Genomic DNA, 69,272 nt, shown 5'->3' on the forward strand with positions numbered 1-69,272 from the left:
GTCTCCTGGGTGCTGGCAGACGTGGTACTGCATTGCTACACAGAAGCAGTTAATTGCCTTTTGGCAGCAGACAGTGCAGTATGACTGGTAACCGTCATTGACATAGTCCTGGGTGCTCTTTTAATCGGGTGCCTGGGCAAACATGGGAGTGACTCAGCCAGGTCATTTCCCTTTTAAGTTTCGTCTCATGGCGATTGAGTCCTACCGGCAGTGCACTGTCTTTTAACCTCCAGCTAGCAGAAGATGATGGCTAGTCGTCATACTGCACTGTCTTCTGCCAGCAAGATGTGTAAAGATAGATGACGTGGCTCAAAACAAGAAATAGACCAGATTTGTTTTGTATTCGTTTTCTCCTCCTTCCCTCTGTGAAATCAATGGCCTGCCAAACCCAGTTTTGAGTTCTATCCTTGAGGTTTTGAGTTCTATCCTTGAGGGGGCCATTCAGTTTCTCGCGAAGCCACCCCCATTGTTGATTTTAATTCCCTGTAAGCCAATCCTGTAAGCCATGTCGTCAATCACCCCTCCCTCCGTCAGGGCAATGGCAGACAATTGTTCCGGGCCTTTTTTCTGTGCAGACTCCATACCACGGCAATCATGGAGCCCGCTCAGATCACGTTGGCAATTAGGAGCACATTAAACACCACACGCATTATCCAGCAGTATATGCAGCACCGGAACCTGGCAGAACAATACCGGGCGAGTAGGCGACGTCAGCGCGGTAACGTGAGTGATGAGGACATGGACACAGACTTCTCTCAAAGCAGGGGCCCTGCCAATGTGGGCATCATGGTGCTAATGGGGCAGGTTCATGCTGTGGAACGCCGATTCTGGGCTCGGGAAACAAGCACAGACTGATGGGACCGCATAGTGTTGCAGGTCTGGGACGATTCCCAGTGGTTGCAAAACTTTCGCATGCATAAGGGCACTTTCATGGAACTTTGTGACTTGCTTTCCCCTGCCCTGAGGCGCAAGAATACCAAGATGAGAGCAGCCCCCACAGTTGAGAAGCGAGTGGCAATAGCCCTGTGGAAGCTTGCAATGCCAGAAAGCTACCAGTTCGTTGGGAATCAATTTGGACTGGGCAAATCTACTGTGGGGGCTGCTGTGATGCAAGTAGCCAAAGCAATCAAAGATCTGCTGATATCAAGGGTAGTGACCCTGGGAAATGTGCAGGTCATAGTGGATGGCTTTGCTGCAATGGGATTCCCTAACTGTGGTGGGGCCATAGATGGAACCCATATCCCTATCTTGGCACCGGAGCACCAAGCTGGCAAGTACATAAACCGCAAGGGGTACTTTTCAATAGTGCTGCAAGCACTGGTGGATCACAAGGGACGTTTCACCAACATCAACGTGGGATGGCCGGGAAAGGTACATAACTCTCGCATCTTCAGGAACTCTGGTCTGTTTCAAAAGCTGCAGGAAGGGACTTTATTCCCAGACCAGAAAATAACTGTTGGAGATGTTGAAATGCCTATATGTATCCTTCGGGACCCAGCCTACCCCTTAATGCCATGGCTCATGAAGCCATACACAGGCAGCCTGGACAGTGGTCAGGAGCTGTTCAACTAGAGGCTGAGCAAGTGCAGAATGGTGGTAGAATGTGCATTGGGACGTTTAAAAGCGCGCTGGTGCAGTTTACTGACTCGGTTAGACCTCAGCGAAACCAATATTCCCACTGTTATTACTGCTTGCTGTGCGCTCCATAATATCTGTAATAGTAAGGGGGAGACGTTTATGGCGCGGTGGGAGGTTGAGGCAAATTGCCTGGCTGCTGGTTTTGCATAGCTAGACACCAGGGTGGTTAGAAGAGCACAGGAGGGCGCGGTGCGCATCAGAGAAGCTTTGAAAACCAGTTTCATGACTGGACAGGCTATGGTGTGAAAGTTCTGTTTGTTTCTCCATGATGAAACCCACCGCCCCTTGGTTCACTCTACTTCCCTGTAAGCTAACCACCCTCCCCTCGTCCCTTCGATCACCACTTGCAGAGGCAATAAAGTCATTGTTGCTTCATATTCATGCATTCTTTATTCATTCATCACAGAAATAGAGGGATAACTACCAAGGTAGCCCAGGAAGGGTGGTGGAGGAAAGAAGCACCAGGAAGGGTGGTGGAGGAGGGAAGGACAAGGCCACACAGCACTTTAAAAGTTTAAAAGTTTAAAACTTATTGAATGCCAGCCTTCTGTTGCTTGGGCAATCCTCTGGGGTGGAGTGGCCGGAGGCTCCCTCACCGCATTCTTGGGCGGCTGGGCGAGGAGGCTATGGAACTTGGGGAGGAGGGTGGTTGGTTACACAGGGACTGTAGTGGCGGTCTGTGCTCCTGCTGCCTTTCCTGCAGCTCAGCCATACGCTGGAGCATATTGGTTTGATCCTCCAGCAGCCTCAGCATTGAATTCTGCCTCCTCTCATCACACTGGCACCACATTTGAGCTTCAGCCCTCTCTTCAGCTTGCCATTTACTCTCTTCAGCCTGCCACCTCTCCTCCCGGTCATATTGTGCTTTCCTGCACTCTGACATTGTCTGCCTCCACGCAGTCGTCTGTGCTATGTCAGTGTGGGAGGACACCATGAGCTCAGAGAACATTTCATCATGAGTGCGTTTTTTTCACCTTCTAATCTTCACTAGCCTCTGGGAAGGAGAAGATCCTGTGATCATTGAAACACATGCAGCTGGTGGATAAAAAAAAGAGGCAGTGGTATTTAGAAAGACACATTTTCTAGAACAATGGCTACACTCTTTCACGGTAAACCTTGCTGTTAACATTACATACACAGCACATGTGCTTTCATTCCAAGGTCGCATTTTGCCTCCCCCCACCATGTGGCTAGCCCCTCACCCCCACCCCCAGCTAACAGCGGGGAACATTTCTGTTCAGCCACATGCAAACAGCCCAGCAGGAACGGGCACCTCTGCATGTCCTCTTAAGAAAAGTACCCTATTTCAACCAGGTGACCATGAATGATATCACTCTCCTGAGGACAACACAGAGAGATAAAGAATGGATGTTGTTTGAATGCCAGCAAACATACACTGCAATGCTTTGTTCTACAATGATTCTCGAGTACATCCTACTGGCCTGGTGTGGTAAAGTGTCCTACCATGGTGGGTGGAATAAGGCTGCCCTCCCCAGAAACCTTTTGCAAAGGCTTTGGGAGTACATCCAGGAGAGCCGCAAATGACAGGGCAAATTAATCATTAAACAAGCTTGCTTTTAAACCATGTATAGTATTTTAAAAGGTACACTCACCAGAGGTCCCTTCTCTGCCTGACGGGTCTGGGAGGCAGCCTTGGGTGGGTCCTGGGCGGACTGCCTCCAGGTCCAGGGTGAGAAACAGTTCCTGGCTGTCAGGAAAACCGGTTTCTCCGCTTGCTTGCTGTGAGCTATCTACAATTTCATCATCTTCCTCGTCCCCAAAACCTGCCTCTGTGTTGCCTCCATCTCCATTGAAGGAGTCAAACAACACGGCTGGGGTAGTGGTGGCTGAACCCCCTAAAATGGCATGCAGCTCATCATAGAAGCGGCATGTTTGGGGCTCTGACCTGGAGCGGCCGTTTGCCTCTTTGGTTTTCTGGTAGGCTTGCCTCAGCTCCTTAAGTTTCATGCGGCACTGCTTCGGGTCCCTGTTATGGCCTCTGTCCTTCATGCCCTGGGAGATTTTGACAAATGTTTTGGCATTTCGAAAACTGGAACAGAGTTCTGATAGCACGGATTCCTCTCCCCATACAGTGATCAGATCCCGTACCTCCCATTTGGTCCATGCTGGAGCTCTTTTGCAATTCTGGGACTCCATCATGGTCACCTCTGCTGATGAGCTCTGGCCAGCGTGGCAAGCTGCAGGTGACCATGCAAACAGGAAATTGAAATTCAAAAGTTCGTGGGCCTTTTCCTGTCTATCTAGCCAGTGCATCTGAGTTGAGAGTGCTGTCCCAGAGCGGTCACAATAGAGCACTCTGGGATAGCTCCCAGAGGCCAATACTGTCTAATTGCACCCACAGTACCCCAAATTCGACCCGGCAAGGCCGATTTAAGCACTAATCCACTTGTCAGAGGTGGATTAAGGAAATCGATTTTAAGAGCCCTTTAAGTTGAAAAAAAGGGCTTCATCGTATGGACGAGTGCAGGTTTACATGGATTTAACGCTGCTAAATTCGACCTAAACTTCTAGTGTAGACCAGGGCTTAGGCTCAGAGAACTGCGGTTCCAGAAGGTGGAGGGGCTTAACCCCTGAGAGTGGACCCCCAAGAAGGGATGTCACAGTGAAGGAGGTTCCCCCCCCAGGGACTGTATGGGGCCAAGAGTGGGCACAATCTGTGGGTCTGTGACAGACCATGCCCCACATCAGCTGCAACCTCTCTGCCCTCATGGCCTGCACTCCCCACGCCACCCCCTCCCATGCTGACAGGCTCCCTTCCAGCCCCCTTCCTTCATTTCCCCCATGCCACCCCCTTCTCCCCCTGTCAGCCTGAACTCCCCATGCTGTCCCCTCCTCTACTGCAAGTCTCCCTTCCTATCTCCCGGCCCCCTCCCCCGCAGCCTGCACTACTCACACCACCTCCTCCCCTGCTGCCAGGATCCCTCTCCCCATTCCAGCCTGCACTCCCCATGCCTCCCACTTCCCAAGATCCCCCTCTACCTAACCCCATATTTCCCATCACCCCCCACCTCTATCACCCACATAGCCCCCTATCTGGTCCCTGACCCCCCCGTGACACTGCACCCCATACTCATCATAGTGATGATTATGGTGTGATTATTGCATAATTATGATGCATTTTGTACTAAATGGGTCATGTGAGGTGTCTTTGGAAAAGTTACGATTTGCCAAATATGATTATCCTATTTGTGGGCATGTATCATTTTTGTATCTGAAGTTATGAATATTGACTATGTACCTGTATTTCGTGCTTACTGTGGGTAACCCCCACAGCTAGCCTTTCAGGTACAACAATGAAGAAGCTAGACAGTGCTAATGGCTCATCAACAAAGACAATGGACCATGGAAGAGTTTAGCCTTCCTGTGTGAACATTTCAGCCAGCCTATGAGTAATGGTTGCTATGACTCAACAAGGCATGTAAGGGCACGTGACCAGGCCACATGACATTGAACTCCATTTTGGTACCTGTATTTGTCCACAAACTGGACTGGGAACTGAGTTTGGAACACAGGGTTCCCGCTATATGTTAAAGCTATACAAGGCAGGGAGTGACGTCATCTGGTGTCCTCACACAAGGACACTCCTGGCAACGCCTGGGAACAAAGACTGAATTGGGGGAAAATGCTGGTCCCAGGCTAAAGAGATTTTTAACCAGTATATGAAAACTCAATGAACTGCTTGTATCATCAGTAAGATGGAGAAATTACCACTTCAAATCTTGTCCCTCTAGTATTTTAGGCTGTTTGTGGTTTTGTTTATTTACTAGGTAATCTGCTTTGATCTGTTTGCTGTCACTTAAAATCTATCTTTCTGTAGTTAATAAACATGTTTTATGTTCTTATCTTTACCAGCTTGTTTTAAATGAAGTGGGTGGGAAAATCTCATCTCTGTAAACAAAGGCTTTTGCATATCTTTCCCATATCAAGGGGAAAGCAAACTATATTAATGAGCTTGCATTGTACAGTGCAAGATGGTATAATACTGGGTTTATACTCCAGCAAGCGTGAAAGGCTGGGGAGATGGGAAATTGAATGTTGTCTTCTCTCTGTCCTTGAGTGGCTTAGGTAAAGCACTCAGGTAGCTCAGTTGGGTATGTGGCACCACCTGTTGTCATGCTGGGTGATAACAGGGCCTGGAGAGGCTGGCTGAATCTCTACAAAGCAGTGTGAGAGCAGCCTGCCCAGCTGGTGGGTTAGGGGGCACAGCAGCTCCCACAGCTCCCAGGCTGCACCGTGAGGGTTGACAACCCATTACACCCATACCCCACCTCTATCCCCCGCCCCATGTCCCCTCCACCCCAGGAATCACACTGTGAGTGCAGGATGAAATCCAGTCTCTTTATTCCATGAACAGCCCCTACGGCACCGTGACGGGCGGGTCCCCAGGACCTGTCCAAGGGTCGGAGGAGGAAGGGCCAGAAGCCACTCAGCTGTATTCCCTGAAGAGCCCAGAGTGGCTGGGTTGGGGTGATGGGTCCCCTGGGCCAGGGGGACTGAGAGGGACATGGCATTGGGGAGCGGGATGGCATGGGGGTGCTGGCTGGCACAGGGAATATGGCTTTGGAAAGATGGCATTGAAGGGGCTGGCTGGCATGGGAGATATGGCTGGATGGCATGGGGGCTATGGGCACTGGGGGGCTGGATGGCATGGAAGGATATGGCACTGGGGGGATATTGCATGGGGGGCTGGATGGCAAAGGGGGCAGCTGGTATCTCAGGTGTCAGTGCATGGAGGGGAGGGGGAAGAGTCTGCAGCACCCCTTGGAAGGCTGAGGAGGGCACTTACTAGCAAACCCCTCAGATACCCTCTGTGGGGGCTGCTCCCCCAGATCTCAGCCCCGCCTCCCCCCCCCCCCAACAGGAGGAGCTATCTGAGTGCCATGGACCTGGAGGAGTCCTAACCTAGCCCTGCCCTGCCTGCCATGCCTTGACCGTTGGGAGGGGATGGAGGGTGGGGGACCCAAGGGAGTCTGCTCTGGGAGTCCGCAAAGCAGCCCCCTGGGGCAATGGGGAACATCCCATTTGCGAATGGAAACACTGGCTCCTTCAGGGAACGTGCCTGGGGTCCTGAAGGCAGCCATCTTGTATGCCTGTCTCAGCCTCTGGGTGGGGCCTCAGGACCCTTTGGCAGCCATCTTGGACATTTCTCCCATCCCCATGGTGCCTTGGGTGTGGCCAAATTGGAACCCATTGGACAGCCATGTTGGAGGCATCCCCCATCCTCTCATGTGGCTGGGACCATGGGATCGCAGGACGCAGGCATCCTGGACACTGCTTCGAGTCTGGCTGAGGCCTACGAACCCACTGGGCGGCCAGCTTGGAGGCCTCACCCAAGTCCCTGAGAGGCTGATGCTTTGCGCTGGTAACCTGGGACCAGGCTGGAAGCTGTTTGGGGCTCTGATGCCCTTCCCTCCCCGTCCAGGATGTCCCACATCAGGCCCCTGCTCCTCAGACCCAGAACATGCTGGCAGTGAAGTCACCAAAACAACCTGAAGCGCGAGAAATGTGCAAACCAGAAAGCGCGAGTGCAGTGCCCAGAGGTGGGGGCAGAGGGGCTGGAGCAGGCCGAGGCCAAGCTTTGCATTGCGTGAGCAGCGGCCATGTTGCTTCCCCCATCATGCATTGTGGCGGGGGCAGCCTCGCTCACTGTGAGGCGAAGGGATGTATCTAAAAGAGCGAGGTGCCCACTGTCCGCCCCCCGTGGGTCTGGGAGAGCGAGCACTAGGATTCATAACAACATGCTTTGTTTGGGGCGGCACCAGGCGTGCAGGGTGTGTGGGGGAGCCAGTTGTGGGGCACTCTCTGGGGGGCACCCCATCTCGAATCGCTCCCCTCGTCCTTCATTCGTTCCTCACCGTCGCCTCAGGCCTGCAACAAACAATGTCACTCAAAACCAGGCCACCCTGACCACAGCCCCTGCAGCCAAAGGAGAACCTCGCTGCTGTTAGCAGTAGTGGGCTGTTATCCTCTCTGGGGTCCACCATGGGAGTGGGACGTGACGCTGTTTTACAATAAATTGTAGTTGAGATAGGGAAAGGAGTGAGGCCTAGTGGTTAGACTGGGAGCCAGGACTCCTGGGTTCTCTCCTGGCTCTGGGAGAGGAGTGGGGTCTAGTGGTTAGAGCAGGGGAGGCTGGGTTCTCTCCTGGCTCTGGCCCGCAGGGCAGGGGCACAAGGCACAGCGCTATGGTGGGTACAGGGAACTCTTGTGCCCCTACCAAGGAGGGGAGGGGCCATGGGGCTGGCAGAGGCAGTCGGTGCTGGGGGTGCAGCAAGGCAGAATCTGATAGGAGGATGCAGGGTAGCGCCAAATCCTGTGGGCCAGGCCGACCCCCCAGGGCTCCCGCCCGTCTGGGCTTACCCGGCTCACGAGGTCCCCCAGGCTCACGGACAGCCCCCAAGAGCTATTCTGCCACCTGCACCCCGGCACAGTTCTCCTTGCTCTCCGATGTGATGGCCAGGTACTCGGAGCTGTGGAGAGACGGGGGTGAGGACAGCCTGCCATCCACTGCCGACCCCAGGGTTGCCAACTTTCTAACTGAACAAAACCGAACACCCTAGACCACCCTTCCCGAGGTCCTGCGCCCCACTCACTACATTCCCCCTCCCTCGGTGGCTCGCTCTCCCGCACCCTCACTCACGTTCACTGGGCTGGGGCAGGGGGTTGGGGTGCAGGAGGGGGCTGCGGGTTGCACCAGGGGGTGGGGTGCAGGGTAAGTGAGGGCTCCATTTGGGGGTGTGGGCTCTGGGGTGGGGCCAGGATTGAGGAGTTTGGGGTGTAGGGGGGGCTCCAGGATGGGAGGTGGGGCAGAGGGGTTCAGGGTATTGGAGGTGGCTCTGGGCTGGGGCAGGGGGATTAGGTGCAGGAGCAGGTGAGGGCTCCATCTGGGGGTGCAGACTCTGGGGTGGGGTCAGGGATGAGGGTTTTGGGATGCAGGAGTGGGTTGGGGTGCGGGCTTACCTCCTGCGGCTCCCAGTCAGCGGCACAGCGGGGAGTCTAAGACAGGCTTCCTGCCTGTCCTGGCTCCACACCCCAGAAGTGGCCAGCAGGTCCAGTTTCCAGGTGGGAGAGGGTGGGGCAGGAGGCTCTGCGCGCTGCTCTCACCTGCAGGCACCGCCCCACAGCTCCCATTGGCCACAGTTCCTGGCCAATGGGAGTGCAGAGCCAGTGCTCGGGTCTGGGGCAGCGCGCTGAGTCCTCTGCCCCCCCCCCCCCCGCCTAAGAGCTGGAACTGCTGGCCACTTCCGGAATGCAGAGTGGAGCCAGGACAGGTAGGGACTAGCCTTCATTACTCCTGCAGCACTGGACTTTTAACGGCCCGGTCAGCAGTGCTGACCGGAGCCACCAGGGTCCCTTTTCAAACAGGTGTTCTGGTTGAAAACTGGACACCTGGTCACCCTACCACACCTGGCCTTCCCCAAGGCACCTTTCACCTGGGTCCTGACCCCCTTCCAGCCTCCACCTGCCCCTCTGAGCCCTCCCAGCTCTCTGCACTCACGCATTCTCCTGTGCAGCCGCCTCAGTGGCCGCCGCGATCTTCTTGTAGCAATAAATCATCTCAGCCACCAGCCAGATGGTGAGCACCACAATGAGCACATACATCATGATCTCCGACACAATGGACGCCATGTCCCGATTCGCTGTGGGGGAGGAGAGGATGAGACCCCCCACTGTCCACAGCCTTCTCCTCTGCCCCAGCACTGCTCCTTGCTGGAAAAGCCAGCTCAGTACCCATCACCATGCAGGCCTGGCAGGCAGCCCTGTCTCAGCACCCCCTCCAGGAACCCGAGCTCTGTCGGCAATGGGACAGGTTCCCCCAGCTCCTGGGGGCTGCCCCAGACCGTCCCACCTCTGGCCGTCAGAAACTGGCTTCTCCCAACACTGCCATGGCCACCTGCCCAGTTCAGCCCCAATGGGCCTTGTGCCACGGGGGCCTTTAGTGCCTTAGCTCTTCCCCGCCCTGTCCCCCTCCCCCGCTGAATTTATGGGGTGCACACGGAGCCTCCCAGCATGCATAGGAGGTAACCAACCCCAGCTCTTCCTGCCCCTCTCGGGAGCCCAGCCTGATTGTCCTGCAGCCCCCTGCACCAGACCAGGTTGGACTGAAGTGGGGATGGGTGTACAGCCCCACTCCTCTGTGTGGCTCCGCCCCTGATGTGTACCTCCACCCCCATGTGTATGGCTCTATCCCCTTGTGCCCTCACTCCCCGTGGGTATGGCCCTCTCCCCATGTGATTCAACTCCCCCATAGTATGTGCCTCCACTCCTGAGTGCATGGTGCTACCCTCACACCTGGGCTGCCTTACTTTCAGGATGTGGGACCATGCCCCATGTGTGTAGCCCCACCCCAGTGAATAAGACCCCTCCCTCCATGTGGCCACAGCCCACACGTGTGGCCCTGCCCTGATGTCTCTGGCTTTGACCTCTGTAGGTAGCCCCACCCCTATGTGTGGACCTGACTCCATTACTGTGACTTCCCTGTACCTGTGGCTCTGCCCCATGTACGTGGCACTAGGGCGACCAGAGGTCCTGATTTTATAGGGACAGTCCCAATATTCAGTGCTTTGTCTTATACAGGAACCTCTTACCCCCCACTCTCTGGCCACCCTAGTGGCACCACCCTGTGTACATAGTTCCGCTCCTGCCCATGGCCCCACCCCCTGCCCGCGAACCCGCCCACTCACCCTTGTCCACCACTGCGACGTGGATGGTCTTGTTGATGACGATGTTGTAAACGTAGCTGTTGAAGGTGAGGTTGCGGTCGACACGGCACAGGTACTCGCCTGCCTGCGCATAGGTCACGTTGGTCAGGAAGATGGACAGATCCTGCAGGTCTCGCGTGTTCTTGCTGCCGTTCCACACCACCAGATCCTGGAACCGCTCATCCACCACCTCCAGCAACGCATCAGGGTCGTAGCGCAGGATCTGGGGGGAAGGGAGTCAGAGGGACGGCCATGCAGTGCGGGGGACGCCTGTCCCAGATCACAGCCCCATGGAAGATGTCTGTCCTGGACCAGACTCCCATGAGGGATGCCTGTCATGGACCAGACCCCCACAGGGGATGCCTGCCACAGACCACAGCCCCGCAGGGGACACCTGCCCCTGACCATAGCCCCACAGGGAGCAGTGGTGGTGTGCTGGGGACGGGACAGCAGCCTCAGCACTGTGGGTGAGGCTGGGGTTACCCCGCCGGGGGAGCTAGGAGAGTGGAAGCCAGGCTGAGACCCTCATGTCCATGGGCAACTAGTGGGGACAGCCCCCTGGTGAGTGACACTCCCCCCCACGGCCCCACAGAGAGTGACCCCGCCCGGGCCCACAGCATCACAGAGAGTGACCCCCCCCATATTCAGTGAAGGGAGACATAAGGCAGTACGGATGTGGTATCTGTTTTTCATAGGAGGTTCTAATCTCCTGGGAAGAGAATGGGGTATACTGGTTAGAGCCCGGGGGCTGGGAACCTGGTATCCTGGGTTCTATCCCCAGCCCTGGATGGGGAGTGAAGTCTAGGGGTTGCGGGGGGGGGGGGGGGCGGAGAGTAGTGAGCACCCAGCAGAGAACGAACCTTGTCTGCCTTCACCCAGCTCAGGGCAGCTGGTTAGTCACCAGGGCCTGTCTGGAACAGGCCAGTGCTGAGATGCAGCCACCTCTGGGGTGGGGCCCAGCTGCCGTCTAACAAAACATGGGGTGAAGGAGGAGGCTGCGTGCAGGGGAAGCCCCAGGGAGGAGAACAGAAAGCCCTAGACAGAAACCTGATTCCCTCTCCCGTACCCTGTGCTCCCTCCAGTGCGGTCCAAACCCCCAGCCAGCCCTCACGCACCCTGGTGAAGGTCTCAGTGCCCTTCTCCTTGAAGTACCACTCCGTGTAGGCCTCGGCTGCAGTCTCGCTCCGCTTCTTGCAGGAAATGCAGAGGATCTTGAAGGTCATCCCGAAAACGGCCTCGGTGTGGGACTCCACCTCCACGCAGCCGGCCCAGCACAACGCCACTGAGGAGGGAGGGTGTGAAAGGGTCACACAGAGCCCCCCCAGACCCCCAACACCACCCCTGAGCTCCAGCCCCAGTCCCCAATCTGCACCCCCAGAACCATCTCAGCACCCCACATTTGCACCCCATCATCCTCTGATTTACACCCCTTCCACCAGCACCCCCAGATCTGCACTTCAGTACTCCCAGAACCACCCCCAGCCCCCAGGCTCCCCCATATGCTCCCCCTTCCCCTCCCTTCCCTCCAATCAGCTCTCGAGGGCCTGCATGAGCCCTGCACCCTGGGGGAGCTGCAGGTCGCTCACTGGAGAGGTAGGGATCAAGGCAAGGGCCTGGGAATGCCACTGTTGGCTGGATAGGATCACACCTGCTCTGTGGGTGTCTGTCTGTGTCTGTGCTGCCCCAGCATGCACCAGATTACCTTGGGGCAGTACTGGGTGGGGGGAGCCCAGGGCTGGGCTGACAGGGGACTGCGGGTCGGGAGTGAGGGGCACCGGAGAGCTGGGTGGGGGTGGAGTTCAGGGCTGGGCTGACAGGGGGCTGCAGGTCTGGAGTGAGGGGTGCTGGCAGAACAGGGTGGGGGGGGCGGAGCCCAGGGCTGGGCTAGCAGGGGGTTGCGGGTTGGGAGTGAGAGGCCCCAACAGAGCTGAGGACAGAGCTCAGGGCTGGGCTAGCAGGGGGTTGCGGGCTGGGACTGAGGGGTGCCGGCAGAGCTGGGGGGCCCAGGGCTGAGCTATTCATTTTGTCACTGCAGTTGGATTCTGATACCTAAACTTTCCTAGGTGGTTCCTGCCCTGGTCGCTCGGTGTCACCCCAGAGCCTGTGAGGGATCAGCCCCTGCGAGGGCAGGTGGCCCCGTTTCTCTGAATCATGGCTCTGGGCACTCGATGTCCCCCTGTCTGTCTCTGTCTATCTGTCTCCCATCCCCATCTCTCCATGCCTCAGGGCTAGTCCCACCCTGCCCTGGTCAGTGGCTACGTCCTGCTCCAGGCTTTCCCTGAGGGGAGGGAATCTGCCCCAGAACGGGATGGGGGGGGGGAGGACGGTGTGGAGAGGGCTCAGGGAGTCCCCACTGGGATAGGCCCTGCAGCCCCTCCCCCATGGCCCAGGAGCCCCCTCTCTGGGCAGCCCTCAGCCCCCAATCTTTTGCCCCAGGTGTGCACTCACCAAGGCTGAGGCAGAGCAGGAGTGATGGGCCCAGCAGGGCCATGGTGGGTCCCTGGGATCAGGGGCCCAGGCCAGCTGGGGCAGCTCCTCAGTGGGGCTGGTGCTGTGGGCCCCCTCTGCCCCTGCCCGCCGGCTCCGTGCTCAGCGGACAGATGATCCTTGACAGGAATCTTCCAGGAGGGTATTTATAGCTAAGGGCTCGGCGCCCTGCACTGCCCGGCCTGTGCCTTGGAATGTCCTGGCTGGATGCTCCCAGCTGGTCCTGGCCGGCCTGTTCCCCAAGGCAGAGGCTAGCACAGCCTGGCTGCCCCCGCTGCCATGCGACACCCCAGATGGGCCCAGGGCCCAGCACTGCTGGGAAAGGGGCACCCCCACAGCCCGGGGCAGACAACAGGGCTGGCCGGAGGAGCCATAAACAGGGGAGCACAGGGAGCTGTCAGCAGGCCTGGGTCCCTTGCCCTCCACAGCGACCCCGTCCAGACGCAGCTCCCCTGGTCCACAGAGCAGAGTCCACAGCTCAGCTGCTGCCACCTGGATCCTGGCAGCCCATGAAATGACTCAGGCTCACGAGGGATGCACTTGATCTGCCTGGGACTGGTGCTGTCAGGACTGGGTGCCTGGAGTCCTGGGGGGTGGGGGGTGGGGTCACTGCGGTCCCAGCTCGGTCCGGTCCAGCCGCTGTCTCAGTGTCACTGCAGAGCTGCAAACTGGCCACTCAGCAAATCCCTGGGTGGTGCCCACACCCAGCCAGCAGCCCTGATCCAGCTCCAACGGTGATCAGGGCATGGTGCCCTGCCGGAATCACGCCCACTTTGGGGATGCCCAGGGCGACCTCGACACTGCCCACTAGGCTGGAATAGGGAGGTAGTGATGAAGCCTGTGTCCAGTAGGGATGATGCAATGGAGCCAGTGCCCACTTTGGAGGGGGCGATGAAGCCGGCGCCCAGTCAGGCCGGGAGGGGGCGATGCAGCCGGGGCCCGGTGCGGAAGGCGCGCGGGGACCCTGCAGCTCAGCCCCTGTCCGGTGCACTGCACGGGAGCCGGCTGCGGCGAGCAGCTGCGAAGGAATGGAAGCGCCAAGCGCAGAGGGCGGGTGTGGATTGATGCATTGCAGCATGCGCCGGCGGCAGGCCGGGAAGCGCGGGGCTGGGGGCGGGACGCAGCGGCCGGTCCCCGCCCACCCGGGACACACGTGGGGACGGGACCGACAGCACTGGGGGCAGCGGCCACATCCAGGGACGGAGGAGAGAGTCATGAGGACGGATCCAAAGACCCAGCTCTGCTGGTGCCCCTCAATCCCAACCCGCAGCCCCCTGCTAGCCCAGCCCCCCAACTCTGCCTGTGCCCCTCATTCCTGACCTGCAGCCCCCTGCTAGCCTAGGCTAGTCCAGCCCTGGGCTCCCCACCCCCGCAGGTCTGGCAGTGCCCCTCACTCCTGACTCGAAACTCACTGCTCACCCAGCCCTGGGCTCCCCAACACCCAAGCTCTGCTAGTGCCCCTCACTCCCAACCTGCAGCCCCTGGCTAGCTCAGCTCTGGGCTCTTGCCAACTCGGCCGGTGCCCTTTACTCCTGATCCGCAGCCCCCTGCTAGTGAGCCCAGGGCTTCCCCCAGCTCTGCTCCTGACCCACAGCCCCCTGCCAGCCCAGCCCTGGTCTCTCTACCCCTCAGCTTTGCCAGTGTCCCTCACTGCCAATCCAGAGCCCCTGCTAGCCCAGCCCTGGGCTCCCCTGTGGATGGCCACTTTGCTCTGTGGAGTGGGTGAGCCAGAGTATCATAGAATCATAGAATATAAGGGTTGGAAGGGACCCCAGAAGGTCATCTAGTCCAACCCCCTGCTCGAAGCAGGACCAATTCCCAGTTAAATCATCCCAGCCAGGGCTTTGTCAAGCCTGACCTTAAAAACCTCTAAGGAAGGAGATTCTACCACCTCCCTAGGTAACGCATTCCAGTGTTTCACCACCCTCTTAGTGAAAAAGTTTTTCCTAATATCCAATCTAAACCTCCCCCACTGCAGCTTGAGACCATTACTCCTCGTTCTGTCATCTGCTACCATTGAGAACAGTCTAGAGCCATCCTCTTTGGAACCCCCTTTCAGGTAGTTGAAAGCAGCTATCAAATCCCCCCTCATTCTTCTGTTCTGCAGGCTAAACAATCCCAGCTCCCTCAGCCTCTCCTCATAACTCATGTGTTCCAGACCCCTAATCATTTTTGTTGCCCTTCGCTGGACTCTCTCCAATTTATCCACATCCTTCTTGAAGTGTGGGGCCCAAAACTGGACACAGTACTCCAGATGAGGCCTCACCAATGTCGAATAGAGGGGAACGATCACGTCCCTCGATCTGCTGGCTATGCCCCTACTTATACATCCCAAAATGCCATTGGCCTTCTTGGCAACAAGGGCACACTGCTGACTCATATCCAGCTTCTCGTCCACTGTCACCCCTAGGTCCTTTTCCGCAGAACTGCTGCCTAGCCATTCGGTCCCTAGTCTGTAGCTGTGCATTGGGTTCTTCCGTCCTAAGTGCAGGACCCTGCACTTATCCTTATTGAACCTCATCAGATTTCTTTTGGCCCAATCCTCCAATTTGTCTAGGTCCTTCTGTATCCTATCCCTCCCCTCCAGCGTATCTACCACTCCTCCCAGTTTAGTATCATCCGCAAATTTGCTGAGAGTGCAATCCACACCATCCTCCAGATCATTTATGAAGATATTGAACAAAACCGGCCCCAGGACCGACCCTTGGGGCACTCCACTTGATACCGGCTGCCAACTAGACATGGAGCCATTGATAACTACCCGTTGAGCCCGACAATCTAGCCAGCTTTCTACCCACCTTATAGTGCATTCTTCCAGCCCATACTTCCTTAACTTGCTGACAAGAATACTGTGGGAGACCATGTCAAAAGCTTTGCTAAAGTCAAGAAACAATACATCCACTGCTTTCCCTTCATCCACAGAACCAGTAATCTCATCATAAAAGGCGATTAGATTAGTCAGGCATGACCTTCCCTTGGTGAATCCATGCTGGCTGTTCCTGATCAGTAGGTGGAGGCTGCTTTGGTGCTGGTGCTGGTGCTGCCTGGGCTCCCCCCACCTTTCCCTTCCTCAGTGCACCTGCCTTCATTTGTAGAGCTAACGTCAGGTGTGCAGGGATCCAACGACTCCCGTTTCTCCCTCCCTGTCCGCCTGCCCGGAGGGGCCGGCTCCCTGTGCACTCAGCTCCCTCCCGCCTCCCAAGTGTAGCAGTGCCTTAGGGGTATGGGACATGGGGCCTCTCCCTTCTAGATGGCGCTATCCCTTGTCCGGCCCAGGGCAGGGGGTTGACTGAGCAGGGGCTGGAGGGAACACCCCATAAGGGATGGAAGGAGGGCTATGTCTACGCTGGCAAGTGAAAAACAAAACTTTTGTCGTTCAGAGGTGTTAACCCCCCCCCCCCCCCCACACACACACACAAAAGACAAAAGTTTTGCCCACAAAGTTTTATGTTGGCAGGAGAGCTGACAAACAGCGGCTACACTGTGTGACTTTTAGGTGCACAGCTGGGTCGCTAAAAGCAAGGTCTCAAGTGGGGCGAGGCCTCATCTGCAGTACTGGGTCTGGTTTTGGTCACCAATGTATAGAAAGGGTGTAGAGAAACTGGAAATGATCCAGAGGTGAGTGACAAAGATGAGCAGAGGGAGGGAATGCAGGCCATCTGACCACAGGCTGAAAGAATGGGTAGGTTTAGTTTGGAAAAGAGGAGATTAACGGGGGACATGATAGCGGTCTTCAGATATTTGAAAGGCTGCCATTAAAAAGATGGAGAAAAGTTGCTCTCTCTTGCCACGGAGGGCAGGACAAGAGGCAGCGGGTTCAAACTACAGCAGAGCAATTTAGATTAAATCTCAGGAGAAACTTCCTAACGGTAAGAACAGAAGGACAATGGAGCAGACGCGTAGGGAGGTTGTGGAAGCTCCTTCACTGGAGGTTTTCAAAAGGAGGCTGGAGCCATCTGTCTGCGATGGTTTAGCCCAACAAATCCTGCACCTTGGCGCGGGTTGGACCAGACCCCTGTGGTCCCTTCAAACCTGATGGCTCTGGAATTCTAAGGGCACCGCTCGTCTCTGCCCAGCTGCCTCTGGGCTCAGGGAGTGACAGCCGCAGCTGTGGGCTGAGGCTGGGTGTGTGAAGCAGGCTCAGCACACCTCACTCGGCCCCTCACAGGGGCTCCGTGGGGCTGCAACCCAGCAGTGGGGCTGGGAGACAAGTCTGGAGTATGGGGGAAGGGCCCTGTCACAGAAGAATCTGGGTCACTGTCACCACTGCCCCAACACTTCACCATACTGCCCCTAAGCACTGCCCCATACTACCCCCAACACTGCACTGCCCTGCCCCATACTACCCCCAACACTGCACTGCCCCGCCCCATACTACCCCCAACACTGCACTGCCCCTAAGCACTGCCCCATACTACCCCCAACACTGCACTGCCCCGCCCCATACTACCCCCAACACTGCACTGCCCCTAAGCACTGCCCCATACTACCCCCAACACTGCACTGCCCTGCCCCATACTACCCCCAACACTGCACTGCCCCTAAGCACTGCCCCATACTACCCCCAACACTGCACTGCCCCGCCCCATACTGCCCCCAACACTGCACTGCCCCTAAGCACTGCCCCATACTACCCCCAACACTGCACTGCTCCGCCCCATACTGCCCCCAGCACTACCCCTGCACTCAGCCCTGTACAATATTTCCCCAGCACCCTGAGGATCATGCTGTGCTGCCCCCTGCAGGTGCCGCCTGGCCAACGCAGCACACTCTCGACAGCTGAAGGCAGCCTTGGCCAAGGAAGTGCCGGTTACAGAAGCAGATGGGTGGGATTCCAGCTGCAGGCTCCAGCCATCTCGAGCCACGAAGAGGGGGGAAGCCCAGGGCTGGGCTAGCAGGAGGCTGTGGGTCAGCAGCAAAGGGCACCGCAGGGTTGGGTGGGGAGCCCAGGGCTGGGCGAGCAGTGGTCTGTGAGTCAGAAGTGAAGGGCCCAGGCAGATCTTCTGGGGGTAGCCCAGGGCTGTGGGTCAGGAGTGAGGGGCCCTGGCAGATCTTGGGGGGTAGTCCAAGGCTGGGAGAGCAGGGGTGTGGGTCAGGAGTGAGGGGCACCAGGGGGGCTGGGTGTGGAGCCCAGGGCTGGGCGAGCAGTGGGCTATTAGTCAGGAGTGAGGGGCCTCAGCAGATCTTGGGTGAGGGGAGTCCAGGGCTGGACTAGCAGGAGGCTGTGGGACAGGAGTGAAGGGCATTGCAGGGCTGGGTGGGGAGCTCAGGGCTGGGTTGGCAGGGGGCTGCGGGTTGGGAGTGAGGCGGCATCACAGGGCTGGGTTGGCAGGGGGATACGAGTCAGGAGTGTGGGGCACTAGCAGGGCTGTGGGTCAGGATTGTGCCTATGGCCAATGTCTAAGGACTGCAAAGGGGTCTCTGCTTGCAGCTGGGTCACGCCAGGTGATGTGTCCTTGGGTGGGCTGCAGGAAGCTGCTGGGCCCATCTCTGTCCCCAGGGAGGGGGCCTGGCAGGGCAGAGCAGTGAGATGTGGTCAGTGGGGCCAGGCAGTGGCAGAGCAGGGGGGCGAGGTAGGTGTACATTGGCCTGGGAAGGATCCTGAGCAGTATTGGAGCTGAGCTCCACTGCAGAGGGGAATGGGACAGGACATGGGGACAGTAATTGGCTCATCCGCACGCGCCCCTCCTGGCAGCTGGGGTGGAAACACTGCCTAGGGGGCAGTGGGGGGTGGAGCTGGGCAGAGCAGGGCATGAATGCAGGGTCAGAAGCACTGGCTGGGGGGGCGGATGGGAGCACTGATTGGGGGGGAGTATGGGGAGTGCTGGCTGGGGGGGCCCTGGGCAGAGCGGGGATGCAGGGGATAGATAGGGGCGGAAGAAGTGGCTGTGGAGCAGGGGGGAGTGCTGGCTGTGGGGCACTGGGTGGAGTGGAGTGGGGATGCAGGGGGTTGATGGGACAGGGGCAGTAGTACTGGCTGGGGAAGAGCTGGCTGGGGGGCAGCAGGGGGAGGGGCAGGAGCACTACCTGGGGGGCAGTGGGGGGAGGGATGGGAGCCTTGGCAGGTTCTGGCTGTGGGGGGTCACTGGAAAGAGTGGGGCAGGGATGTGGGGGGGTGATGGGGGCAGTGGCAGGAGTGCTGGCTGGGGGCCAGCAGGAGGAGGGGGAGGAGCGCTACCTGGGGGGCATTGGGGGGAGGGATGGGAGCAGGCTCTGGCTGTGGGGAGGCGCTGGGCAGAGTTGGACAGGGATGCTGAGGGGGCCTCTTTCCCTTGTGGTCCCCTCATCCCCAGACACAGAGACTTGTTTTGGGTGGCACTGTCCCAGCCACTCTCTTTAATCAGCTAATAAATAGTGGGGTGGGGCCAGAGCCCCATAACACTGAGGATAGGAGGGAGCAGACAGCGTGCAGGCTGGTGGGGGTGCTCACACACACACACACAGCCCCTTCCCCCCCAGCAACGGCGAAAGGCAAGAGGCCCAGGCCGGGAGACAACAATCCAATGCCTGGTGGGCACCGAGCCCTCCAGGAATCGAGTGTTTGGGAAGGGGGCAGAGACATGGGCAGTGCCCCCTGCAGCGCACGGAGCCTGCCCCAAAAGTGCCCCTTCTCCAGCACAGAGAGGACCCAGGAGTCCTGGCTCCAAGGTAAGGGGATGGGGGAACGGCCCTGGCCACTCCTCACAGTAACTCCATGCAGCTAGACCACCTAGAAAGTCAATTCCCAGCCCAGACTGGATGGGTTCTCCCCAGGTCACAACAGGCTCCCAGCCAGCAGACATGGGGGGCTGGACCCAGCTGGCAGCCACAGTCCAGCCACTGTTGTCCTGGGCTGCAGCCAGCGGGCGGATCACGGGGGGCAGAGTCGGCCCCCAGCAGATCCTCCATGTGTCCCACGGTGCAGCCTCCACCTAGCTGTCCCCACAGAGACCTGCTCCGCCAGGGGGTGGCAGGAGAGTGGAGCAGCCCAAGCCAGGGCCGACGCCAGCCAATGGCTGGGTGCTGCTGACGCAGCAGGAGAAGCCGACCCTAGGAGGCGTCCATCAGCCAAGGATGGGGCAACACTGAGCTGGCTGACGAGGGGCGTCCGGTGGCGCTGACCTGGCCGAGGGAGCCGGCCAATGAGGGGCGTCCGGGCGGTGCTGAGCCGGCCAAGGGAGCTGACCTGGCCGAGGGAGCCAGCCGACGAGGGGCATCCGGGCGGTGCTGAGCCGGCCAAGGGAGCTGGCCGACGAGGGGCGTCCGGGCGGCGCTGACCCGGCCGCACTCTCAGATCCAGGTCAGTCTCCCATGGCCCCTGGTGGCCAGCGCAGCCTCAGGAGACAGCATCAGCCTGGCCTGGCTCCGGGGGTGGCTCTGCCATCGCGATGCCCTGGTGCAGCTTCTCCAGGGAGACCTTCATCTGGGGGGCAGCGGGGGGAGGAGGTACCAGTTATTCCTGAATGGCTGACAGTCCATGAAGAGGGCTTCAGCCTTGTAGTCCTGGCTCCCAGCCCACCCCTCCCCCCATCTAGACTGCACTCCCATCAGAGCAGGGAGAGAATCCAGGAGTCCTGGTGCCCAGACCCCCACACACACTAACCCCACTCCCCTCCCAGAGCTGAGGAGAGAACCCATGAGTCCTGGTGCCCAGCACCTCTGCTCTAACCAGTAGATGACACTTTCCCCAGTGCCTCCTCTTTCCTCGGGCTCCCGGATCACCAGCTAGGCTGGGTCCTGCTGCCAGGCAGGCGGCGCCCCAAGCAGCTCTGGGTGCAGGGATCTGGGGCTGGGTGACTGTGCATTAGTGCTGCTGGCCCCAGGGCTGCAGAGCAGGCAGGGGGAGCCAGGCCCAGGGGAGATCCAGGCCAGAGGGCCGCGCAAGCAGAGCTGCAAGCCCCCACTGGGCAGGGACCTAAAGAGCACAGTGAGCCCGGCCCGGCACTGCAGCATCACCTCGTCCAGCAGCTCCACAGAGGCCTCCAGGATCTGCCTCCACTTCCGCACCTCGGCGCCATGGAAACGGCGCTGCAGCTCCAGGACCTCGGCCCACTCGCCTGCTGTCTGGGGCAGCTTCCTGGGGGGGCAGAGGGTCATGGCCAGCTGAGGTGGGGGTCAAGGCCCCCAACGCCAGCTGCTGGGACCCCTCCCCTGGCACCTCAGCCCTGCTCCAAGAATACCCAACCCCCCTCACCTCTTGTGCTCCCCACACTACCCCTCCCCCACTGCCAGAAATCTCCCCATTCCTCCACCCACCCACCCTGCCCCTGCTGGGATCACTCACCCTCGGGCCAGTGCGGGGGCCTGCCAGGCCTGGAAGGCGCGGGCTGTGTGCTCCAGCGCCCACAGCCGGTATAACAGCATCACGTTGAGAACCACCAGGATCAGCAGGCTGGGGGGAGAGGGAGAGTGAGGGGCGGACAAAGCCCCGCCCCAGGCCGGATGCTGGTAAGGGTCACCCAGTGTCCCTAGGACACAGCCCTGTGTTACATGGAGCAGAACCCAGGGATCCTGGCTCCCAGCCTCCCTGCTCAAACTACTACACCCCACTCCCTTCCAGAGCTGGGGAGAGAACCCAGGAGTCCTGGCCCCCCTGCTCTAAACCACTAGACCCCTCTCCCTCCCAGAGCTGGGGAGAGAACCCACGAGTCCTGGCCCCCCTGCTCTAAACCACTACACCCCTCTCCCTCTCAGAGCTGGGGAGAGAACCCAGGAGTCCTGTCCCCGCGCCACAGGTACATGTGTGGCTGTCTCAGACCCCATCTCCCTGCCCAGAACACACTCAAGGCAGGCTGTCAGATTTGCATACTGCACTCTGATTGGTGGGGCCCGGAGCTGAGGCCTGCCATTACCCATCATGTCCGTGGTATGCTGGCCAATCAAAGCGCAGTATGCAAATCATGCCACCTCAGTCAGCGCTCCAAAGCTCAGAACACTAGGGGCAGGGCAGGGGTGGTGCTGGGGGCAGGCGGGGCAGAGCCAGTGGTCCATGGGGGGTGTCTGGGGGCACAAGGGGGTGGGGTCAGGGGGTCCATGGCAGCCTGGGGGTGGAGGGGGGGTCACACCATACCTCACACAGATCCTGTGAGGCAGCAGAGACAGAAGGAAGGAAAGAGACACGTGAAGCCTCACCTCAGAGAATCACCCCATAGCTCCCTCCACGTGTAGCCTCCCTCTCCCCACACACAGCTCCTCCCACCAATAGCCCCTGCCTGGCTACGCACAGAGCAGCTCCCATCCCCCCCACAGCCCAGTCCAGTCCAACTCCCACATCCCAACTCGGGAAAGGGTCTGTGGCTCTGCCCCCAGGGGGTGCCCCTGCTCTGCTCCCCAGACCATACCCCTTCACATCACCCCCAGAGCCCAGCCTGAGCCCAGCTGTGTGTCCCAAATCCTGGACCCTCCACCCCCCCCAGAGCTCCACCCCTGCATTACTCCCCTCAGAGCCCTGCCCTGCCCCACCCTGCCCCCCACATCAACCCTCCCCACAGAGCCCTGCCCCGCCTCCCGCATTATGACCCCCAGAGCCCTGCCTGGCCCCCTACATCACTCCTCCAAAGAGCCCCAGTCCCCTTTAGTCCCAACCCCCCATAGCTCAACCGCCCACCCCTCCGCCTCCCCATAGCCCAGCCCCACAGGCCCCTTACACCAGGCTGACGATGAGGATGAGGGTGGACACAGTAGGGCCCCGGCTTCGCTCCACCAGCTGCTGGGAGAGCCGGGTTGCCAGGCTGCCTGCGGGGAGAAGGGGCAGGTTAGGTGGAGGCCGAGCCAGCCCCATGTGCCCATGAGTTGCTCCCCATAGGGGACTGCAACAGCCCATCTCCCATCCTCTGGCGGGGAGGAATAGCTGCCCTCGCAGGCTCCCTCATGGGGGATCGTCACGGACAAGGCATGTTCCCCCTTACCGGGGGGGCGGTGATGGGGGTGCGTTCCCCTTTACCTGGGAGTGGGGGGACAGGGATGGGGGTGCATTTGGGTGGGCAGGTTCCCTTTGTGCTGGAGATGGGGCTGGGGCGGGTTCTGGGGGGCAGATTACAGGAGGCGGCATATTTCCTTTGGATGGGGGGTGGGTTGTGGGTAGAGAGTTGGGGGCAGGTTCCCCTTTACCCGAGGGGGGGAACAGGTTCCTTCTGGACATGGGCAGGGATTGGGTGGGGTTTTCCTTACTGGAGGGGTGCAGGGGGCGGGGCCCCATATCTCTGGGGGGCAGCGTGGCCAGGGTAGGCTCAGCATGGGGGGCCCTCCAGCTCAGCGTGCGCTTCCTGCGGTGCAGCCCAGCCAGCAGCCCCCGTGGCTCCGTCCCGCGGCCACTCTCCTCCAGCAGCGTCTTCTCCGCCCGTGCCAGTGCCAGCCCTGCAACACCGAGAGGAGTGAGACGCCCACGCCAGCCCCACCACACCGGGAGGGGGGGGAGATGCCGACGCCCGTTATGCCCTGCCATGCTATGCCCTGCCATGCCAGGGTGGGTGAGACACCCACGCCAGCCCCACCACACCGGGGGGGAGACGCCGACGCCCGTTATGCCCTGCCATGCTATGCCCTGCCAGGGTGGGTGAGACGCCCACGCCAGCCCCACCACACCGGGGGGGGGAGATGCCGACGCCCGTTATGCCCTGCCATGCTATGCCCTGCCATGCCAGGGTGGGTGAGACACCCACGCCAGCCCCACCACACCGGGGGGGAGACGCCGATGCCCGTTATGCCCTGCCATGCTATGCCCTGCCAGGGTGGGTGAGACGCCCACGCCAGCCCCACCACACTGGGGGGGAGACGCCGATGCCCGTTATGCCCTGCCATGCTATGCCCTGCCAGGGTGGGTGAGATGCCCACACCAGCCCCACCACACCGGGGGGGAGATGCCGACGCCCATTATGCCCTGCCATGCTATGCCCTGCCCGGGTGGGTGAGATGCCCACGCCAGCCCCACCACACCGGGGGGGAGATGCCGACGCCTGTTATGCCCTGCCATGCTATGCCCTGCCATGCCAGGGTGGGTGAGATGCCCACGCCAGCCCCACCACACCGGGGGCTGAGATGCCCATGCCCGCTACACCAACCCCACCATGCCAGGGGGGTGAGATGCCTGCGCCAGCCCCACCATGCTGGGGGGTGACGCCCGCTACGCCAGCCCTGCCATGCCAGGGGGGTGAGACACCCACGCCATCCCCACCATGCTGGGGGGTGATGCCCATGTCCGCTACGCCAGCCCCACCATGCCAGCCCCGCTATGCCAGGGGGGTGAGATGCCCGCGAGGGAAGGGCACACACACCCCATAAGGCCCAGGGGGAGGGAGTCACGTGGAGCCCAGGGTCTGTCCCAACTGTGTCCCTCCAGCTGCCCAGCTGTGTCACCCTCACCCAACAATGGATTTATTGGGAAACCCCCTCTGACTGGTGGCCTGCCCCACCCGAACCCCTTCACATCACCTCCCCAGCCCCCTCGTTTTGCCTGCCCCCCTCCTGCAACCACACATGGGATATGACACAGTGGGAATTTTCTTAGTATTTTGTATGAGTTCTGGGTGTGCCTCAGTTTCCGCAGCGTGCTGCATGTTTACCTAGCTGGAGGGAAAGGGAGTTTAATTTTGCAAAGACCCAGAGAACTAGGTGGGACTGTTGTATGGCTGCCTGGACCCAGAAGATGGCTGGACATTTTATAACTCAGCAACTGATGACCCGGGGGCTAGGACAAGGGAGAACAAAGCTGAGGTGGAGACCAGGTGACCCTCTTTGCCCTGAAGGGGAACAAAGGATGGAGGAGGGGCAACTGGGCATGACCGAGGGTTGGCTGCTGGAAGTGGGTCTCAGCCTCCTGTCAGGGTCCCGGGTGGAGAGCAGGGCTTGGAGCTCTGGGTCTGACCAAGATGGACGTGGCTGGAATTTCCTGGGTTCGGTGCTAACAAAGAACTTGCCTACGAGACCGCTGATAAATCTTCTGTGTCACACGCTGGCTGAGTCACTCTGACTGTGGAGTGGGGGTGCAAGGCCCCTCTCCAGGTGTCCCATCCAGGCAGACTCCCTGCGGCTGAACGCTCTGAGCTCAGACCCAGGAGGCGCTGAAGCCAAGGAGGCTTCTTGCTCCCCTGAGAGTGTCTGGGGGTGTCACACTGAGCAGGGTCCTGCCTGGGTTTGATTCAGAGCTGTTCAAGAGCACCGAGCCTGTGACACGGCCCCACCCACCCAGCCCCCCACATACTGCCCGCCACCCGCCCACGTCACCCTCCTCGCCTCAGCCACTCATGCAGCCCCATCCACATTTCCCCCAGTAGCCTCCCCCGTATCTCCATCCCTGCCCAATACCCTCTGACAGTCCCCTGCCCCTCCAGGCCCCCCTCCCTCCCATAGGCACCTCTGAGGCCCCAGAGCACTCCCAGACTCCAGCACTGGGCGCACTCTTCTGCACCTGCCCCCTTACCCCGGTGCCAGTCATCCCTCGCAGGCCCCATCCATACCGTCCCGCCTCCCATCCTAGGTGCTGGATGCCCCATACCCAGGTGCTGGAAGTACTCCTCCACGCCGTTCCATGTATTCTTTTCAATCAGGGCTCTCACCAGGTTCCAGGGCTGCTTCCGGTACCGGATCTCAGAGGAGACTCTGGAGAAGGCAGAGCCAGGGGGCAGGGAGGGGGCCGTGTCAGTGACCTGCTCCTTGAGGCGCACTGGTGGGGGACGGGAGCTGCCAGGCCAGGATGCTGGGAAGCAGCTCTCTAGAGCAGATGCGGTGGGGGCCTGTTTCCCAGAGATTCCCAGCAGCAGGCCCCTCTGTCACAGATCCCAAGGCCAGAAGGCACCATTGTGCTCATCTGAGCTGAGCTACCCCTAGCATGGGCCTGTCACAAATGAACGCCTGCCCCCGCCCCATGGCTGCAGCAGGGCCTCAGCGGGGTCCTGGCTCCAACTCTAGCCCCCCCAGGGCCAAGAAAGATCAGCTCCACCCAGGCCAATGCAGGTGGCTGCAGTCACACTCAGGCCTAGCTCCTGAGAGGGGCGGGAAGAGCTGGGCTTGGTTAGCCCCCAGTGCATGCTGAGAGGCTCGAGAGGCTCCATGTGCACCCCATAAATCCAGCAGGGGGTGGGAGCAGGGCAGGGAAGAACTAGGGGGATAAAGGCCCATTTGGCACAAGGCCCAGTGGGGCCGAACTGGGCAGGCGCCTGCGGCGGTGTCGGGAGAAAACAGTTTCTGACGGCTGGAGGTGGGAGAGTCTGGGGCAGCCCCCAGGAGCTGGGGGAACCTGTTCTGTTCCAGACAGAGCTCAGGATGTCCCTGGAAGGGGTGCTGAGATGGGACTGCCTGCTGGGCTGGGGAACTGCCAGCCCTATGTGGGCTTTACAGATGGGCAGTGAGGGGGAATCTGCACGGCCTTGGATATTGTTCCAGGGCTGAGTTCTGGGCACAGTTCAGTTCCAGGCTGATTTAGTCCAGCTTCAACTTCCAGCTGCTGGCTGCTTGTGTTGGACTTTCGTCTGCTAGAGAGACAAGCCCAGCACTGGGTGTCTGACCCCATGCAGCCAGACGGGAGCCTCACCCCTGATCCTACTCTGGGTTAAGTGAAAGAGCTAGAGCTCCGGGAACCTCTCCCTCTCAGGCAGGGTTCCTGACCCTTTCCTCATTCTCGAGGCTCTTTCTGGACCCCTCCCCAATTTATCACCATCCTCCTTGGCCTGTGGACGCCAGGCCTGGACACAGGGGCCCACCTACATCACACCAGGACCAAACCCAGAGGGAAAATCATCTCCCTGCTCCTCCTCGAGATTCCCATTTGTGCACCCAGGGCTGCATTAGTTCCTCTGGCCCCAGTGTTGCATGGGAAGCTCACATTCAGCTGGTATCTCTTTGGGAGATGCCAAGGCTGGTGGCAGGAGGGAACACTGTTCACGTAACACACTTAGATCTTCTACAGCCTTTGACTTGGGACCACACGACATTTAGAATGACAAACCGAGACTGATACGAAATCGGCATGGCCCACACTGAAAGCATTCACAGCCAGCTAACTGAGAGGGCCCAAAATGAACCTGTAAAGGGGGACCAGACCTTGAGGGTGGTGTCTCTGGGGTGGTCCTGTACGGATCAGGTCTTGGCCTGTGCTATTTGCAGCTTTATCACAGTGACCTGAAAGAAAACATCAATTCGTCCCTGGTAGCGTTAGCAGAAGACACAGACTTTGGGGGAGCAGGAAATAATGCAGGGGCCAGGTCACTGACACAGAGCCACTGGGATGGGGGACTCCACGAAATCTTTTCACCATCCATGCTCCACACAAAGGAGGGACAGAGTCCCTCTGGCCTGAGTGTGTGGCCAACGCTCTTTGTGCCTAGCTGGACAGTTACATGGAACCATATTACAAGACACTGTGTGCTCATGGCCAGCTCACCAAGCTGTCCCGATTTCGTATCAGTCTCGGTTTGTCACTTTAAATGTCATGTAGTCCCACGTCAAAGGCTGTAGAGGACCCAAGTGTGTTACATCAACACTGTTCCCTCCTGCCACCAGCCTTGGCAAAGAGACCAAGTTAGTGACAGGATCTATTCTCCATAAACCCATGGCGATTGACATTAATTCCATCCCCCTCCTTTAATTTGTTATTAACTGAGTCCATATCAGCTGCTCCTTTCTCTCTCCCAGGATTGCTATAATCACCCAGACCATCCCCCTTACCCTTTTTAAAAGAGTAGCACAATAGTAGTTTTCTACTAGGCCTCTGGAACTTCCCCAGTGCTCTAAGACTCATTGAAAATCAACCTTAATGGGCCAGTGAGTTCCTACGCCAGCTCTTTTCAAACTCTTGGATGCAAGTTATCTTGACCTGCTGATTTCAAAGGGTCTGACTTTCATAGTGTGGAGCAGCCATGAAACAAAGAGAGCCAGCCACCAGAGGAATTCCCAGCACCACTCTCTGGATGGGGGGGGGATAACCCCCCAAACCCGCACTGCAGAGGGGCTCTTAGCTTAGTCGGTACCTGAGGCGGGCCGTGCCTGTGGCCAGTGTGCTGATGCAGTAGCGGTGAGCAGTGTAGAAGTAATCCTGGTAGGGGATGCCCTGAGTGATCACCTCCGAGTCCACCACATAGGCACCGTTCTCGGGGCTGGCACGGAACAGGGTCTGGGGGAGGCCAGCTCTACTCATCCCATCACAGGCCAGAGACAGCCCCGCTTTGTTCCCCCACACCTGCTGCCATCCTGCACCTGCTGCCCCCCACCACGCAGTCCAGCTGCCACGCCTGCTTCCCACCACCATGCAGTCCAGCCCCACCCCTGACCTGCTGCCTGCCACCGCACACTCCAGCCCCCACGCCTGCTGCCCTCCACCATGCAGTCCAGCCCCATCCCGACCTGCCGCCCCCCACCACGCAGTCCAGCTGCCACGCCTGCTTCCCACCACCATGCAGTCCAGCCCCACCCCTGACCTGCCGCCCCCCACCGCGCAGTCCAGCGCCCACGCCTGCAGCCCCCCACCATGCAGTCCAGCCCCACCCCTGACCTGCCGCCCCCCACCGCGCAGTCCAGCTGCCACGCCTGCAGCCCCCCACCATGCAGTCCAGCCCCACCCCTGACCTGCCGCCCCCCACCGCGCAGTCCAGCGCCCACGCCTGCAGCCCCCCACCATGCAGTCCAGCCCCACCCCTGACCTGCCGCCCCCCACCGCGCAGTCCAGCCCTCCCATCCAGCTTCCCTGTATCTGCTCCTTCACACCCTCCTGGGGCTGTGCTGCCCCCTCCCTCACCTGTGTCTCCACCACAGCAGCTGCCTTGGGGCCCAGCGGGTTGCTGAGGGGGATGGTATAGGAGAGGACGCGGCGCTGGCGGCACTTGGTCTTGCCGCTCCATGAGGTCAGGGTCACGTCTGGGGAGAGCAAGGGGTATGTCAGGGCAGGGGGATCCCCCACTCAGGGGCCTCCCCCATGTCCCCCCACACGTCCCTCTTGTCCCCGACTCCCAGCTGCAGGGCCCTGCCCTTGGTGGCATTAAACTGGTGTGGCCCAGTGGGGTGTCCAGCAGCACGAACACCTGACCCAGTGTTCTGCCATGGCCCCTTCCCTCTTGGGCCCTGCAGCAAGTTTGCTCCCCTCCGGCCAGAGCAAACGCATGGCTAGTGCTGCCATGGGCAGCAGCTGCCAGGGCTGGAGACCCATGTCCTCCAGCCAGCACAGGCTACACGGGTTGTGTGCAGTGCCAGGCGTGGGCCTGGTGCCCAGTCCAAGGCCTCCCCCGCGCTGCAGTTGGCAGCTCCCTTGAGCACCAAGCCCAGACTCTCCGAGGGCAGCGAGTCCCAGGTGTTGGGTGACCCCCCCCCACCGCGCTGCCTTCCTGTGCCCATCACACACATGCCCAACACCCTCGGCCTGGCCAGCACAGGGTGTGTGTCCTCCGCTCAGCTTTGGGATCTCCGCCAGGCTGCCTGGCCTGGAGCTACCGGGTCCCCTGCCCCATACACCTCGACTCAGGCCAGCAGCGCCCCATGGGTGCCCTGGGCAGTGAGCCAGACCCAGCCCAGCCGTCATCTGGCGGGTGGCAGGGGGCAGCCAGCTCGCAGCCCCAGGGAAGACTCAGCCCCTGCTCCACCCCACCTGTGAACTTGCGCTGGCCCAGGAAACTCTGCATGAACAGCGAGTCGGTGAAGAGCATCTGCTGCAGCCGCTCAGCCCCCAGGCAATAGACGCAGTTCAGCAGCAGCCGCCCGGGCAGGTCCGAGAAGGCGTCCACCTCCGCTGTGGGGAGAGAGGGGTGAGTTGCTGCCTGGGTCCTAACCCAGTTCTGGGAGGACAATGGGATCAGAGCAGGCAGGCTGGAAGCCAGCACTCCTGGATTCTATTCCTGGCTCTGGGAAGGGAGTGGGCCTAGTGGTTAGAGCAGGAGACTGGGAGCCAGGACTTCTGGGTTCTCTCCTTGGCTCTAGGAGATGGGTGGGGCCTAGTGGTTAAAGCTGAAGGCTGGTATGTTTGGGCAATGCTGGGCTGTTACCTTCATCCTGTGTGGAGGAGGAGGAGGAGGAGGAGGAGTTGCTGGTGTCAGTGGGGAGCTCCTCAGGGGGCAGCAGGTCCCCCAGGGCAGGCAGCGGGGCCCCCCCCAGTGCCGCAGCCTTCGGAGGCTCCAGCCCCAGTGTTGCTGCGCAGTTGGAGACAGCATCCGCCCGGCTGTCCACATTCTCCTCGGGGTCCTCTGCCAGCTGGGGAGAAGGGAAAGTGAGGGGGCCCAACCTGGGCCCAAAACCTCCCCCGGCCCTGCCCCTTCCCTTCCCCAACTCCCCAGAAGGTCTCCCAGCCCCGCCTGCTTCCTCCCCAACACCCCCACACACACACCTCCTATGACGCTGGCAGCTGGCCAGCTCAGGGCAGGACCTGATTAATTAACCTGAGGGGTTAATTTACTGTGTGTGGGTAACAAAGGTCTGTTAACTAGGCTAACTAAGACAAGCCCATGCACTTGTGTTGACAGAAACCAAGAACTGTATTTACTTACATCCTGGTGGCTGTAACCAAAGAACTGTTACCTGCAAAATCCTTTTCACCTCTTGTCGCTCTTTATTACCTGCACATCCTGTATGCAGCTGTGCTTAGGTGTCAGTAGATGCAAAGGCCTGTAGCTAGCATGGAGGGTGAATTCACTGACCAGAGAACCGTTTGGCTAGGGCATGTCATGGCTATAGGGTGTTCACAAGACTGAAGCCTCAGATTGAAGCATTTGATCTTCAAAGCAAGCGTTACTGGGACTTTTCACAGCTTCAAGTGTCCATCACATGCTGTGACAGGTTTTCTGTGAGGACACCTGTCCGCTGGCTCTGTGCACAGGAGAGCCATAAATACCCCATTCATTGGCCCGAGCCAGTACCTCTGATCTGCTGAACTGACCAGGGAGTCTGAGCCATTGGTCAGAGAACAGGACACCCGGAAAGATTCGTGGAAGGACTCTAAGAGACTTATGGAGAATTTGCCGACATTAAATCTCTGCTAACAACTGGACTCTCACAGTCTCATTCACCTGTAATGTGTTTTATCTGCTCTGACTTTGAATAATGCTCGGTTATTTTCTTAGCTAGCTTTCGACACTAAAGCAAGCGGTTACCTGTGCTGTCTATGGGGAGATCTGACCTGAGGTAAGTGACGAGTCTTTTGGGACTGGATGAACCTAATGTGTGGGGAATGTGGATTTAATCACCTTTCATCGCAAAGTGCAGGTTCTCTGGGGGGTAATGAGGGGTTGGAATGCCAAGGGGCCGTCTGTGCTCCATGGTAAAATGGGTAGACTGAGCCAGGGGTACATTTCAGTGCTGGGTGAAATCAAATGATAGAATACACCCCCAGCCTGGGGTTTCTGTCCTGAGTTTGGCTTTCTCAGCTGTGAGTCACTCCAGGCACCTGACACCTCCCCCAACCCCATCCCCCGAACCACCCCAGTCCTGACACCTCCCTAATCCGCCCCCACCAACCCTTCCCCCCACTCACCGAGGCGGCCCCATCACTGCTGCTGGCCAGTGAGTGGAAGCTCTGACTGGCAGCTGTCCTGGCCAGCTTGGGGCTGGGGTCCACCTTGAGGTCAGCTGTGCAGGGCAAGGCCAGGTCTCTCAGCTCGATGATGTCACTGAGCTCCCTGGCTGGCCTGGAGGGGGGCAGTCACTGGGGTGCCAGGGGTCGCACAAGTGTTGAGGTCACTGGGTCCCGTAGGGTCGGGGATCGCACCAGGGCAAGTCTCGGGGTCAGACACACGGGTGGGGGGGGAGGGTGCCAGTTTGTCCCAGGGTGGGGGGTGGAGGTCAGGCACCAGCTCATCCTGGGGGGGGCAGGGCAGACGCTTCCCAGTCTACAGGGGTCCCAGGGCTCCCAACACTCGGGTGGGGCCAACCTATTCCTGGGGAGACAACTCCCTCCCAGCTCCCCCTGGGCAAGAGGACCCAGACTCTCTCATGGGGCGATGGGGGAAGGTGCAGGGAGGGGCAGCCAGACCTGAGGGACCTGCAGCAGAGGTCGGAGGCCTGTGGCTGGCCCCACGCAAGTCAGGGGTGGGGGAGGCTCACACTCACCCCAGGCCATTGAGCTCGTCAGTGGGGACGGGACAGACGTAGTCATCGTCCTCGCTGGTGAGGCCGAGCTCAGCACCATAGCCCTGGTGGACGATATGCCAGAGCTCCTGGGGGGACAGTGTCTGGGGGAGAGAGAGACAGTGTCTGCAGTGGGGAACTGCGTCAGGGGGACAGCGTCTGGGGTGGGGGAGAGACAATGTCGGGGGGGAACAGCGTCAGGGGGGAAAGAGACAGCGTTGGGGGGACAGCGTTGGGGGGGAGAGAGACAGCGTCGGGGGACAGACAGCATCTGAGGGGGGAGAGAAACAGAGTCGGGGGCAGACAGCATCTGGGGGCAGGTGACAGCGTCTGCAGGGGAGATAGACAGCGTTGGGGGCAGACAGCGTCTGGGGGCAGGTGACAGCTTCTGGGGGGGAAGGAACAGCACTGGGGGAACAACATCTGGAGGGGGAGAAAACGTTGCGGGAAAGGGACAGCGTTGGGGGAAAGGGACAGCGTCTGGAGTGGGGGGCAGTGTAGGAGGGGACAGTGTCAGGGGAAAGGGACAGCATCTGGAGGGGGGGACAGCGTCGGGGGGAAGGTACAACGTCGGGGGAGGGGACAGCATCTGGGGGGGGACAGTGTTGGGGGAAGGGACAGCGTCTGCGCCCCCCAGAATCCCATCCCCAGCTCCTCATCCCCAAACTACCCCCCCACCCCCTCCCAGCGTCTGTACCTTCTCCAGCAGCGCGTTCTGCCACAGGCGGAAGATCAGCATGAAGCAGCGATCGCGGGCTCCAAATGAGGTGAAGAAATGCTGGGGGGAGGGGGAAGTGAGACCCGACTCCTGGATCTCCTGGTGCCCCTCACTCCCGACCCACAGCCCCTGCTAGCCCAGCCTGGGCTCCCCCACTCCACAGCTCTGCTGGTGCCTCTCACTCCTGACCCGCAGCCCCTGCCAGCCCAGCTCTGGGCTCCCCCACACCTGTCCCACTCCTGCCCAGAAGGGGGCCCAGCAGGGCACTGATGCTGCTCAGACAGTGGCCTCCAGGGGCAAGGAAAGCCCCCTCCCCCCAGGTCCCAACTCAGAGTGACCCGGGAGTGGCCAGACTCAGTGTCCTTGGGGCAGCACTTCTGTGAGGGGCAGGGATGGGGCTTGGCCCCTTGGTACTCCCCAGCCCCGCCTCTTGAGGATCAGGTCCCCACCTGACCCCTCCTCAGGTGAGGATGCCATCACCCACACAAAGTGGCAGGCAGGACCTGTCCCCTCTCCTTGTGGGGTTGCCCCCAGGGGACCCACCCGGCTGTCTCTGCGTCTACCCTGCATCGGGCAGGGGCACCTGGGATGCCATAGTCCTGCGGGGAGGGGCTCTGCGGAGGCCAGACAAGGGCATGGGGCTGCCCCCCAAGGAGAGGGGCCCTGGGGTGGGGGGGAGCCCCAGCCCTGTCTCACCTTGTCGGCCGCAGTGCAGACCTGGATGGCGTTGGGAATCAGTTTGGCCATCTTCTCCTTCTTCAGACATTTCACCTCCCGCAGTGGGACAGAGATCTGCAGGGGGCAGCGGTCAGGGTGTGGCACAGCAGAAGATGCAGGTAATGTGGGGTTGGGGGGATAAAAGGGAAGCTGGAGGTGGCCCAAGACAGCAGTGGGAGGGGCAGGGAGGCGCCTGGGGGTGGAGGGGAAGCTGGAGGCATCCCAGGGCAGTGCCTGTGGGGAGGGGAAGCTGGACAGAAGTGACAGGGTTGGTGTTGGGGGGGGGGCAGGTAAAAGGGAAGTTGGAGGCAGCCCAGGGTAGCAGGGAAGTGACCAAGTGGGAATTTTCTTAATGTTTTGTATGAATACTGTGTGTGTGCCTCAGTTTCCCTTATGTGTCACATAAGTACCTAGGTGGTGAAAGTTGCAGAGGCCCCTAGGGGGCGGGTGCAACTGCCAACTGGCTGCCTTGGCCCAGACAATGGTCAGACATTCCGTATCCTGGCAACTAAGGCTGGGGCCTATCCTCTGCATGGAGCCAGCGAAGGAATTAGACAGGTGGAGGCCAGGTGACTAGTTTGCTGGGGAAAGAGACAAAGCACAGAAAACGGCAGCTGGGCATGACTGAGGCTGGGCTGAGGGAAGCCGGTCAGTCTCTTGGTTTGGGGACTTGGGGGGAGAGCCCAGGGCTCTGGATCCCCCCAAGATGGACTTTGCTGTAACTTCCTGCTCTCTGGCTGAGAGTCACGGCTGAGTGCGGAGTTGGGGTGCAGGGCCCTTTGGGGCATGTGAGTCTTCCCCAGGTGTCCTAGTCAGGTGGACTCCCTGCGGGGAGCTCACGGCATGGAACAGGGGTGCTGAGCGCTCTGAGGTCAGACCCAGGAGGTGCTGAAGCCGAGGAGACTGGCCCTGGTGAGTGTGCCCTGGCGAGTGTCACACTACAAGAAGGTCCTGTCTAAACTTCACTCAGAGCGGTTTCAGAACACTGAGCCTGCTCCCGTGGCAGTTGGTGGGTGAGGTGGGATATGCTGCACCCCGTGGACGGTTGGCTTCTGAAGGCACTGGGAGCATCCTGCAGTAAGTGGCTGGGTGCAGAAAAACACAGGGAATTAGAGGGAAGAGCGGAAAATGATAGAGAACCACCTCCATAAGACGGGCACTGTCGAGCTGTGCAGGGGGAGAGTGCTACGCATTGGAAAGTTCACCAAGGCGCAGCTGATTGCGCAGCTGGAGGAGGATGATAGATCTAAGGAGCCAGTTCCTGACACAAACTGGGCTACAAGAGGGACTGGGAGCAGCCGGAGCAGCGGCAGGGTGGTCCTAAGACCCACTTCCCCTGTCCAGCAAGGGGTCTTCATGACAGGGTCCCCCGTTGGTGGATCTGAAATGGATGGAATTGGAACTGAGGCAGAGGGACCCCCCAGTGGTGAGTGGGGATAGACCCAGGGATGCTAATTCCTTAGGGAACCTAGATACTAACTTGCTGCCCCAGTTTAAGGAGGGGGGCTATGGATGCTGATCTCACTGCCTCCGAGAAGGCTTGTAATGTGAACTAGCTTGACCCTGCAGAAAGGCACCAGTATCTAACAGCGTCTGGAGTGGGGGACAGTGTCGGAGGGGACAGTGTCAGGGGAAAGGGACAGCATCTGGAGAGGGGGACAGCGTCGGGGGGAAGGTACAACGTCGGGGGAGGGGACAGCATCTGGAGGGGGGGGACAGTGTTGGGGGAAGGGACAGCATCTGCGCCCCCCAGAATCCCATCCCCAGCTCCTCATCCCCAAACTACCCCCCCACCCCCTCCCAGCGTCTGTACCTTCTCCAGCAGCGCATTCTGCCACAGGAGTCCTGGAGTCCCCTGGGGGATGGGAAGCTGGAGGCAGTCCAGGGCATTAGAGGCAAGGCAGAGTTCAGGGGCACCGGGGGGGAGGGGCAGTGGCCCAGGGCAGCGAGGGGAGGTGCAGGGTCGGGGGCACCTGGGGGGATAAGGTGGGGCCACGGGCGCACAGGGGGGCAGGAGCAGGGACCAGGACAGTGGGGGAGGTGCAGGGCGGGAGCAGGGCCACAGGGCGCCCGAGGGGGGTCACTCACTGCCGTCTCCCAGCGGAAGATGTTGCTGTAGAAGCAGAGCCAGTTCTCAGACAGGTAGAGCCGCCCCTGGAGCAGGATGTCACGCTGCAGCGCACAGGAGTAATCTGGGGAGAGGGGAGATGTCAGAGCCAGCCGCGGGGGGGCGGGGGGCTGTGGGTCGGGAGTGAGGGGCACCGGCTGAGCTGGGGGGAGCCCAGGGTTGGGCTAGCAGGGGCTGTGGGTCGGGAGTGAGGGGCACCGGCTGAGCTAGGGGGAAGCCCAGGGCTGGGCTAGCAGGGGCTGCGGGTCGGGAGTGAGGGGCATCGGCTGAGCTGGGGGGAGAGGAGAGAGACACTCCCATTTGACAGCGCAGGGAGCAGGTCAGGTCTATGGGGGGAAGGGAGCTGCCAGTGTGGGGGGCCCATGGAAAGGGGGGGCAATAGGTGGTGCGGAGTGGGTACAGCAGGAGCCACAGGGCCAAGTGCCAGCACAGCCCCCCCAGACACACGGGGGGAGTCCCCCTGAGTGACCAGGGACTGGAGGAGGGTGGGGAATCGTTGTGAAAACAGCTGAGGGACGAGTGAGAAGATGCGGGGGCCTCGTTCCACGGCGCCCCTCCCTGCTCAGCCTACTGCTTTGTTCCCGCATCCCTGCCCTGCTGGCCCCTGCTGCCCCTCCCATGTCCCACACTCCTCCCCTGGCCCTACCCCCCCATGCCAGCCCCACCCTGGTGCCCCTCCCCCATGGCCCCTCCTCACCCACAAGCAGCCGCTCGCTCTCCGGCAGCCCCTTGAAGATCCTGCGGAAATCCTCATTGCGCTGTTTGTACGTGGGGCTCAGCATCTGTGGGGGGATCAGGCCCATCAGGGGTGCAGAGGGCCATGCCCTGCCCCCTCCATGGCCCCGCCCTCAGCTACGGTTTTGGAACATGCAGGGGCACCGGGGAGGGTCCCAGGGGGTCCCTAGGCCAGGCGCAGGGGGGACTCTGGGAGTGGGGGGATCCGGGAAGGGCGGCATTGAGGGGCTAGGAAAGTTCTGCCCAAGTTGGCCCCCCCTGCCCAGCCATTGGCTGCTCCCCCTTCCCCGTCACTTACAGGAAACAAAGGGGGGGAAGGGTCAGGCTGTGGCTCCCCCACCCACAGCGGGCTTGGGCCCTGGCTGGGGCTGAAGCAGAGCTAGCAGGGAAAGGAGAGAGCTCAGAGTACCTCCTGCCCCTCCCGCTCCAGCCATGCTCCTCCCCCTGCCCCTCCACACCCAACTCCACATCAGAAACCATGGGGGGAGAGGGGGACATGAACCAAGCCCCTTCCCACCCCCCTTCTTACTCCTCCTCCTCACTGCCCCCCCATCTCTGCCCCCCATCTCCAGTAGGGCTGTAGCTGAGCGTGGTGGGAGGAAGGTCTCTGAAGGGAGCAGGGGGGGCCAGGCTCAGCCCCAGCAAATGGGGGCAAGACAAAGCCCAGAGAGGGGGTGAGGTGCGCAGTGATGGCAGGGCTGAAGGGTGTTGTAGGGCCTGTCTGCCCTACCCCAGGGATGCGCCCAGTTCTGGGCTGTGCTCAGATGGGGAGGTCCACAGAGACCCTCATGCCACCCGCTCCCACAGCTGCCAGAGGCAGAGATTGGGGAGACCGGGGTGGGGGGTGCGGGCTGAACCCTGGGAGCTGGGCAGTGTGTGGGGTGCTGGGGCTGCAGGCAGAGGCAGGGGGACTCACGCTGTACCAGCTTTGTGCTTTCTGCAAGGGAAAGAGAGAGATGGGTTAGAACAGGAGTCCCACAGGGGTACACCCCCAAAGCCTGCTCCCCCAGGGGTACAACCCCAAAGTCTGCTCCCCACAGGGATACACCCCCAAATCCTGCTCCCACCAAGACCCCCCAGTTCCCTGCGGTACCCCCAAAGCCCTGCTCTTCCAGGACCCCCAGACGCATCCCAAAGCCTGCTCCCCCAGGGATACTCCCACAAGCCCCTGAGTACTTGCCCCCCCCGAGAGCCCTCCCCTGAGCATGATGCCCCAGGGGATACCTCCCAGAACTCCCCAGAGGCTGGCCCCCAGGAATGGCCCCCAAACATGCCCCAGATGCTGGCCCCCCAGGGAATAACTCCCCAGAATGCCCAGGACCCCCACAGAGCTCTCAGTACTGCAATGCAGAGCCTCTTCACAGGGATCCCAACAGCCCTGAATCCAGGGAGTCCCCCAAACAACCCTCAATACCCTGCAGAGCTGGGGGTGGGGAGCCCAGGGCTGGGCTAGCAGGGGCTGCAGGTCGGGATTTAGGAGCACTGACAGAGCTGGGGAAGGGGAGCCCAGCACAGGGCTAGCAGGGGCTGTGTCATAAATATAAAAGGAAGGGTAACCACCTTTCTGTATACAGAACTATAAAATCCCTCCTGGCCAGAGGCAAAACCCTTTCACCTGTAAAGGGTTAAGAAGCTAAGAACCTGACCAAAATGACCAATGAGGAGACAGATACTTTCAAAGTGGAGGGGAAACGAAAGGGTCTGTCTGTCTGTGTGATGCTTTTGCTGGGAACAGATCAGGAATGCAGGTCAGAACTCCTTAAGTTAGTAAGTAATCTAGCTAGAAATGTGTTAGATTTCCTTTTGTTTAATGGCTTGAAAAATAGCTGTGCTGAATGGAATGTATATTCCTGTTGTTGTGTCTTTTTGTAACATAAGGTTTTGCCTAGAGGGATTCTCTGTGTTTTGAATCTAATTACCCTGTAAGGTATTTACCATCCTGATTTTACAGAGGTGATTCTTTTACTTTTTCTTTAATTAAAATTCTTCTTTTAAGAACCTGATTGCTTTTTCATTGTTCTTAAGATCCAAGGGTTTGGGTCTGTGTTCACCTGTACAAATTGGTGAGGATTTTTATCAAACCTTCCCCAGGAAAGGGGGTGTAGGGTTTGGGGCGGATATTCTGGGGGGAAGACGTCTCCAAGTGGGCTCTTTCCCTGTTCTTTGTTTAACATGCTTGGTGGTGGCAGCATAGGGTTCAAGGACACGGCAAAGTTTGTACCTTGAGGAAGTTTTTAACCTAAGCTGGTAAGAATAAGCTTAGGGGGTCTTTCATGCAGGTCCCCACATCTGTACCCCAGAGTTCAGAGTGGGGAAGGAACCTTGACAGGTTGCAGGTTGGGATTGAGGGAAACTGGCAGAGTTGGGGGGAGCCCAGGGCTGGATAGCAGGGACTGCGGGTCAGGTTTGAGGGGCACTGGTAGACCTGGGAAGGGAGCCCAGGGCTGGGCTAGCAGGGGCACCCAAAAAGTCCCCAATATCCTGGCACTCCCCCCAGACACCCACAGACCCCCAGAATCCAGCCCCCCTCACCTTGTTGTTGCGGATGAAACTCCTGGCGCTTAGCGGGTAGTTGAGGGGGGTGGACAAGGGGCCCCGCTCTGGGGTGCTTTCTGTGCTCTTTTCCACCATGGCATCTGCAGGGAGGTCCGGGGAGGTCCGGGGGGTCAGCAGTACGCGCTTCCGCAAGGACGGAGAGCTGCTGGGGCTGCTCCAGGGAGAGGGGCTGCCTGTGCTGGGGGAAGATAGAGTGAGGGGGGCCCCACATTTTCCTTCAGTTCCCCTCCCCATTCCTCCCAGGGTTCTTCTCCCCCTTCGCTCCCCTTTGCTGGGCCCTCCAGTGCCTCCTTTCATACCCTGTTCCCCATCTCCGCCTGTGGCACACTGTACCTCAAAACAGCTCCCTGTAACCCACATATTCATCATTCATATATAGTTGTGATATTTCATACAAAGCATGCCATGTATGATCTCATATGAAAGGTCATGATCTGTTGAAACCCCTTGTTCTGTCCACAAATGTATATTCTCAGTGAGTATGAAGTTATGGGATTGTGCTATACGGTTGTTACTGAAATATGTTCTAAGTTTGAGAGTTTGTACTATACGGGTGGTGACCCCAGCCCAGGAGGGTGTTAATCGACCTTTAATCAGTAGGAGGATTGTAATCAAGCAATTTACAATTCAACAACAGTTGTGCAAGCACCACACCAAGGGATCGCTCAACCCTGTGACTCAGCAAAGCCCACCAGGACCCGTCTAGGCAAGTGTCTTCCAGGCACGTGGACTGAGGATATAAAATAGGGAACAATGGCATCATGCTTTGGCCTTTCTCCTCCCCCACTTACAAGCAACAAGGACCTGAGAAGACAAAGAACTTCAGCAGAGGAGACTGGTCCCAGGTTTAAGGGAGAAACCTATGTATTCTGAATAAGGCTGCAAGTCTTTCACAGAGGTCATGGATTCCGTGACTTTCCAGGATCTCCGTGACTTCCACAGCTGCAGTGGCTGATGCGGCTGAGCCCAGTGTGGCCCAAGCAGCTGGGGCGGTCCTGGGGCCAGCTGCACTAGCTGCTACTTCGGCAGCCCCAAGCCACTGGTCCCAGGCGCTGCCCCACGCAGCAGTGGCGCCCCAGGCCACCCCTGCCCGAAGGAACAGCAGCGGTGGTCATAGACTATCAGGGTTGGAAGGGACCTCATGAGGTCATTGAGTCCAACCCCCTGCTCAAAGCAGGACCAAAACCCAATTTTTGCCCCAGATCCCTAAATGGCCCCCTCAAGGATTGAACTCACAACCCTGGGTTTAGCAGGCCAATGTTCAAACCGTTGAGCTATCCCTCTCCCCAAAGCAACTACAGCCCGTATGGGGCTCAAACCTGCAACCTTGGCGTTATTAGCACCATGCTCTATCCAGCTGAGCTAACTGGCCACAGGATGCCCACCCACCCCCAGGAGCAGCAGCGACCGCTGGAGCACCCCCTCCCAGCAGCAGCATCGATTGGAGCATCCTGACACCCACCCACCCCCAGCACCTAAGATTTACATAGGGGTATTTTTAGTAAAAGTCATGACAAGTCACTGGCCATGACTTTTTGGATATTGCCCATGACCTTTGTCAGTGACTTCTACCAAAAATACCCATGCCTGTAGCTCACAAAAGCTCATGCTCAAATAAATTGGTTAGTCTCTAAGGTGCCACAAATACTCCTTTTCTTTTTGTGAATACAGGCTAACATGGCTGTTACTCTGACACCATGCCTAAATCGTAGCCTTAATTATGAACTGTAACATCCAGTGGGGCGAACAAATTGCTTTATCTAAATCAGTGGTTCTGAAACTTTTGTACTGGTGACCCCTTTCACATAGCAAGCCTCTGAGTGTGACCCCCCCCTTATAAATTAAAATCACTTTAAAATATATTTAACACCATTATAAATGCTGGATGCAAAGCGGGGTTTGGTGGCTGGATGCAAAGCGGGGTGGAGGCTGACAGCTCACGACCCCCCATGTAATAACCTTGAGAACCCCTGAGGGGTCCCAATCCCCAGTTTGAGAACCCCTGATCTAAATACTACCAAGTGTGATAAGTTTAAGATTTAGGTTGTGCGCTTATTTTTATTTTCATTGGTAACCATCTGTCCTTTTATGTCTACCACTTATAATCACTTAAAATCCATCTTTCTGTAGTTAATAAACCTGGTTTATATTTTACCTCAAACAATGGGTTTTGCTTGAAGTGCTTGGGGAAACCTTAGCTCGGACCAGAGCTGCTGCGTGTGCTCTCCACACTGAGGGCGGGGCGGACTGGGTAATAAACTTCCAGTGGTCAGGCTCTGCCCAGGGCAGGACAGCGCAGCTCAGGGGGGCAAGGTCGGGGAGCTGGGGGGAACTGGCTGGTGCCTTTCGCTGTGTGAGTCACGAGAGGCTTTGGGCGCCTCCATGCAATCTAGCTGGGTGTGGGGCTCCACCTGCTGTTGTGCTGAGAGATGGGGGGTACAGGGGCGCGGGCTGCCGCTTGTCACTAGCAAGGCATACTGAGAGAAAGTCCAGGCTGGAGAGTGAAGGGGGCACAGCGCTACCCCAGTTCCAGGTTGTACCCTGGGGATCCTGTAAACCACTCTCCCCCCAGCTCAAGATAGGGCTGTTCTTGGGGCCAGGGACTAGAAACAGGAAATGCTGCCCCCATGGGGTGACATGACTCTGATTAAAGAAGGGGTACCTGGGGATGCCCGAAATTGGGGGACAGCTCAGAGCAGGAGAAGAGACCCCCAAGGAGGCAGAGCCACATGTGAGGGAGCTTGTGGGTCTGATGGGAGGGTTGTGCCAGCTGGCGGGGAGCCTGTGGGTCTGATGGGGGGGTAATGCCAGCCGGGGGGCATGGGTCTGATGGGGGGTAGTGTCAGCTGGGGTGGGGGCTGTGGGTCTGATGGGGGTAATGCCAGACATGGGGGACAGACTGTGCGTCTGATGGGGGGGTAGTGCCAGCTGGGGGGGAGCCGTGGGTCTAATGGGGGTAGTGCCAGCTGGGGGGAGCCGTGGGTCTAATGGGGGTAGTGCCAGCTGGGGGGAGTCGTGGGTCTGATGGGGGGGGTAGTGCCAGCCGGGGGGCATGGGTCTGATGGGGGGTAGTGTCAGCTGGGGTGGGGGCTGTGGGTCTGATGGGGGTAATGCCAGACATGGGGGACAGACTGTGCGTCTGATGGGGGGGTAGTGCCAGCTGGGGGGGAGCCGTGGGTCTAATGGGGGTAGTGCCAGCTGGGGAGGGGGGGCAGGAGTCAGCCCCACTCCCAGTGCAGTGGGACTGAGCTGGAGCCGACCCACCCATCTCACAAACAGCTCTTTGTTCTGAGTTCCATCCTGACTCCACTCCCCAGTGCAGCCAAATGGCTCGATCACCCTCGTCCACCCCCAGCCTGACCCCAGCCCCCCAGGGCCTGGTGCCTCCCACTGGTGCCCAGAGACTGGGAGAGTGACACCCCACAGCACACACAGAGCCCGGGGAAAGAGACAGAACTGCAGTGGCAGGGGCTGCAGGTCGGGAGTTAGGGGCTCCGGCAGAGCTGGGGGGAGGGGAGCCCACAGCTGGGATAGTAGGGGGCTGCAGGTCGGGAGTGAGGGGCACCAGCAGAGCTGGGGACAGGGATGAGACTGACCAATGCTGCTGCCCCCAAAACTTCTTTCCCCCTCCCCCTGCCCATCACATGCCCCCCCATGCCCGACACTTACTGGCCACCTGGGACTCAGGCTAATGGCAAGGGCAGCATGGGGGGAGCACGCTATTTCATGGGCAGCTCCAGATCTGGCTACTGTCGCCCCGCCCCTCCCCCCCAACAGATGACCAGGGCTAGCATGACTTGAGACAGCTGCTGTGGGCCAGCGCATGTGGGAGAGGGGGCCTAGAACACCCAACACAGCCAGGGCTGGGGGGCAGGGGCAGTATGAGCCACCCATGCCTCCCCCCAGCAGGGTTCAGGCCAAGCAGGCAGGGGGTCATGGCCAGCACTGGCCCTAATGCCCCCATACAGTGCTATGGGGCGCTGTGCTGCAGGGAATGTGGCTGGGGCTCGGGGGGGGTTGGGTGCCAGGCTGTAGGGAGAGCATCCCCTGCTGACCCCTCCACCCCCTACAGCACAGGCCCCCTAGTGCCAAGCTGGGGCACTGGGGCTGGCACCAACTGCCAGGGAAGAGTGCTCCTTGCTGAGCCCTGGCCCCACTCCCTGGCCACCTACCAGGGTCCAGAAGGACCTGAGATTCCCCCGGCCAGTGCTGTCAGCTGGGCTGAGCCTTTGGGCTGTAGGACTGGTGGCTCCTGGGGGCCCAAAGTGACAGGGGGGGCTGGGGCCTGTCACATGCAGCAAGATGCTGCCGGTCCCAGCCCTGGCACATGGGGCCCCTGGCTGCAGGAGAACGGCTGGCACAAGACCTGGTGCCAGCTGGCGGAGGAGGGAGGTAAATATGGGGCAGATCCTGCTAGCTTGGCTGGGCTTGAGGAGCTGCACGCCTGGCCAGTAACTGCCAGCAACCTCTGGCCCCGTCTGACGTTGGGGGGGAGCCCAGAGAGCATCCCTCAGCCCAGGTAGGACAGACCATGCAGGACAGCTCTGCCAGTGCCCCTCACTCCCAACCCGCAGCCCCCTTCCAGCCCAGCCCTGGGTTCCCCCAACCTAGCTCTGCTGGTACCCCTCACTCCTCACCTGCAGCCCCCTTCCAGCACAGCTTTGGGCTCCCCCGACCCAGCTCTGCCGGTGCCCCTCACTTCCAACCCGCAGCCCCTGCTAGTCCAGCTCTGGGCTGCATAGATTCCTGGGCCAGAAGGGACCATTGCGATCATCCAGTCTGGCCAGAGAGATTTCCCAAATTAATCCCTAGCACAGAGCTTTGAGAAGAACAGCCCCTCATGGTTTAAAAATGGCCAGTGACACGGAACTATTGGAACAATTAATTCCCCTCCCTGTTCAAATGAATGCCTCATTTCCCGTCGAAATTCATACAGCTTTAGCTTCCAGCCATCGGGTCATGATTGGGGTGTCTGAGCCGAGCCCCCCACCCCACCCCTGCAGCATGGCCAAACGGGAGCCTCTCCCTCTCAGGCAGGGTTCCTGACCCTTTCCTCATTCTTGGGGCTCTTCCCAGACTCCTCCCCAATTCATCACCATCCTCCTTGACCTGTGGGCACCAGAACTGGACACAAGGGCCCAGCAACGTCACACCAGGGACAAACCCAGCCTCCCTGCTCCTCCTCGAGATTCCCATTTGCGCACCCAGGGCTGCATGACCCACCCCCAAGTCCTTTTCAGTGTCCCTGCTCCCCAGGACAGTGTCCCCCGCGTGTGGCCAGCGCTCTTTGTTCCTAGCTGGACAGTTATATCGACTCATATTAAACAGTCACCACCCCTCACTCTTGACCTGCAGCCCCTGCTATCCCAGACCTGGGCTCCCCACACTTCCACCACTGCCCCTCTACTCTGCCCTGCCCTGGGGGCACAGAGGGAAGGGGAAGATGGGCATTTCCTGTCTCAGAGCCCCTTGAGCCTGGGTTCTAATGCCGTAGGGGGCAGACACTCAGCCAGTTAAAGGGGCTGTGTCCCAGCTGGGCACAGAGGCCCCTGAGCGCAGGGCCCCCTGCCCTGCCCATTGCCCTCCCAGGAATCTCCAGGAGCACAGAGCAGTCAGGGCGGGCACTCAAGACACCCAGGTCCCTCACCCACCATGGGAGGGCATCAGCCCTTGCCGGGCTTGCAGAGGGATTTGGGGGCTAGTGAGGCCTGGCCTGCCCTGTTCCTGCAGTGCTCTGGGCCGGCACAGACCCGATGAGATGCTGGCATCCTCCCTGGCCCGTTGGCTCCAGGCTCTCTGGGATCTCCCTGCTGCAGGCACCCACGGCCCCGGGCACTGCTTGGCAAACCAATTCCTAGAGCACTGGTTCTCAACCAGGGCCCCCTGGGGGGCTGCGAGCAGGCTTCAGGGTCTCCATCAAGCATGGCTGGCATTAGACTGCTTGCTATCCCTTAACGAGGCCCTGGCTTTTATATGCAGAATTGTTGTGGCACAGCTGGACCATGGAGTTTTTATAGCATGTTGGGGGCTGGGAAAGAAAAAGGGAGAACCCCTGTCTTAAGGCAGCTCTGTGAGCTCCGACGCGGGAACCAAGCTGGGAGGGGGACCCAGGCGTCCGGCTCAGCTGAGTGCAGGGGAGGGTGCTACAGATGCCCGTTTCTCCACAGGGCCCATCGCTACCCAGACCCCCAGGGCTAGAGCAAATCCCAAAGGCCTGCGCCCGGCCCAAGATCCCCAGCCAGGAGCTCAGCGCAGGGCACCGGGCAGCGCTGGGCTCAGGGCCGGGGACTCGCTCGGCAGAGCCTGGGAACCTGCTGGGGAGCAGAAAAGGGGGTTCGGGCCGCTGGGGGGCACGGAACAGGGAGGGCAGGGCAATAACAGCCCAGGAGTCCTGGCTCCCGGCCCTCCCCCCCTCTAACCACTAGACCCCACTCCCCTCCCAGAGCCAGGGAGAACCCAGGAGTCCTGGATCCCAGACACCCCTCCCCCCAATTCCAACACACCAGAGCCCACTTCCTTCACCTCCATCCCCCACTCACGCCACCCCACACCCCCTGCCCCGGCGCCCCCTTACTCGAACATGGCCCGTGTCCCGGCCCGGCCGGCCAGCGGCCCTGCCTCCCCGCGGAGGAAGAGGAAGGAGCCAGAGACCCGGCGGCTTCCTCCCCTCCCCCTCTCCGCGCTCCGCCCGCTGCACAAAGGATGGGGGTGGGGGCTGGGCACCAGGACGCCTGGGTTCTCTCTCTGGCTCTGGAAACGCCCCCAACCCCTTGGAAAGCAGCGGAGGCTTCCAGGAGAACCCCTCAAACCTGCCCCCGCCTCCCGGGCGGCAGCCTCCCCCCCACCCCCACAACAAGCACAGGTGTCACTGGGGAGAGAAGCAGCCCCCCTAGAGCCCCCCGGCCATGCACCCAGCTCCGCCCCCCGCCCCCGCACGCGGCCCCTTCGGCCAGGCACCGAACCCCATGGCGGGGGGGGCTGCTCTTGAGGTCTGTGTCTAGAGCACCCAGCGGGGAGCGGGGCCCTCTGGGCCGGGTGCTGCACCCAGCCCAGGAGCTCCACTCCCTGCCCCCCACCACCCTGAGGCCCTGGGATGCGGGTGGGGTGCACAACCCTAGGGAAGGCAGACGATGGCAGCACCTGGCCCGGATCAGATGGGCCATGGGGCTCCCTCAGCCACTGGCACCAGCTTGGCCCCAGCACAGCCGAACCCCACAGCGGCAATGCCCCCGGCGCCGGGGAGGCCAGAGAGCAGGGCTTGGCTCCAGCAGCACAAGCACACCCAGCCCCTGGTGCCCACCATGTCCATTTCTGCACCACCATCCTCTGCCACCGCCAGCCCTGTGCCATCCCCCCTGCCACCGTCAGCCCCATGCCCTCAACCCCGCCGTCCCCAGCCCCGTGCCCTCACCCCCTGCCACCATCAGCCCTGTACCCTCACCCCTTGCTACCTCTCAGCCCCATGCCCTCAACCCTGCCTTCCCCAGTCCTGCGCCCTCATCCCCTGCCACCCCTCAGCCCTGTGCCCTCAACCCCGCCACCCCTAGTCCTGCGCCGTCAACCCGCCGCCCCCAGCCCTGCGCCCTCACTCCCTGCCACCGCCAGCCCTGTGCCCTCAACCCCGCCTCCCACAGTCCTGCACCCTCACCCCGTCACCTCTCAGCCCTGCTCCCTCAACCCCATCACCCCCAATCCTGCACCCTCACCCCCCAGCCTTGCACCTTCACTCCCTGAAAGCCCCATACCCTCAATCCTGCCACCCCAGCTCTGTGCCTTCACTCCCATCATGCCCAGTTCCCTCTGTCCCCCGCCTTGCTTAGCTCCTGCTGCCCCCAGCCACGGTGCGGGCAGAGAGGTCAGTACCAAGTGGTTCCCAGGCCAGAGGGGACCTTTGTCACCATCCCAGCTGCCCGCTGCGTCACATGGGCGGCAATTGATGCTGGCCAGGGGAAGGGGCCAGAGCTAAAGCGGGACAAACCCAGCAGGGCCTAGTCTGCGCCAGGGAGGATCTGCTGGCATGGCTGGACTGGAGCTCCCATAGAGCCATCCCAGAGTGTCCCAGCAGGACAGCGCCAGTGCCCCCAGCTCAGCCATGTCCCTGGGGCCCTGGCCTCTAGTGGCAAAGCCCCCAGGGCTGGCAGAACTGCAACCACATGGCTCTTCAGCTGGCACTACGCTGCCGGGCAGGGGTGGAAACAATCCGTTCCGGGCTGGGAAGTGTGGAGCAGGCTGGTGGCTGGCCTGAGTGGGTTCTTGGGTAAGATGGCTGTTGGGAGCAGCCAATGCCCTGCCACCGCCAGTGAAGCTGGTACCCACACCTCGAAGGGAGAACACATCCATGCCATGCAGGGCTTTGGCTGGGATGGCACTGTCAGAAACCAGCACCCCTGGCCTAGGGCTGAGCAGCCCCTGGCCCCATGGGGCCATCTCAGCTGGTGGCAACACACCTGCCAACGGGCAGGGGGGCTTGCCACAGTCACATGCTGCCATGCATGCTGCCACGCAGCCCACACCCACCCTGTGTCCAGGAGTCACAAGTTCTGTGCTCTAGAACTGCTTTAAATGAAGCCAGCCCGGACTCTGGTGCAGCATCTCCCCATCAGGGCACCCGTACACCAGGGCAAGAAGCTTCTGCGGCTTCGGTGCTTCCTGGGTCTGACCTTGGAGCGTTCAGCCCCCTGTTCACCTGAGTCCACCCCACTAGGACACCTGGGTAAGCCTCACACGCCCCCAAAGAGACCATGCACCCAGTTCCCCAGTCACAGGGATTCAGCCAGTGTTGACACAAAAGATTTATTACAGCGTAGAACAGAGCTTGTTAGCACAGAGAGCAGGAACTTTCAGCAAAGTACATCTTGGGGAAGGGCATCCAGGGCCCTGGTGCCCGTTCCCCTGAGTCCCAAAACAGGAGACTGACCTTCCAGCTACCTGGCCTCCATCAGGCCCATTGCCCCTCCTCCTTCCTTTGTCTCATTCCCTGGCCAGCAGGTCACCTGGTCTCTTTGTTCTCCAACACCTCCTGCTGATTCTGGCAGAGGAAGAGGCTCAGCCATCAGTTGCCAGGCCAGAGTGTGAGCTGTTCTCTGCAGCCAGTCAGCAGTCAGACCTGCCCTCTAGGGGTCCCTGCAATGATCACACACACTGTCCCACCACCTAGATACTTGAGTAACACATAGGGGAAAAGAACAGGAGTACTTGTGGCACCTTAGAGACTAACAAATTTATCTGAGCATAAGCTTTTGTGAGTTACAGCTTGCTTCATCGGATGCATGTAGTGGAAAATACAGTGGGGCGATTTTATATACACAGAGAACATGAAACAATGGGTGTTACTGTAAGCAGTGTCAGGATGAGCTCCACCCTGACATCTGGTGGTGAGGTGTGGCAAGAACTTCAGGGGCTGATCTCATTTGCATAGGCACACCCACCACGCCTAGAATGAGACCATAGCTGCCCAAATGGTCACTTTGGCAGCTGTGGGATCCCCAGTGTCTCTGTTATTGGGGCAGGAAGAATAAATTGTTATTACCCTGATTATGGGAACTGTGCTTGGAACTGTATGTGGCCTTTTGTTATGATGGAGGGATTCACCATCAACTAAGTAGCACTCGCTAGGCAAGGGTCATGGGTTCCAAAACTGTGTGAATGGAGAGAGGTTGGGGACAAGTATTAATACTTGGTGGCATGGGCCCCTTGGTGGGGGCTTTACATGCTAATTGCACTTCCTCCTGTCTCCACTGTGGAATATCAGAACTAATTTTGATTTCATTAGAAGTCTAGTCATAGGCTGCTGAGCTCACTTTGGGCTGACAGTGCACCAGCACTGGGGTTCCCCTACTACAAGCTGAATTCACCTAAGAGCTGAAATCACTGACTGTTGTGTTAAGTAGTGGGGGAGCCTGAAGATATATTGTGGAGCAGTTTGCGGGATGGCTGGTGAAGCAGTTTGATGCGGAGCAGTTTGTGGCTGGCAGGAGCTGCTTGTGGGCCGTGGAGCTGAGCGAAGGAGTTTGTGGGGTGGCTGGTGGAGCGGAGCACTGCTATGGGGCAGTCAGCTTCAGATCATGTAAGGTGCCTCTTACCCCCGTCCCATTTCCACACAGGTTGGGAGGTAAAGCTCCGCAGATAAACTTTTGAACTCTGGGGCTGCCCTGACCAGAGACTTTTCGGGCATTGGACTTTTGGGACTTTGGGTGATTTGGAGTTGCTGGACTCAAGAACCAAAGGGAAAAGGGCATGCCCCAATTTGCTTGGGGTGGGTTTTTTTTTTTTGCTCATGGATTGTGTTATGAATCCTGTTGGTGGTGTTTCCCCAACATAATGCCACATTGTTTCTCTCTGTTATTAAAAGGCTTTTGCTACACTCAGACTATGTGCTTGCGAGAGGGGAAGTATTGCCTCTTGGAGGCGCCCAGCGGGGGTGGTATATATTTGTCCCAGGTCACTGGGTGGGGGCTCGAGCCGGTTTGCATTGTGTTATTGGAATGGATCCCCTAGATATTGAACCCGGCCCTTGTTGCTGCCAAGAGTGATCAGGTAAGGTGAGCTATTACCAGCAGGAGAGCTGGGTGGGGGGGAACCTTTTGTAGTGATAATCAAGGTGGGCCATTTCCAGCAGTTGACAAGAACGTGTGAGGAACAGGGGGGAGGGGGAAATAAACATGGGGAAATAGTTTTACTTTGTGTAATGACCCATCCACTCCCAGTCTTTATTCAAGCCTAAGTTAATTGTATCCAGTTGCAAATTCATTCCAATTCAGCAGTCTCTTGTTGGAGTCTGTTTTTGAAGTTTTTTTGTTGAAGAATTGCCACTTTTAGGTCTGTAATCGAGTGACCAAAGAGATTGAAGTCTTCTCTGACTGGTTTTTGAATGTTATTATTCTTGACGTTTGATTTGTGTCCATTTATTCTTTTACGTAGAGACTGTCCAGTTTGGCCAATGTACATGGCAGAGGGGCATTGCTGGCACACAATGGCATATATCCCATTGGTGGATGTGCAGGTGAACGAGCCTCTGATCGTGTGGCTGGTGTGATTAGGCCCTGTGATGGTGTCCCCTGAATAGATATGTGGACAGAGTTGGCAACGGGCTTTGTTGCAAGGATAGGTTCCTGGGTTAGTGTTTTTGTTGTGTGGTGTGTGGTTGCTGGTGAGTATTTGCTTCAGGATGGGGGGCTGTCTGTAAGCAAGGACTGGCCTGTCACCCAAGATTTGTGAGAGTGTTGGGTCATCCTTCAGGATAGGTTGTAGATCCTTAATAATGCATTGGAGGGGTTTTAGTTGGGGGCTGAAGGTGACGGCTAGTGGCGTTCTGTTATTTTCTTTGTTGGGCCTGTCCTGTAGTAGGTAACTTCTGGTTACTCTTCTGGCTCTGTCAATCTGTTTCTTCCCTTCAGCAGGTGGGTATTGTAGTTGTAAGAATGCTTGATAGAGCTCTTGTAGGTGTTTGTCTCTGTCTGAGGGGTTGGAGCAAATGCGGTTGTATCGTAGAGCTTGGCTGTAGACAATGGATCGTGTGGTGGGGTCAGGGTGAAAGCTGGAGGCATGTAGGTAAGTATAGCAGTCAGTAGGTTTCCAATATAGGGTGGTGTTTATGTGCCCATCACTTATTAGCACCGTAGTGTCCAGGAAGTGGATCTCTTGTGTGGACTGGTCCAGGCTGAGGTTGATGGTGGGATGGAAATTGTTGAAATCATGGTAGAATTCCTCAAGGGCTTCTTTTCCATGGGTCCAGATGATGAAGATGTCATCAATGTAGCGCAAGTAGAGTAGGGGCATTAGGGGATGAGAGCTGAGGAAGCGTTGTTCTAAGTCAGCCATAAAAAAAATGCTGGCATACTGTGGGGCCATGCGGGTACCCATAGCAGTGCTGCTGATTTGAAGGTATACATTGTCCCCAAATGTGAAATAGTTATGGGTGAGGACAAAGTCACAAAGTTCAGCCACCAGGTTTGCCCTGACATTATCGGGGATACTGTTCCTGATGGCTTGTAGTCCATCTTTGTGTGGAATGTTGGTGTAGAGGGCTTCTACATCCATAGTAGAATGGAAAAATTAGTGGGTGCTCTGCACCCACCGGCAGCCAAGCTCCACTCACACCCCCCCCGACCTCACCTCTGCCTTCTCCCCTGAGCACGCCGCGTCCCCGCTCCTTTGCCTACCTCCCAGTGCTTTCTGCTGCCAAACAGCTGTTTGGTGGCGTAGCAAGCTCTGGGAGGGAGAGGGGAGAAGCGGGGGAGGAGGCGGAGAAGAGGCGGGGCCAGGGCTGGGATTTGGGGAAGAAGTCAGAATAGGGGCAGGGAGGGGGCGGAGTTGGGTCAGGGACTTTGGGGAAGGGGTTGGGATGGGGTGGAGTCAGGGTAGGGCCGGGGGTAGAGGGGGGTGGAGCACCCACCAGCGAGAGCAGAAGTTGGTGCCTGTAACTCAGGGTGTGGAGGGAACGAGAATGCCATACATAATACAAACAACACTAAGGACTGGCCAGCCTGGCAGGTCCTACCGCAACCCGGGAGTGCTGGTCTGAGGTGCCAGGGAAACACCTGCATCTGGGAAAGAGCCCGTGGGTGTCAGTGAGTGAATTAGCCTTTCACTCAAAGTAGGTCAGACAGCACAGCACTGGGGCCAGCTCTGACTGCCAGGGGACAGTGCCCCTTACTGAAAGCCTTGACCCGTTCCCTGCAGCACAGCACCCCCTACTGAACCCCCACCCCGTTCCCTGCAGCACAGCGCCCCTACTAAGCCCCGGCCCCGTTCCCTGCAGCACAGCGCCCCTACTGAGCCCTGGCCCCGTTCCCTGCAGCACAGCGCCCCCTACTGAGCTCCCGCCTGGTTCCCTGCAGCACAGCACCCCCACTGAGCCCTGGCCCTGTTCCCTGCAGCACAGCGCCCCCTACTGAGCTCCCGCCTGGTTCCCTGCAGCACAGCGCCCCTACTGAGCCCTGGCCCCATTCCCTGCAGCACAGCGCCCCTACTGAGCCCCCCGCCCCGTTCCCTGCAGCACAGCGCACCTTACTGAGTCCCACGCCCCATTCCCTGCATGTTCCTGAGACCCCATCTGCTTCCCCCTGGGAATAGACCGGAGGGGACAATCCCTCCTCCACCAGGAATAGACCAGAGGGGAAGATTCCCCCCCTCGGGAATAGACTGGAGGGGATGATTCCCCTGCGATTCCCCCACGCTCCCTCCACACACACACACACGCAGGAATAGACCAGAGGGGAAGATTCCCCCCCTCGGGAATAGACTGGAGGGGATGATTCCCCTGCGATTCCCCCACGCTCCCTCCACACACACACACACGCAGGAATAGACCGAAGGGGAAGACTTTCCCCCACCCCCAGAATAGACCGGAGGGGACAATTCTCCCCCCACCCCGGGAAATAGACTGGATGGGAGAGGCCAATTCCTCCCTCCCCGGGAATAGACGGGAGGGGACGATCCATCCCCAGGCCCAGGCGATGGGGTTGCCTGGGAGCTGTTGGGACATCTCAGTCTACTGTCCCCCACCCTTCAGGCCCTGAGCAGACAGTGGTTCAGTGTGTCCTTGCCAATGGCCTCTAGGTCCATTTTCCCTCCCCAGAACGGCGGGGAAGGGCACACAGGGGCAACAGCAGCTGTCTGTGTCCCAGGTGCCTGTCCAGGGCCCAGCAGGGAGTGAGCAGAGCCTGTGTTTGCTTTGCAATCCCATCACCCATCAGCAAACACCTCCTGAGATTACCCAGCCCTTATCAGCCTGGCAGCACACACTGCATTGGCACCAGCCCAGCCACACCCAGCTCCACGGGCACAGTGCCAAGGCACCCGGCTCTCTGCAGACACCACAGGGAGAGACCCAGCCAGGCCTAGCGGGGGAAAGGCCCCATGGCCCATTTCTCATTCCTTGAGCCAGCCAGTCCCCTGTCATGGGGCCGGATGGGAGCTGGGGCCCTTTACAGGGGACAGGCCCTGGACCCCTTTCCCTGTCCCCCCCTCCCTCAAGCCAACTAGTCCCCTGCCATGGGGCTGGATCGTAGCTTGCACCCCCAAGGGCTGAGTCTGTATGTTTCACTCATGCCCTCCATCCCGTCGGATCTCAAAGCATCCTCCGGTCCATGCTCACAGATGCAGCCACCTCTGGAGAAGGGGCATCCCCTCAAGCCCCCTGGCATCAGCTGCCCCCACCAGATGCCGCATATCCAGCCCTGAGCTGGGAGCCCTGACACTCTTACACATGGGGGAGGCGAGCATGGGGCTAGGGGCACCAAGCCTCCCAGGAGCCAGGGCTGCCACAGGGTTATTGGCCTCCACAGTCCCCGCCCAGGTGCTGTCAGACCAGGCCCGAGTGGGTCTGGGGACCCAACCTGCAGAGGCCTGTTTGCCATAGGCACCATTGTGGTGACACCCCAGTCGACCTATGAGCAGGCCAAGCAGCTGCCACCCCCAGCCTCTGAGCAGCAGCAATCAGCTCCCCACTGGGCTGATAGGGGTCGCTTGGCTCCTCACACTTGCCCCATGTGCCTCCCTGACCGTGGCTCAGGTGCTGAGTGGCTCAGGGCTGCTCCTGGGGGCAGTGGCAGCCTGCCAGCACTTTGGCTACAAGCGCAGCAACCTGCCTGGCTCCATGCCAGCGCCAGCCCACACCTGCTGCTCTGCACGCGACCCCCTGCTCCTCGGGCAGCCCCCTGCCCAGCCGCCACTTCCCTCGCCCCCCTGAGTCAGAGGGTGGCCACCACTTCAACAACAAGGAGCTTGTCCAGAAGGGGGAGGCAGAATGGTGGGGGGGGGGGCAGGGGAACCTGTGGGGTGTGCAGTGCGGTGCAGGCAGAGGGGAGCCTGTGGAGTGGGCTGGTGGGGGGCAGCATATGGGGGGGGGGCGTAGGGGAACCTGTGGGGCGGAGACCTATCAGGTAGCCAGTTTTTAATCCAATCACTGGGGGCCATGTTAATTTTGTACCTTTCTAGTTTTTTAATGTAACTGTCCTGCGGCACTGTGTGAAATGCCAGGTCAGACCTTCAGCCCCCGCTGGGCTTTCCCTGTTGCTGCAATGCGTCCGGACCCAGGCTGGGCAGCGCAGTGCCAGTCTCTGGGAACGAGGGGCCAGCTGATCGGCACTCCTTCCCCAGGCAGTGGGCCAAAAGCCTGGCAGTTTGTGTAACCAGAGGTGGGGAATTTACATTACCCACTCCCACCCCCCCATACTCCCCTGCCCACGGGCAGCGTATGAACCATGTTCAGGTAGGTTAGCCCCCGCACCCGCCCCTTCTGCCCAAGGCCCTGACTTTCTCCCACCCATTCTTCCCACCCCCCACTAGAGCCCAGAGCCTCCCCACTGTGACCGCCAGGCTCCCTGCCCCAGCCCTGGGCCACACAAGCGCTCCTAGCTGTGGAGTTCCTGGCAGCATGAGGGGTGAGCTGCAGGCCAGAGCACTCTAGCCCCAGCCCCAGCCCAGGCCACAGGGGAAGAATGGGAAGCAGGAGGGGGCCTTGGGTGGAGTGTGGACAGGGTCACACCTGGCAGTCTGGATTCCCTGGCCTGTGATACCCACAGGGGCAGCCCATCCATATAAGTGAACTAGGCAGTCGCCTAGGGTGCCAAGTTAAATGGGGCACCAAATTCGAGGAAAAAAATCAAATAAAAAAAAAGAAAAAGATGAAAAAAAAATACAAATAAAATAATGATGCCATTATTTCAATTCCCATGCGTGTACGGAAGGAATATGAATTATAATTCATTTCTCTACATTTCTGAGAATTTATTAATATGTCAAATCTTTTATTTACTGCAAAAATAAATAATATTTTAGTGAATTTTTTTTCAATTTGCAACGTAGGGTCAAGATGACCCACTCTGCAATTTTGATAAGCAATAACTCAGCCACAATGAAACACATCCGCCACTGGCAAGAGCTGCAATGCTAGTGACACCTAACTCGAATATACATCAAGGTCACATAGCCAGAAATTCATGTAGAACGGAGATATCATGAGTTGATACATGTCAAATGGTCGTTTTAACACAAGTTACAGGTAGATGGTTAAGAATCAAGCAAATACTGTGGAAATTTGTGTTTCTTGGTGCCAAAGAATAAAGAATAATGTCTTTCGGCATTATAAATCCAAAATGTGAGTCTCTTTAAGCATTATTAAACCTTAGCGTTATTATCGGCCTGTATAATTATGAACTTTTCTTTGTTATAACTGGTTCACATGTAGCAAATAAGGTCCATAAAAGAAAAGTAACAAGCGTTAATGCTTAATAGACTACGAAAGTGATGACGTCACACTCCAAGCAGGTAACAATGAGCAAAGGGATTACTTTCCAAACAACCAGTGTTGGGTTATAACGTCAAAAAAGGTCATTTTGTTTCTGTGTAAATGCTGTAACTAAGTGTTTTAATAGGTAAGTGAGTGTGTGTTACTAATCAGTGACCCTTTAAGCAGTGAAAAGACCTGTTGGGATGGCTGCAATGTGGTTTAAATCAGGTTTCAGAGTAACAGCCGTGTTCGTCTGTATTCGCAAAAAGAAAAGGAGTACTTGTGGCACCTTAGAGACTAACCAATTTATTTGAGCATAAGCTTTTGTGAGCTACAGCTCACTTCATCGGATGCATACTGTGGAAAGTTTAGAAGATCTTATTATATACACACAAAGCATGAAAAAAATACCTCCTCCCATCCCACTCTCCTGCTGGTAATAGCTTATCTAAAGTGATCACTCTCCTTACAATGTGTATGATAATCAAGTTGGGCCATTTCCAGCACAAATCCAGGTTTTCTCACCCCCCTCCCCCACACACAAACTCACTCTCCTGCTGGTAATAGCTTATCCAAAGTGACTACTCTCCTTACATTGTGTATGATAATCAAGATGGGCCATTTCCAGCACAAATCCAGGGTTTAACAAGAACGTTTCGGGGGGGGGGGGTAGGAAAAAACAAGGGGAAATAAGCTACCTTCCATAATGACTAAGCCACTCCCTGTCTCTATTCAAGCCTAAGTTAATTGTATCCAATTTGCAAATGAATTCCAATTCAGCAGTTTCTCCCTGGAGTCTGGATTTGAAGTTTTTTTGTTGTAAAATAGCAACTTTCATGTCTGTAATCACGTGACCAGAGAGATTGAAGTGTTCTCCGACTGGTTTATGAATGTTATAATTCTTGACATATGATTTGTGTCCATTTACTCTTTTACATAGAGACTGTCCAGTTTGACCAATGTACATGGCAGAGGGGCATTGCTGGCACATGATGGCATATATCACATTGGTGGATGTGCAGGTGAACAAGCCTCTGATAGTGTGGCTGATGTTATTAGGCCCTGTGATGGTGTCCCCTAAATAGATATGTGGGCACAGTTGGCAACGGGCTTTGTTGCAAGGATAGGTTCCTGGGTTAGTGGTTCTGTTGTGTGGTATGTGGTTGCTGGTGAGTATTTGCTTCAGGTTCGGGGGCTGTCTGTAGGCAAGGACTGGCCTGTCTCCCAAGATTTGTGAGAGTGTTGGGTCATCCTTCAGGATAGGTTGTAGATCCTTAATAATGCATTGGAGGGGTTTTAGTTGGGGGCTGAAGGTGACGGCTAGTGGCGTTCTGTTATTTTTTTTGTTAGGCCTGTCCTGTAGTAGGTGACTTCTGGGAACTCTTCTGGCTCTATCAATCTGTTTCTTCACTTCCGCAGGTGGGTATTGTAGTTGTAAGAATGCTTGATAGAGATCTTGTAGGTGTCTGTCTCTGTCTGACAGGTTGGAGCAAATGCTTGGCTGTAGACGATGGATCGTGTGGTGTGGTCTGGGTGAAAGCTGGAGGCATGTAGGTAGGAATAGCGGTCAGTAGGTTTCCGTTATAGGGTGGTGTTTATGTGACCATCATTTATTAGCACTGTAGTGTCCAGGAAGTGGATCTCTTGTGTGGACTGGACCAGGCTGAGTTTGATGGTGGGATGGAAATTGTTGAAATCATGGTAGAATTCCTCAAGGGCTTCTTTTCCATGGGTCCAGATGATGAAGATGTCATCAATATAGCGCAAGTAGAGTAGGGGCGTTAGGGGACGAGAGCTGAGGAAGCGTTGTTCTAAGTCAGCCATAAAAATGTTGGCATACTGTGGGGCCATGCGGGTACCCATAGCAGTGCCGCTGATCTGAAGGTATACATTGTCCCCAAATGTGAAATAGTTATGGGTGAGGACAAAGTCACAAAGTTCAGCCACCAGGTTAGCCGTGACATTATCTGGGATAGTGTTCTTGACGGTTGTAGTCCATCTTTGTGTGGAATGTTGGTGTAGAGGCCTTCTACATCCATAGTGGCCAGGATGGTGTTATCAGGAAGATCATCGATGGATTGTAGTTTCCTCAGGAAGTCAGTGGTGTCTCGAAGGTAGCTGGGAGTGCTGGTAGCGTAGGGCCTGAGGAGGGAGTCTACATAGCCAGACAATCCTGCTGTCAGGGTGCCAATGCCTGAGATGATGGGGCGCCCAGGATTTCCAGGTTTATGGATCTTGGGTAGTAGATAGAATATCCCAGGTCGGGGTTCCAGGGGTGTGTCTGTGTGGATTTGATCTTGTGCTTTTTCAGGGAGTTTCTTGAGCAAATGCTGTTGTTGCTTTTGGTAACTCTCAGTGGGATCAGAGGGTAATGGCTTGTAGAAAGTGGTGTTGGAGAGCTGCCGAGCAGCCTCTTGTTCATATTCCGACCTATTCATGATGACAACAGCACCTCCTTTGTCAGCCTTTTTGATTATGATGTCAGAGTTGTTTCTGAGGCTGTGGGTGGCATTGTGTTCTGCACAGCTGAGGTTATGGGGCAAGTGATGCTGCTTTTCCACAATTTCAGCCCGTGCACGTCGGCGGAAGCACTCTATGTAGAAGTCCAGTCTGCTGTTTCGACCTTCAGGAGGAGTCCACCTAGAATCCTTCTTTTTGTAGTGTTGGTAGGGAAGTCTCTGTGGATTAGTATGTTGTTCAGAGGTATGTTGGAAATATTCCTTGAGTCGGAGACGTCGAAAATAGGATTCCAGGTCACCACAGAACTGTATCATGTTCGTGGGGGTGGAGGGGCAGAAGGAGAGGCCCCGAGATAGGACAGCTGCTTCTGCTGGGCTGAGAGTATAGTTGGATAGGTTAACAGTATTGCTGGGTGGGTTGAGGGAACCATTGCTGTAGCCCCTTGTGGCATGTAGTAGTTTAGAAAGTTTAATGTCCTTTTTCTTTTGTAGAGAAGGAAAGTGTGTGTTGTAAATGGCTTGTCTAGTTTTAGTAAAGTCCAGCCATGAGGAAGTTTGTGTGGAAGGTTGTTTTTTTATGAGAGTATCCATTTTTGAGAGCTCATTCTTAATCTTTCCCTGTTTGCTGTAGAGGATGTTGATCAGGTGATTCCGCAGTTTCTTAGAGAGCGTGTGGCACAAGCTGTCAGCATAGTCTGTGTGGTATGTAGATTGTAATGGATTTTTTACCTTAGTCCTTTTGGTACGATGTCCATCTGTTTGCATTTGGAAAGGAAGATGATGTCTGTCTGTATCTGTACAAGTTTTTTCATGCAGTTGATAGATTTCCACTCCATACGGCTAAATGCAGTGCCTTGCATAATGACAGATTTCAGAGTAACAGCCGTGTTAGAAAGAAAAGGAGTACTTGTGGCACTTTAGAGACTAACCAATTTATTTGAGCATGAGCTTTCGTGAGCTACAGCTCACTTCATCGGATGCATACTGTGGAAAGTTTAGAAGATCTTATTATATACACACAAAGCATGAAAAAAAAATACCTCCTCCCACCCCACTCTCCTGCTGGTAATAGCTTATCTAAAGTGATCACTCTCCTTACAATGTGTATGATAACCTTGATTATCATACACAATGTAAGGAGAGTGGTCACTTTGGATAAACTATTACCAGCAGAAGAGTGAGTTTGTGTGTGGGGGAGGGGGGTGAGAAAACCTGGATTTGTGCTGGAAATGGCCCAACTTGATTATCATACACATTGTAAGGAGAGTGATCACTTTAGATAAGCTATTACCAGCAGGAGAGTGGGGTGGGAGGAGGTATTTTTTTCATGCTTTGTGTGTATATAATAAGATCTTCTAAACTTTCCACAGTATGCATCCGATGAAGTGAGCTGTAGCTCACGAAAGCTTATGCTCAAATAAATTGGTTAGTCTCTAAGGTGCCACAAGTACTCCTTTTCTTTTTGTGGTTTAAATCGTTAGCCATCCCTTAATGCTACAATGCTTGTAGTCAGGAGCACAATACATAACAATATTCAAATGCCCCATGGCAGAAAGAGGAAAAAGAAAACCCTCAGGAGCTGAGTATCAGAAACAAAAGGCTGAGAAGGAAAAGGACCAAGCAAAACAGCAGGGATCCTTCTTGAAATATCTTCTCTTTAATCCAAATAAAGATGGAAGCAGTTCACAGAATCCAGATGAAGGAATTTTACTCGGAGAGGAAGTTAGCTCACATCCACACGGAAGCAGTTTGGAACATCAAGATGCAGGTATATTACTTTGAGATGCGGGTAGCTCACATCCACAAAAAAGCAGTTTGGAAACTCAAGATGATGGAAATTTACTTCTAGATCAGGGTTGGGCAAACTTTTGGCCCAAGGGCCACATCGGGGTTGCACAACTGTATGGAGGGCTGGGTAGGGAAGGCTGTGCCTCCCCAAACAGCCTGGCTCCTGCCTCCTATCCACCCCCTCCCACTTCCTGCCCCCCTCAGAACCCCCAACCCATCCAATGCTCCTTGTCCCCTGACTGCCACGACCCCCTCCCAGGACCCCGGCCCCTAACCGCCCCCCGGGACCCCACCCCCTATCGAACTCCCCCTGCTCCCAGTTCCCTGACTGCCCCCCCAGATCCTCCACCCCATCCAACCGCCCCCTGTCCCCTGACTGCCCCTGAGGACCCCCTGCCCCTTATCCAACACCCCCGCTCCCTGCCCCCTTACCATGCCGGAGCCAGCCACACAGCCACGCTGCCCTACAGGAGCGGCAGGCCAGAGCGCTGCCCCGGCAGTGGCATGACTGAGGGGGAGGGGGGACAGTGGGGGAGGGGCTGGGGGCTAGCCTCCCCAGCGGGGAGCTCAGGGGCTGGACAGGACGGTCCCACAGGCCAGATGTGGTCTGCGGGCCATAGTTTGCCTACCTCTGTTCCAGGTGAAGGCAGCTCACAGCATCAGACTGATATGGAAGTGGAGAAAATTTATTCACTTTCAGAGACACATGCAGAAATTGAAGTAAATGAAGTAGAAGGAAGAAAGGATGAGGAAGTTACAAACAAGTTACAGTATGGGGACCCAGCTTCATGGCCCAGATGTGATGACAGTGTGCAGCAAATTCTCATGGAATGTGGACCCGAACAAGTTCAAGAATTTCCCTTCCCTAAGGATGGAAATAAAAGAAAATTCTCTGCTCAGCATTACAAGAGGAAACTCATTAACGGGGAAAAAATTAATCAAAACTGGTTATAACATTCAGTGTTGAAGGACTCTGTGTTTTGCTTTTTCTGCAAGTTGTTTAGAAATCAAGCAATTGGTACATCACTTACTGAAAATGGTTCGAAGGGCTGGAAAAATGTATCTTCAATTCTCTCTTCACATGAAAGAAGTACAGAACATTTGGAATGTTTTCAAAATTGGAAAGAACTTGAATTACGATTGAAAAAAAGGAAAAACTATCGATGAAGAAAATGTACGTGTGATCAAGAAAAAAGAAGAATATTGGCAACAAATATTAGAGTGTCTGATTGCTTTAGTGAGAATTCTCGGTGGGCATAATTTAGCATTCCGTGGATGCGGTAGAAATGAAAAATTATACGCTCCAGGTAATGGAAACTTTTTAAAATTTGTTGAATACCGAGCTTTGTTTGATCCAGTCATGAAGGAGCATCTACGTAAAATAACTGATCATGAAACACAGGTTCATTATTTAGGAAAAAATATGCAGAATGAACTGATTCAAATCCTAGCAAATGTCATTAAAAAGAAAATTTTAGAAGCTGCAAAATACTTTTAAATAATTCTGGACTGTACACCAGATGCGAGTCATGTTGAACAAATGACGATGATCATTCGTTTTGAGGATATGGAAAAGTCTGCAGATGAAGATAGTGTTGAAGTGCTCATAAAGGAACATTTTTAGGGTTTTGTACCACTGACTGGAGCATTTATGACTGAAACTATTCTACAAGAGCTTGAAACAATGTCATTATCTGTTGAAAACTTATGTGGCCAAGGCTATGATAATGGGAGTAATGTGAAGGGTAAAGACAAAGGCGTGCAAAGGAGAATGATGGAAATCAACCCTACGGCCTTTTTCGTTCCTTGCAGTGCGCATTCTCTGAATTTGGTTGTCAATGATGCTGCTAGATGCTGTTTGGAGGAAAGCAGTTTCTTTGACCTCGTGCAATGTGTTTATGTGTTTTTCTCAGGCTCAACATGCTGTTGGGAGATTCTGACTCGCCATATGAATTCTCTGACTGTGAAACCACTTAGTCAGACAAGATGGGGGAGTCGTATTGATGCTTTGAAGCCTCTTCGCTGTGAACTTGAAAACATTCATGATGCCCTAATTGGATTTCTGATGATACTACCTTTATTGGATCATCTGGCAATACGGCATGTTCACATTTAGAAGCTCTTGCAAATGGCCTTTCCAAGTTTAAATTTGTGACTTCACTCATTTTGTGGTATAATATCCTTTTCGAGATTAACCTCACTGGTAAGCAACTTCAGGAAAAGAACTTGAACATACATTCTGCTATTCAAAAACTGCAGCAAACTAAAAATATTCTGGAGGAATTCAGAAGTGGTGAAGGGTTTAAAAGAACACTGGTAGAGTCCCTTGAGCTTGCTGAAGAAATAGACTTTCCGACAGAATTTGAACCTGAGCCAGTGTTTTTTATTCGGAGTGTTTTGTAAATACAGGTTAAAGTTCATTGGAGAGTTTTCTTATTTCTTTCTATATTGGATGTGGTGGAAATGGCAGTTAAAGCAGAATAGTGTAATGGATGATTTTGGATTTGTAATAATAAAAATTATAATTAACATTTTTAATGTATTTTTATTTGAAATCGGACTGAAATATCATCTGGCTGTCGTGTACAAATCTATTCTGAAAATTTTGTGTCTCTATTTTATCTGATCTCAGAAACGTTGGTTGGACAGATGGACGGATGGACAAACCAAATAATTAAGCCTCTGTTTAAAAAAAAATGTGTAAAAAACATTAAAAGGGAAAAAGAGGCACAATGTTTCCCAGTTTACCAAAAACCTCAGCCTAGATCTGTCCTTGGGGTTTGGGGGTGGGGGTCACCGATAGCATGGTTCACCTAGGGCACCAGTTGCTGGCAGCTAGTCTAGGGCCGCCCCTGGATACCCACCGCCCATGCCCTGCCCCTGCATTGTCCCCAAAGTCCAGTCTTGTTGGACACTTTTCTAGGCTCATCCTGTGTGCTGCCCAGCCCCTCACAGTCCCTCCCAGCAAGGGGACGTCCGGCCCACAGTAACACAAGAGCGTTGCATTCAATACAATGGACCCCAAAGTGGTCATGGGGTGTCACTGCTGCTGCCCTGTGCAGCCCCTGAACTGCCCCTCCCCTCCAATCCCTCTCAAAAGACCCCCGAATGCAGTGGGGGTGGATCAACCCCTTGTTATGCTGTCCACCAGTCAGGCCCAGAGGTGCTGGAAGCAGGGATGCTGCCACATCCCCTGGCTTGAAGTGGTTTCCATCATATACAGGGTTTACAGTTTGGTTCAATGACCACCACACTGGCTAACAAGAAGTCAGAACTGCAGCCCCCTTTGAAATCCCAGTCCTGGATTCAACACCCAGACACGAGACTTAATGATGAGTGATTATTTAAAACCAATTTCATCAAACAAAGGGTTCTTCTGATTCCAAAGGACCAGCCACATACCCAGGTCAATAAACAACTTAGATCTTACCCAATAATCATGCTGTTGCCAATCCTTTAGTATTTAATACCTAAAGGTTTATTTATAAGAGAAAAGAAAGATATGAGAGTTAAAACTGGTTAAGAATCAAATACATACAATAATTGCAAAGTTCTTGGATCAGATCTGAAGCAGGGATGAAATAAACTACTGGCTTGTTAAGTCTCTGGCTGCTTTCAAAAGATTGCAAGGTCCTCTGTACATTGTTTAGAATGCTCCCATTAGTATCAATACATAGTCTGGAGATCAGAGCAGGAAAGAGGCAAAATGAAGATGCTTCCAGGGCCTTTTATACTTTCTGCCATATGGTGGGTCTGCTCTCAGTACAGTCAGTGGAAAAGTACAGGCACAAGATGGAATCCAGTGTCACATGAGCTGGTCACATTCCGTTGCATGCTTCGATGAGTCATAGCAGGGCAGCGGTGCTGGAACAATTTCTGTAGTGGGGGTGCTGAGAGCCTTTGAACTGTACTGTAAGCCTGTATATAATGGAAACCATTTCAAGTCATGGGGTGCTGCAGCACCCCTGTGATGTTATTGACATGAACTGGGACCGTATAGATCATTGTTGCAACCAAGGTCCTGTAGTCGCACCAAATCTTGTATAAAGGGGGTCAAATAAGGTGTCTAAAACAAGGTTATGGTTTGCTGGTTATGATTACACTATCTATATATGTGTATCATTTTTGTAGTTGAAGTTATGAATATTGGCTCTATACTGTCTGTATTTCAAATTTATGCTATGCTTCTGGGTGACACCCCAGACAAGTTGGTGTCAGCTCTGCCTAGCCTGCTTGATGGCCCATTAAGGACCATCAGCTACACAACTGACCCACTGAGAGAAGGCAGACACGCCTTGTGACTCAGCAAGGTATGCAGGGACATGCCTATGGACAGAACTCTGAGGTTTTCCGGGCCATGTGATGGACAGCTTGTCTTTGGAACAAAGAAAGCAGAGACCACGTGGCAAGAGACTATAAAAAGCTGCTGCAGCTCCTCCATCAGGTCTTCAATCCTGCTTCGTACCTCTGGAGGGACTTTGCTGCTCTGAAGCTTTGAACAAAGGACTGAAAATACATCCCAGCTGTGGATGTTCTCCAGAGACTTGATTTGAACCTACAGTTTATTCCATCACTGCTGCAAGCCTGAACCAAGAACTTTGCCATCACTGTATGTAATTGATTCCATTTAACTGATTCTAGTTCTCATCTGTATCTTTTTCCTTTTATGAATAAACCTTTAGATTTTAGATATCTAAAGCGTGATTTGTGGGTCAGATCTGATTTGTATATTGACCTGGGTCTGGGGCTTGGTCCTTTGGGATCGAGAGAACCTTTTTTCTTTTACTGGGGTGTTGGTTTTCATAACCATTTGGCCCCATAACGAGGGGTACTGGTGGTGGGTACTGGGAAACTGGAGTGTCTAAGGGAATTGCTTGTGTGACTTGCGGTTAGCCAGTGGGGTGAAACCAAAGTCCTCTCTGTCTGTCTGGTTTGGTTTGCCTTAGAGGTGGAAAACCCCCAGCCTTGGGCTGTAACTGCCATGCTTTAAGTTGTTTGTCCTGAATTGGCACTCTCAGTTGGGTCCCGCCAGAACCAGCATCGTTACAACTCCCTACACTCTTAGTTCCAGCACCTATGTAGTAGGGGCCATTACCCATATTCTGGCTGGTAAGTCCACATGAAAGTCCATCAGGTGGCGATAAGCTTCTTCCATGGGCCATTGTGTTCATTGATGGGCCATCAGCTTGAATAGTCCATTCACAGTGTGCTGGCTACACTGGATGTAAACTACCTTGTGGGTGTTACCGCAGGAGCAAACATAGTTTCAATACAGGTACATAGTCAATATTCATGACTTCAGATACAAAAATGATACATAAATGGGATACACAAATAGGATAATAATATTCAGCAAATCATGACTTTTCTATTGACGCCTCACATGACATACTTTGTACAAGATTTCTTTCAGTTCTATAATAGTGGTAGCAACAATGATATACATGGTCATATTTTGATAGATAACATCACAAGAGGTTCCTAAACTTTTCTTACTGCGTATCCCTTTCCAGATCTACCAGCTACCCACATACCCCTTCCAGATCTACCAGCTGCCCATGTACCCCCTACCAGATCTACGAGCTGCCCACATACCCCGAGCTGCCAACATACCCCTTACAGATCCATCAGCTGCCCAGGGTGTGTACCCCCTTCCAGATCTACCAGCTACCCACGGACCCCCTTTCAGATCTACCAGCTGCCTGTGTACCCATTTGCAGAGCTACCAGCTACCTGCGTACCCCCTTCCAGATCTACCAGCTACTCACGTACACCCTTCCACATCTACCAGCTACTTGCGTACCCCCTTCCAGATCTACCAGTTGCCTGCGTACCCACTTGCAGAGCTACCAGCTACCTGCATACCCCCTTCCAGATCTACCAGGTACTCACGTACACCCTTCCAGATCTATCAGCTACCCACGGACTCCCTTCCAGATCTACCAGCTGCCTGCGTACCCACTTGCAGAGCTATCAGCTACCTGTGTACCCCCTTCCAGATCTACCAGCTTCTCGTGTACCCCCTTCCAGATCTACCAGCTGCCCACATACCCCCTACCAGATCTACCAGCTGCCCACGTACTCCACCCTTCTCATCACTGATACTCTGTATGTTCTTCACAGTACTTGTCTTGAGCCATCTGTCCATATTTCACTGTTATGTACAGATATAGTTACAATGTGACGTGTACAACCAAAAAAAAAACAAAAACCCAGACTAAGTTGTGGGCTCAGTTAGGCTGGACAGTTGCTGGGAAACTGAGCCCATACTGTATGGTGATTGGAGGTGAAGGCTCTGTGTATCTGGGTTCTCACCGGTACATCTTGAAGTAAATTAATTATCGTATTTTATATAACAAATTCCCACAATGTTTAAGCTTTGTCTGAGTATCCTGTTATGAAAATGCAATAAATAAAACAGTTAATAAATAAAACCCCCCATTACACAATTTCTCCTGAGTACCCCACAGAGATATTTCTTAAACCACAGTTTGGGAAAGTCTGCCTTAGAGTTTTGCTAATGATGCCAAAGACCTTAGGATCTGTGACAGATCTTGGGGTGTCTGGTTATCTCCGCCTCAGCTTGGAGCTCTCTTCTGCAGTCCTGTCAGCTCTCCCTCTGTAGCCGTTCTCCAGCATCTCCTGCCTCTCTCAGCTTCCTCTCCATGGCTCCTGCTGCCTCGCTCCCAATCCTGGTAGCCTCCTCCTGTATCGTGGCTTCCAGCTGCTGAATGTTCTCCTGGCAGGTGCACGGCTCATCCTTCAGCAGCAGGTCCGCCTCCAGCCCCTGCCATTTGGTGCTGCCTCTCCAGCTGCTCCACTCTCGCCCACCCCCTTGTGCAAAAGAAGATGGAACATAGTGAATAAATAACAACACTGGGAGCCAGGGCTTCAGGGCTGGGGCTGTGAGGAGACCGTCCTTTGGGAAAGTCTGTGGCTGGGAGCCGGTGAAGGAGGAAGAGGAACATATGAGCTCACTGTGCCCCCCCAAAGGCAAAAGTGGTTATTGACTCCAGCCTGGCTGTGTGAGTCCTCTTGTGTGTTCCCCTCCCTCGCCCCCTCTGCTCACCAGGGACCCTCTGAGGCGGTGGAGGGATGAAGAGGATACACTGTGCCACACTCTTCACTTGGCTGCACGGCAGAGCCAGAATCCTCTCCTCAGGCCAGAATGTTTGCCCATCCCTGACCTGCAAGCAAGGATGGTGGGAATGGCCCTTCTTTGGCCCCAGAAGGGTAAGAATCAAGCCACTGGCCCCCGGGGAAATGACGGGATTCATGGAAGCTGGGTCACTGACAAATTCTCTCCCCTCCTGAGAAGGGCCATGAGGCTAGTCAGGGTGTTATGTTCATGGCACACTCGCAGAGAAGTCAGGTACAAACAGCGAGTCCTCGTGCTGGAAGGGTGCACTGTAACACAACGTTTAGTCTTAGTCCTGTGCCAGGTCTACAGCGCCGCAGTGTCAGTGTAGACACCGTGGTGATTACAGCCCTGCGATTGGCCTCCAGGAGGTGTTCCACACTGCCTGTTCTCACCTCTCTGGCCATTGGTTTGAACTCTACTGCCCTGCCCTCAGGTGACCAACCGTACATTCCTGTGCAAATTGGAAAGTCCCCTTCCTGTTTGCTTCCTGATGCGAGCAGTGGTCTCAGCGCATCTGTCCAGGTGGCTCCACGCACCCGGCGATCCCCTGCTTGGAGCAATGCCGAGCTGCTGGACCTCATCGACATTTGGGGAGAGGAGGCTGTGTAGTCCCAGCTGCGCTCCAGCTGTAGGAATTATGATACCTACGGTGATTTCACGATGGATGATATGACTGGGACATGACTGGGACACACTGCAGTGTAGGGTAGAAGTGAAGGAGGTGCGGAACGCCTACCACAAGGCGCAGGAGGCAAACTGCCGCTCTGGTGCTGCGCCCATGAGCTGCTGGTTCTATAAAGAGCTGGATGCGATACTTGGCGGTGACCCCACCTCCACTGCGAAAGCCCCTGTGGATACTTCGTTGGCTCGCGTGCCAGTCGAGAGTGGACCGAGCCAGGAGGAGGAAATCTTGGACGAGGTGCGGGACGGGGACCCAGAGGCAGAGGATGACTCAGAGGGCAGAGATGCATGCAGCCAGGAGCTCTTTTCTACCCTGGAGGAGCCTAGCCATTCACAGCAATTGGATCTTGGAGAAGCACAAACAGGAGAGGAGGCCCCTGGTAAGTGGACCTGATTTGGGGAATTGTTAAAGTGAGTTGTTGGGGGCAGGAAGTTTGCAGAAAGCAGGCTTGTCTCCCACTGCATGGCTAGTCTGAGCGGTGGAACAGGCTGTTGATAGACTCCCTCACTTCACGGGAAACTCCCTCAGAGATCTCCAGGAAACTCTTGTGGAGATACTGGGCAATCCACTCCCGCAGGTTCCGCGGCAGAGCTGCTTTGTTTCTTGCCCCATTAATGGTAACTTTCCTGAGCCACTCTGCCATCACAGGGGTGGTGGGGGAACCATTGCTGCACACAGGCAAACCGCATAGGGGCCAGGGCAGAAGCCGCAGGCTTGGAGAAGACCCTCCTTTGATTCCCTGCTCACCCTCAGCAGCAAGATGTCTTCCATAATGATCATCACCTGTGAAAAGTGTGGGGACAGGAATGATTATTAGGCCCCACCACAGTGCTGGCTCTCCCCAAGAGCCACGTTCCCAGTGTACAGCATAGTCCGGGAAGTGTGATCTACCCCTGCGGCTACTCAGCAGAGCCTGAAAACACGAGCCCAAAGCCAGAGTGAGACAAAGCAGGCTGCTCCCAAGGCAGAGAGCCTGTGCTCACCCCACTTTGTTCCAGGCTGGCTCTTCGCAGAGTAACTGACTGCACACTTCCCGCCAGAGCCCCCTAACTGACAGCAGGCCCAGGAAATCCCCCCCAGCACAGTCACAGAATTTTTTTTTCCTGGTGGGTGCTTCACCCCTGCTCCGTCCCGAGGCCCCACACCCACTCTGACCCCTCCACCAAGGCCCCATCCTTGCTCCACCTCTTCCCGCCCCTGCTCTGCCCCCACCCCAGATGCCCCCACTTCTGCCCAGTGCTTGCTCCTCTCCATCTCCCCCGAGTGCCTCCTGCCAGCCGTTTGCTGCTCTGCTGGCCACCAGGGGGCCCGCCGCTGCAAAACAACTGATGGGCGGCCAACCCCAGCCACAGAGCCACTATGCCTCCCAGTCCAGGGGCGCTGAAACAATTTTTATAGTTGGGGTTCTGAGAGCCATTGAATCAAACTGTAAACCCTGTATATAACGAAAATCACTTCAAGCCAGGGGGTGCAGTACCACCCCCAGCACCCCTAGGTACAGCACCTATATCCCAGTCAACATGCCAGCTTGTCATTTTCACATGGGCCTTCATATACCACAGAAGGGCTGATCATAGAAGATCAGGGTTGGAAGAAACCTGAGGAGATCATCAAGTCCAATCCCCTGCTCAAAGCAGGACCAACACCAACTAAATCATCCTGGCCAGGGCTTTGTCAAGCTGGGCCTTAAAAACCTCTAAGGTTGGAGATTCCACCATCTCCCTAGATAACCCATTCCAGTGCTTCACCACCTCCTAGTGAAATAGTTTTTCCTAATATCCAACCTAGACCTTCCGCACTGCAACTTGAGACCACTGCTCCCTGTTCTGTGATCTGCCACCATGGAGAACAGCCGAGCTCCATCCTCTTTGGAACCCCACTTCAGGTAGCTGTACACTGCTATCAAATCCCCCCTCACTCTTCTCTTCTTCAGACTAAATAAGCCCAGTTCCCTCAGCCTCTCCTCATAAGTCATGTGCCCCAGCCCCCAATCATTATTGTTGCTCTCTGCTGGACTCTCCAATTTGTCCGCATCCTTTCTGTAGTTGGGGGGCCCAAACTGGGTGCAATACTCCAGATGTGGCCTCACCAGTGCCGAATAGAGTGGAATAATCACATCCCTTGATCTGCTGGCAACGCTCCTACTAATACAGCCCAATATGCTGTTAGCCTTCTTGGCAACAAGGGCACATGCTGACTCATATCCAGTTTCTCGTACACTGTAAACCTCAGGTCCTTTTCTGCAGAAC

General features: G+C 56.7%; 2 protein-coding genes and 1 long non-coding RNA gene across 7 annotated transcripts; all 3 read right to left on the bottom strand.

Annotated features, from left to right (window-relative positions):
* Positions 1-1,999: 1,999 nt before the first annotated feature.
* On the bottom strand, positions 2,000-4,441 carry LOC125626222 (uncharacterized). The gene is made up of 2 exons (XR_012665973.1): positions 3,252-4,441; positions 2,000-2,673 (listed from the first exon to the last, which is right to left on the bottom strand). It is a non-coding gene; the product is annotated as an uncharacterized LOC125626222 (long non-coding RNA).
* A 1,535-nt stretch (positions 4,442-5,976) lies between these two features.
* Positions 5,977-13,920, bottom strand: SCN1B (sodium voltage-gated channel beta subunit 1). The gene is made up of 6 exons (XM_048828973.2): positions 12,810-13,920; positions 11,477-11,643; positions 10,344-10,584; positions 9,158-9,299; positions 8,020-8,129; positions 5,977-7,527 (listed from the first exon to the last, which is right to left on the bottom strand). Exons 1-5 carry the CDS (start codon positions 12,850-12,852, stop codon positions 8,063-8,065), a joined length of 660 nt encoding a protein of 219 aa, XP_048684930.1. The 5' UTR covers positions 12,853-13,920; the 3' UTR covers positions 5,977-7,527; positions 8,020-8,062.
* A 5,231-nt stretch (positions 13,921-19,151) lies between these two features.
* Positions 19,152-45,417, bottom strand: GRAMD1A (GRAM domain containing 1A). Of its 5 annotated transcripts, none has more exons than XM_048828957.2 (19): positions 45,294-45,417; positions 38,696-38,897; positions 37,080-37,100; positions 36,126-36,210; positions 35,389-35,492; positions 33,280-33,375; positions 32,563-32,643; positions 31,848-31,969; positions 31,273-31,426; positions 29,792-29,996; positions 29,398-29,538; positions 28,555-28,673; positions 27,791-27,933; positions 25,321-25,424; positions 22,998-23,183; positions 22,475-22,562; positions 21,112-21,219; positions 20,784-20,904; positions 19,152-20,250 (listed from the first exon to the last, which is right to left on the bottom strand). In XM_048828957.2, exons 1-19 carry the CDS (start codon positions 45,299-45,301, stop codon positions 20,164-20,166), a joined length of 2,175 nt encoding a protein of 724 aa, XP_048684914.1. In that variant the 5' UTR covers positions 45,302-45,417; the 3' UTR covers positions 19,152-20,163. The 5 variants fall into 5 exon arrangements, with proteins under 5 accessions (XP_048684914.1, XP_048684917.1, XP_048684915.1 ...); XM_048828960.2 differs by having other exon boundaries at positions 38,696-38,892; positions 45,294-45,399; XM_048828958.2 differs by lacking the exon at positions 37,080-37,100.
* Between the last annotated feature and the right edge of the window lie 23,855 nt (positions 45,418-69,272).

This window comes from Caretta caretta, chromosome 24, assembly GCF_965140235.1.
Source record: "Caretta caretta isolate rCarCar2 chromosome 24, rCarCar1.hap1, whole genome shotgun sequence".
Taxonomy (NCBI): Eukaryota; Metazoa; Chordata; order Testudines; family Cheloniidae; genus Caretta; species Caretta caretta.

Bases quoted from the DNA above. Each gene is read 5' to 3' on its own strand.
- SCN1B (XM_048828973.2), bottom strand. From the start codon at position 12,852: ATGGCCCTGCTGGGCCCATCACTCCTGCTCTGCCTCAGCCTTG. The intron at 10,585-11,476 runs GTGCGTGAGGGC...CCTTCCCCCCAG, and splicing joins GCACTGAGACCTTCACCAGG to ATCCTGCGCTACGACCCTGA. The intron at 9,300-10,343 runs GTGAGTGGGCGG...CCTCCCCCACAG, and splicing joins CGTCGCAGTGGTGGACAAGG to CGAATCGGGACATGGCGTCC.
- GRAMD1A (XM_048828957.2), bottom strand. The intron at 27,934-28,554 runs GTGAGGGAGGGG...GGCCTCCCCCAG, and splicing joins CTGCTGTGGTGGAGACACAG to ACCCTGTTCCGTGCCAGCCC. The intron at 21,220-22,474 runs GTAAGGGGCCTG...CTCTCCCCCCAG, and splicing joins ATCCTCATCGTCAGCCTGGT to CCTGCTGATCCTGGTGGTTC.